The sequence below is a fragment of the Scardinius erythrophthalmus genome (assembly GCF_964197995.2).
Source record: "Scardinius erythrophthalmus genome assembly, chromosome: 2".
In the NCBI taxonomy this organism is placed as follows: Eukaryota; Metazoa; Chordata; class Actinopteri; order Cypriniformes; family Leuciscidae; genus Scardinius; species Scardinius erythrophthalmus.
The window spans coordinates 62,546,868-62,618,521 of NC_138222.1; the positions used below are offsets into that span (position 1 = coordinate 62,546,868).

The window sequence follows — 71,654 nt, forward strand, 5'->3', positions numbered from 1 at the left end:
CAATGAATAAATAAAATTTTGAATAAACTGCTGGTGATTAAATGCTCATTTAGTGGGTCTTAGATCTCATACACTATTATCCAGCATTTGAAATGCTTGTCTTCTTTTTCTGTGCAAATACATTAAAACTATCAGGTTGATACATGATTATTTTTCTTAATTTTATGAGATCTTTAATTTTACATTAATAAATACAATGATTTTTTTTTTTCACATGGTCACATTACATACAGTTCATTTGGGTCACATGGCTATTTGTGTTTGATTTGATGTGATTTTCAACAGTATGTTATTCCTGGATTTCACCCCAAACAGAAATAACATGACTGTGCTAAATAAGAATCATCTTTCTAAAAAAGTGCACGTCTACTTTGTGGTAAACAGAGGAAAAATGTTCACGAAAGTCTGCTGGGTTTCTGGTATTATGTAGCATTGGCGGTTTTGGAAGGTCAAACCATTAACTCTGATGAAAACATTTTTCTTAACCTAAAGTTTGATTCTGAGCAAGTTCGAAGTATAGCATAATTATTCTAAAGTTAGTTGTTTTTTGTTAATTTATCATCACATGGAATTAATAGCATTATTCATCACTAAAAATATATTTTTTTAACTTTTATGAACTCTTTAAGAGAACATGTACATTTGACTATACGTTAGATATTTAAACAAACATTTCAACTTACTAACAAATAAATAATCTACAAACTTCTTTTAATGCATGGTTGATGTGCATGTTATTATATTTGTCAGCTATGACCAATTATTTAGTCAATACATCTGGCATACTCCGTTTCAGTAACAAGAGTGTGTTACTGTGCTTTATACTGTGCTAAATGTGAAATGACACACCAGATAATATCTACAAATGGTGTGACCGGTATGAACTGGCCTATGTGTAAAAGTAAAATATTATGTATATAGTTTATAAATGAAAATGGACATGTACACAACACAGTTGTGCAAATATACCAGCTCTCATCAAGAAACCTTTAACTTTTGCTGCAAATCCCTTTGACGTTGCAGATGATAACAGGCAGGTCCAGTTGAGCTTTTGGAAACGTGTTTTGCTGTATTTCTGCTTGACTTCAAACTGATCCACCTCTTTCGACATCTGAACAGTTTCTGATTTGTCAAATAAAGATGTAAATGTCTCTAAGGAATTTTCCTTAAAATATCTAATTTATCACTGCACAGAATTTGTGCTCTTTTTTTTTTTTGCAAAATTATACCAAAAACATGACATGTTAACATGTGTAACGCTGTCAGAGTTTTTAAGTCTGCCCAGGATGGATAGAAAAGACAACGCACACGGACGGTAGTTCCACGTCTTTATATAATTCCTCTCAGTTAAATGCACTCTTCTCATACATGTCATAGAGCGAATATTAACAGGGGAAAAACACTCTGAAAACACGCTACAAACAAAAGTAGAACGTAAACACAGTAAATCAAAGGAGCAGTCGGTAGAGCGGTCATCTCTCTCCTCTCACAAGCAAAACTCTTCTCTCACTGCGCACGCGCTCACTTGAACAGCGCGCATACAATAACATGTCATCTTAAAGGCATAGACAACATTCATGTCATGAACACTATAACATTAGGTGGCCGTTACAGATCCCCCCCAGGAAGGTAAAGGCTGCCCTCAGCCGTGCACAACTGAGTACAGCATCACTTTAAACAACCTCATACATGAAAAGTTGTCAAAACAACAGAACCATACTGGAGAAGGTATTATTAAGGTACACACTGGCATACATGACAGTACAGATGGACCAAAATACATTGTCTGCAGCAGCATTTTCCAAACAAATGAAAACAGCGTGTAACCAAACAAAAACAGAATATAGGACATCCTTTTTTACACTGTTTCTCTTTTTGTGTACAACATTGTAACAAGCATGTCAACAGACTAAGTATTAATACTAATTCTTAATTTTCCCTTTTCTCAAATTTAAACCTTCTACCTTTCACAGTGACAAACCAAGCAAATGAACACACATTGACGTAATCTAAACACTATTTAAGGTCCAGTCTGTCTGTGTGGTACACATTCGTCCACCTATTACTCAACCAGTCTGAGGTGATTCTTGGTGCGCGTCGAGGTCTCAAGTCATAACGGTGTCTGTCAGGAACATTATCACTAATAGTCAAGTCATTGTTTCGAGACCCAACGTCAACCTGTAGGTCAGGCAACTCATCAACACTGTCCACATTTCCTGACACATCATGAGCACTGGACGTCACAGGGAGACTATAGTCAACGTTGATTCCCAAGTCTGTTAGGTTTACGGCGGTAGCACCGGCAGTATCCTCTGTTTCCCCCGGCACTTCATCAAGCCAAGAACTGTCAGCTGATGTTTCTACAACAGAAACCCCTGTGGGCTCAGTCTCTGACTCAAGCGGTTCCCAGGTACGAAAAGGAAGCAGATTTACGACATGAAATACACCTGCGTCCGCCCCTGTAATCGCGTCTATGAGTCTGTAGTTCACTTCCGACAGTTTTTGTGCAATTTGGTAAGGGCCAGCATATAGAGGTGCTAGCTTAGCCGTGAAGTTCGCCAGTGCATCCGAACGGGGATGAGTCTTAATTCTGACCAACTCATTTACAGAGTAAGACACAGGCCGACGTCTCTTGTCGTAGTACTTCTTTCTTTTGTCATGGTTCTCATCCAAAACGGACCTAGCATGATCATGTGCTTCTCTGATCGATGACTCCAAGCTTTCCGGGTATGGGATACAAGGTTCATCCCCACCATCACTATTCGGCTGAGTGATGAGGTCAAGAGGGGTATTCAATTCTCGTCCATACAGCAACATGGATGGGCTTTGGCCAGTGCTCTCGTGTGGTGCAGTCCTCAAAGCAAAACAAATTTGGGGCAGGTAACGATCCCAAGCAGTGTGCTTGTTACCGACGTAAGCACGGATGGCAGTCTTCAACGTCCGATTCACCCTCTCCGTTGCATTCGTCTGGGGGTGATACGCAGTTGTAAGTCTGTGTTCCGACCCCAGTGTGGTGAGAACATGCCTGAATAGTTCACTCACAAATGGTGACCCTCTGTCCGAGATCAGGTAATTAGGCACCCCATGTCGTGCGAACACCTCGCTAAGCAACTTGCTGGCAGCAACCTGGGCAGTCGCTTCTCGTACTGCACTAACCTCCACCCACTTCGAAAAATAGTCCACAAAGACCAGAATGTAAGCATTACCGCAGGGTGTGCGTGGTAAAGGACCCACAAAGTCCACTCCAGTATATTCCCAAGGTCTTTGAGGGCGGATGGGAACCATGAACCCAGCAGGTTTTCTCTGGCTTGGTTTTGTAAACTGGCAGACAGTACAGGAGGCAACATACTTCTTAGCGTCAGATGACATTTTTGGCCAGTAAAATCGAAGTTTCAGCCGCGCTACAGTCTTCGTCATGCCCAAGTGACCAGCCATCGGGTGATCATGGTAATATTTCATCAAACTCCTTTTCATAGCCGTAGGTGCATACAGTTTAAGGCGCTTCATAGGGTGGAGATTACAAGCCACTTTGTCATCCACAAAGTACAGGAGTCCATCCTGGATCTCATACTGAGACAACTCCTCAGTGCCATTCTCATCCTGTGTCTCCAACATCCGCAGAAGCTTTCCAGTCTCTGGGTCGTTGAGCTGCAGCTGCCTAATGTGCTCCCGATCTGAAAACATTACAGGGGGTAAAGCACGCAGGTCCAGTCCCCCAATAATGGCATAATCAGGGAGAAGTCCCAAAGGTACACTGCTAGAAGGAACAGGGTTACGTGAAAGTGCATCAGGGACACTGTTACTTGTCCCCGGCTTATGGACAATGTCAAAGTCGAAATCCTGCAATCTGAGAGACCACCTAGCCAGCCGGCCAGAGAGGTTTGGGCGCGACATAAGCCATCTTAAACTGCTGTGGTCTGAAAAAATAGTCACATGCAGACCCTCGATATATGGCCTGAAGTGTTCGAGGGCCCAGATGACCGCTAAGCACTCCTTTTCCGGAGTAGAATAGGGTTTTTCAGACTTATGGACGGCACGACTTGCATAGGCCACCACAACATCTCTGCTATTTTTGTCCTTCTGCATGAGTGCAGCACCAAGTCCACTGTCGCACGCATCCGCATGGATGGAGAAAGGAAGAGAGAAGTCCGGGAATGTCAAAATAGGTGCGGAAGTAAGCTTTTCCTTGAGATAATCCATGGCCGTCTGACATTCATTTGACCATACAAAGGGAACATCCGTCCTGGTCAACACAAAGAGTGGCTCTGCATGTCGGGCATAATCCTGGATGAAACACCTATAATAGCTGGTCATTCCCAGAAACTGTCGGACTTGTTTCACATTAGCTGGCGTATGAAAATCAATCACTGCTCTCACTTTTTCCTCATTTGGCATGATACCATTTGGGGTGATTTTGTAACCCAGAAAGGTGAGTTCGCTCCTGCAGAACTGGCATTTTGTCAGCTTGATAGACAGTCCAGCAGATCCCAGCCTGGTGAGAACCTCTCTCAGGTCCACAAGGTGCTGTTCGAAAGTAGGCGACGCCACCACAATATCATCTAAGTAGACGGCACACGACTTATAGATGAGACCCGCAAGGACTGTGTTCATGAGCCTTTGAAATGTGGCGGGCGCATTGCACAATCCAAAAGGTAAGACCCGAAACTGAAATAACCCACAGTGGGAAATGAAAGCCGTCTTTGGCTTGGAGTTCTCTGCCACTGCCACCTGCCAGTAGCCTCTGGCCAAGTCAATGGTGGAAATGAAAGTCCCTCTAGCCAAGAAGTCAAGAGATTCATCAATCCTCGGTAGAGGATAAGAGTCTTTAACAGTGAGCTTATTTAGTGCACGATAATCGACACAGAACCTTGGCTCTCCTGAATGTTTTGGTACAATTACAACTGGGGCAGCCCAAGGACCAGAGGCAGGTTCAATTATTCCTTCTCTCAACATGTCTTTGATTTGAGACTCAATGAGTTCCTTTTTAACAGGAGAAGTGCGGTACGGGGCAAGGTGAACCGGTTTTGCATCAGCTGTAACAATGTCATGCTCCACTAGAGAGGTGCATCCTAAATGTCCATCAAACAACCCACTGAAGGACTTGAGCAGTTCAGTTAATTTGTGTTGCTGCTCGTTTTCCAGCGATGATTCTCCAACCTTCTCAGACAGGGCAGAAGAATTGAAATCCAGGCAGGACAAATCAGGATCAGGACTAGGTATCTTCAAGTCAGCACCCTCCAACTCCTCAAGGGGCACCGGCTCATCGCCGAGCACTACCGTCCTGGATGGAACATGAATCGAAACTGAAGATCTCAACATAAAATCCATACCCAAGATAACGGGAGAAGAAAGATTATGGACAACAGCAAAGCGGTGATAGAAACGCTGGCCCAAGAAACCCAAAGACAACCAAATGACACCCAGCGGGCAACAGGATGCTCCATCCGCAAGCTGAACTGGAGGTGCAGACCACGGTTTTAATCGTACGTCCCCCCCAGGAATAGTCTGGACAACCGCTGCGTGCACCGCAGAGAGAGAAGCACCTGTGTCAAGAGTTGCATCAATAACTTGTCCATAAAGATTAACCTTCACTCTGAACGGGGTATTCCAATAGGACGTGGAAGCAATATCCTCCACATGACACAGCTCAGGTTGATCATTTACGGAATCATCAGGTAAGCGAGGCACATCTATCTTCTGGAGGGAGGATTGCCTCGTCTGAACGTCCTCCCCCCTCTGAAGTTTCCCCTCTGGGCAAAGTCTGGGGCCATGTTTCCTTCACCCATGGCTTGGTCAGAGCCATCCATCCGTCCAACGTCCGACACTCTATTGACTGTATCTCTCGGGGGTTCTGGGGACTCCATTGGAGGCAAACGCGGTCTTTCTCCTAGACTACAATTTGGACAAGTACGAGTGGTGAATCCTGGCAAGGAGCACTTAAAACAGCGAACATCCCTTCTAGGCGTACTACTAGATTGTCTCGGAGGAGGACACTCAAAACTTGGACCAAGGACTGCATGAAGCTCGTGAGCCCGCAAAAGAAGGTCCATGACTGACGGTATGGGTGTGCCATAAAGAGCGACTCTATATTCCTCAAGCACATGCTTCCTTATCAAGTCTATTTGCTCTAGTTGAGGTGGAGGAGACCTTAGCTTACGAAACTCACCCAACATATGAGCGACAAAGGTCGGCAGTGGCTCATCCGGCATCTGCATACGGTCCAAAATGCCCCTCAGGACACGTTCCTGATTGTCCGAAGGCAGAAAGACTGTCCTAAAGAACTCACAGAACTGATTCCAACTGGTCAAATGTGTGCTTAGTGCAGCAAACCATTTTCTTGGCTCTTTTGACAGAAAACGTGGAAGCTCAAGGAGAATTTGGACATCTGAAAGATCCAGGGAGGTCCTATACACATTGAGAGACTGAAGCCATTCCTCAGGATTTAGGGAACCATCTGCAGCAAACACGGGTGGCTCGAGCCGTGATTGGTTAAGCATAGCAGTAAGTGCATTTGTTGTGGCACTCATATCCACAGTGAGTGGTTGAGAAAATGTAGGTACAGAGCTATAAGTTACATTGACTGGCACTGACCTTTGAGCTGTTGACTTAGCTTGCCCCAAACTGTAAGGAGTTGAGCTGGCTCTGGGAGCTGGATGTGGGGTCACAGGCACGGTACACCCTTGATGTGTTAAACGGTCCATCATGTCCTTTTGTAGGTCAATCGATTCGCGAAGGCTCCGCTGCAGCACTGCCACTTCTGCTTGTAACAGCTTGTTTTGAGACTGTAAATCTTCAACATTATGCTGTGACGCTCCCTGTTGTAGAAAAGAGTCTTCATCTGCGGGCCAGTCAGTAGAGTCAGACTGAAAGTCAGGGTGAGTAGCCATCATGTATGAAATCACAATCAATTAATAAATGCAAATAATAAATCAAGATACCGTAAATTTACACAAATATATGAGTCAAAAGCTGTACTAACTTTGTACCAACTGTTACTCTTATACCCACAAGAAAAACAGCAGTGTGTTTATGTAAAAACTCAGAAAATTAACTTCTGCCCTGCTTTTCACCTTTAACTGCAAACCAAGATACGGTGCACAACAGTATAACACAGCAATGTTACCCACAAAAAAAGTATCAGAAAAAAAAACCGATGAAAAATTAGTGATTTGCACAATAGTTTCAACAAAAATGTACTCAACCAAGTGTCCTTTCCAAATGCAATCTATACCGCCCGTGCTGGTCTGAAATGAACAGATAGGCACACCAAAAAACAAACAAAAAAACAATTATGTCCCAGAAGGGTTTCACACAGTTTTCACTTCAATGTTCCCTTTTTTTGTCATCCGTAAATTACTGTCCGATCAACACACAAAAAAATATGATTGTTTCTTTCAATATAGCTCAATTCAGTTATTGATCCACATTTCACAAGAAAAAACGCTGAGAGAGAAAAAAAAATACCTCCAACTCGTTGTACACAATGAAAACAGTCAATATTCGGGCGATCCACGAAAATAGTATTGGAAATCAGTCAAAACCAACATAAAAAACAACATCACCTGAAAATCAGTCACGCACCGACCGCATGGTGTCCATAGTTAGCAAGCTAGTCAGCACGGTGGAATGGAAAAACTCCAGCAACGAAAACCTCTTCCAAAAAAAAAACAATAACAATCCGAACCTCCTTGTAGATAAAGGACAAGAGATGACCGGTGAATCCAGTTGTTCGGGCGCCAATTTGTAACGCTGTCAGAGTTTTTAAGTCTGCCCAGGATGGATAGAAAAGACAACGCACACGGACGGTAGTTCCACGTCTTTATATAATTCCTCTCAGTTAAATGCACTCTTCTCATACATGTCATAGAGCGAATATTAACAGGGGAAAAACACTCTGAAAACACGCTACAAACAAAAGTAGAACGTAAACACAGTAAATCAAAGGAGCAGTCGGTAGAGCGGTCATCTCTCTCCTCTCACAAGCAAAACTCTTCTCTCACTGCGCACGCGCTCACTTGAACAGCGCGCATACAATAACATGTCATCTTAAAGGCATAGACAACATTCATGTCATGAACACTATAACATTAGGTGGCCGTTACACATGACATATATTAACTATGTCATATTAAATCAGATAAAAAGAAAAATGAAACAGAAAATCTGTTTTCATGTTTTCACTTCACAAAAAAACAAACTTTCACCCAAAAAAAAGGAAAACACGGTTACACTATTGAGAATAGATATTTCATATGTACTTTTAAGGCAAGACAACCCAGGTGAATAGGGTAAAAAAGCAACTAATAGATATCACTACACTTCCCCAGTTAAATGATTACAGTAAGAAATGCAAAAAAATAAATAAATATATATATATATATATATATATATATATATATATATATATATATATATATATATATATATATATATATATATATATAATATATGTATTACAAGGTTTCTATTTCTTAGTGCAATTAAATATGCACTAATTTACAAACATTTCTAGAACAAAAATATAAACATTAGTTAAAGCCAGGTTAAAAAATTTTCTTTAATTTTTGTAACATATAAAGAAAAAAATGTTCAGCATTTTTTTTTAGGAATAAAATGTTGTATAAAATCAGGCAAATTATATATGAACAAACCCCTCTGTAAAAACCTTCAGAATATAGATGGGAATAAAAGTGTAAAGTTTGGTGTATGTAAGTGCTGCTGAAGTGGAGATGTATCAGAGCAAGAGAGAAGAAAACTACTTTTGAGAAAACGGCCTTTAAAGATATGTACAGTAATTGAAATCTGCAAAACCAAATAGATAAAGTGCTACTTAAAAGTGTACTTTGGATGTTTTCTTTTCACTTTAGTCTGAAAAAACACTATGAAAAGCTAAAAAGCCCAAAATCTCAAAATTGACATATGCATGAAAAAAAATGTGTTTTTGCCTGTAGTGTCTCGCCTTAACTGACCACAATTACCATGTTAAACAAGATAAAAAAAAAAATAATAATAATAATCCTTTCTTGTTTAAGAACTGAGATATATATTTAATGTATCCCTGATAGTCATCATCAGATTATACAATACTTAAAAAAAAAATATTAAAAAAAAAAAAACTTTGATGTGTCCCCTCTGTAAAGGTTGCATGTCTATCGAAATGAGATCTACTGACTCATAAGCTATTATTAGCATGCTGTTGACTTCAGGGAATTACATGACTTCAGCATACATGAGTGCCGACTAGACTGAGTGCTGTAAACAGAGAACGGCAGTAAGGAGAAGTATTGTTTTTTCATGGAAATTACAAGAAAATATCTGCCCATGGAATGGGACGAACGCTGGAGAAGAGAGAAGGAGCGCAGGAAAAGGGTGATAGAGGAAGGAGGGGAGAAGTTTGAGGAAGAAAACAGGAAGCTAAAATGGATCATGTCCTACAACGACAGCAGGATGGGAATGAAAGAGAGAGCAGTGAAGGACAACGAGTGCGATAATATGGAGGAAGATGAACTTCTACGAAGGTATCATAGACAAAGTTACCCAAGCGAGATCTTCCAGACTCTAGGGGAGATGAAGATGGAGAACATTCTCACGGATCTGATCCTGAGCACTGAGGATGGGATGAGCTTCCATGTTCACTCGCTCGTCTTGGCTGTGGTGAGCTCCCTTATCCAGCAAATGCTCCAGGAGAGGGATGGAGATGAGAAGGAGATCTCGCTGAGATTGGGTCCCGAGGTTCACGGTTCGGGTTTGGCTGCAGTGGTGGAGTTCGCCTACACTGGAGCCATCCGCAACCTGAACAAAGACGACATGCCACAGATTCAGACTGCAGCTCTTTGTCTGGGAGCACCAAGAGTCCTGGAGATCTCCAAAGAGGAGGAAGATGGAGGTAACAGGGAAGAAAAACTGAGTAAGATCTCAGCGGAGGAGCAGATGAAAGTTGGCCTGCAGTCCATGAAGGACTTGTGGGCCAAGAGAGTGGGATGTGATGTTGAACTGGTTGCAGAAGGAATGGTTTTTCAAGGTAAGACACCTTGAGACATTGTAGATGACCCACACAAATCGTGACCATTTGTGCAAGAAAGAGTGATGCTTGCCCATGAGTCACCACAATGCTAGTGTTGTGGTTGGTTGCCATATGGTTGCTTCATTAGCCCCTTTCACACAGCAATCCCAGGAAATTACCGTGAAGAACATTAAAAGTGAATGACAGAGGTAGAGAAAAAAAATACATTTATGTCGATGACACTCTAAACCTTTTGAATCAATTTCATTCATGCATTATTCAAATTTAAAAATAAATAAATAAATCTGAACACAAGAAAATAACAATCGTTTTTCTCTCCATTTTGTCAGATGCTGGTCTTGACTTTTATCCAGCTGTAGAAAAAGACAAAAAATTGTTTAAAAGTGGAAAAAAAGAGGCAGGGGGAAATTACAATTATGTCAGTGACTTCATAAGCCTTTTGATTCCATATAATCAACACATTTTCAACACAAACTTTGAAAGTTTTACAAACTTTAATTTGAACAGAAGAAAATGACAATTGTTTGTCCCTCCATTTTGTCAGATGCTGGTCTTGACTTATCCAGCTGGAGAAAAAGACAACAATAGTCATTAGCTAGTCTTCAGTAGTGAAGGACAGGTGTAGAGACAATATGACAGTTATGTTAATGACTTCACAAACATTTTGATTCCATTCCATCCATTCTACACAGTTATATCAGTGACCATTCAAATTTGAATGTTTTAAAATTTAGAAAATTACATTTCAATAGTGTCCTTGAACAGAGAAAGTAGCATCTTTAAAAGACTCAATTCTTTGCCCTCATGAAGCTCACAGGGTGCTACTGGCAGCCAGCAGCGACTACTTCAGAGGCATGTTTACCAGCGGTATGAAGGAGAGCCAGCAGGAGTCCGTGTCTCTGCTGTCGCTCGGAGCCGCTGAGCTTGAGCCCCTCCTGAACTGGGCCTACAGCGGCACTCTGATGCTCGGATGGGGCTGCGTGTTTGACCTCGCCTCTACATTCCTCCAGTTTCAGATTCAGCCTGTCATCTCGGTCTGCCTTGAGTTCTTGGAGCAAGAAATGGATGCCCACAACTGCCTGGACGTGGCGTCTTTCGCAGAGGCCTACGGGATGGCGGAGCTGATTGAGCTGGCTGAGGATTTTGTCCTGAGACACTTCCAAGAAGTATCTGCCACTCCAAAGTTTCAGGACCTCCCGGCCGAGAAGCTTCTGGCGTTCCTCCGATGCGACGCGCTGTCCACTCCATCGGAGCTGGCAGTTTTCCGAGCGGTCGTCGCTTGGGTGGAGACAGATCTCGCTGAACGGCTCCCGCAGGCCGAAGAGCTCATGCAAGCTGTGCGTTTTTCATTTATGACTTTCAAAGAATTTCGAGAAGTTCGTGCTGTAAACCTGCGCATGGAATGCAGTGGAGAATTTGAGGTTGAACTCTACAAATCGGCACTGAAGGAGTTTGGATTTGGCATCTCTGACCGTGTGGCGCAACGTGTGCGTCACCCCAAAGATGCCCTGGTTTTGGTCGGAGGCGATCAGCTGAATCCAGACATGGATCAACGACTTCCCAGCAAGCAGCTCTGGTTTGTTAACTCTCTGAGAAGTGGAACAGGCCTTGTGAAGGAGATAGAGTGGAGAATGCTGGGAGAAATGCCAGATCAGGCCAGATTTAGACATGGCGTTGGGGTCCATCATGGTCAACTGTATGTAGCTGGAGGTTGCCACTTTTACACAAAGTATGACGTCATGAAATCTGTTTACAGGTAAAGTGATGCATACTTAAAGACCTCACAAAATCCAAAGTCCGGTTTTGTGTAATGAGTAATGAGGTCTTTAAGTCTTGTTCTATTAATTTAGCTAAAAACATATAAAACACAGAATTTGCATTGCATCGCAGTTTTTCTGTGGGTATGTCAGCCTGTTTTTGTTCACTTTTCTTTCACCTGTTCTCACTTTTTCTCTATCCGCACATCTGCATCAACAGGTACGACCCTGTGCGAGATCATTGGAAAAGGCTGGCAGACCTTCTTGAACTAAGGAGTAACTTTACGCTGGTGGTGAGTGGAGACGCCCTGTATGCTGTCGGAGGAGACAAAGACATCAACACAAATCTTGACAGCGTGGAAAAATACTCACTAGAAACAGATTCCTGGAGGTAGGAAAAAAACGTAAAACAGGATAAAAGAGCAAGTTAAATATTTTCTAAAAGATCCCTTAGTAATAATTAACTATATTCGGCCTGTTATTGTGAAAATAAAAATGTAAACACAGAATGCACAGAATGAATGAACTGACTGACATCTTGTGGCTCTCAGAAGCACAACATACCTGTAAATGATGGAGAATCTTTGGACAATCATTTGATTTGCCAGTCCAAAGTCAAATGTTATTGCTTAGAGGTTGCTCTTTCAGCTTTGTCTCAGGCTTTTCTCTTTTACGATTAATTGGGATAAATAAAACATAGGCACAAATGAGTCAATTGCCTTTTCTGCTCTGTGGAACAGCTTCACCCATCCTTTGGACCAAGCCTTAAGCGGTCATGTTGCCACCGTCTGGGGAGGTGAAATCTTCATCTCTGGAGGCTTCAACTGCAAGTACCAATGTCTGATGTCGATGTTCCTCTACCACCCAGTGAGAGGAACCACATACCTCGCTGATATGACCCACGACCGGGCCCAGCACTGCATGGAGAGCATGAGAAACCATTTCTATGTAGCTGGCGGGGTGTGCAACCTTAATAAGTACTACACCAACCAGCTGGTCTGCGAGACGTACGACCCGGTACACGACACCTGGACAGTGTTCACTCCTCTTCCCATTCCCCACGTTGGCGCGGCCTCTGCTGTCCTGGAGGAGCGGCTGTATATTCTAGGAGGTTATTGCCAGGAGGACTATAGCGAGGCAAGGCAAACTCACCGCTATGACCCTGTGACTCAGAGATGGGACAGCATGGGAAAGATGCCCGGTCCCGTCACTGACGTGCGCGCATGCCTCCTTCATCTACCTGAGCACATCAGGAAATGAGAAAAATATGTGTTGCTTTTATTTGTATAGCCTTAATGTCTACATAGGGAGCTGCCTTGTGAGGGAGAATTTTCTCTCAAATGAAAACTCATATGGAACGCTCTGTATGAGCAGCAAGTCTGATTATCATACAAATAAAAGTCCTTACGTGAAGACATTTTATAATTCATTTTAATCAGAATTATTTGAACTATTTTTATTTATACATATAACCGTTTAAAAGCATTTCTGTTACTTGAAACAAAATAACTGTTAACTGAAATAAAATAAAATAAAATAAAATAAAATATGAAAAATCTATTTTATTTAGGCTACATAAAGCTGAAAAGAAAAAAAACTATACAGACATTACAAAAACTAATAAAAATGACAAAAATCAACAATCAAAAATACTAAAACTTTAAAACTAAAATCAAAACAGAAACTAAAAACAAATTCAAACATTAAAAAAAGCTATAATACAATTCTAAAATAACACACACAATAAATAATGATAACAACTAAAAAATTATTAGTTTCTTATAAGAAACCAATTATTTTTAAAGAATCAAATTCTTATGACGGAGCGTCATGGCGACTATAAAAGGCGCCATTTCTCTGATCTGTCAATCCTGCCACGATCTCCAGTATTATTTAAATATCACAGATAAACTTTGTCTGACAAGGAAAATTACCCTACACTAACAGATAAGCATTTTTCATACATTTCATGTATTCCTATTTACTGTCGACTGTTTTGAATAGTTTTCACCGCTTCGTGAATAAATCACTCTGTTCAGTTAGTTCATTTTAATGTACTCACTCAAAATGGTTCAAATGCTTTCAGTCAATACTTTGGAACAACACAGAGAAAAAAATCAACGCTGGATAAGGTGGATATTTTAGCCTGGTTAAAACCAGACCCTTCTCAGTTGAAACTGAGTGTAGGGTCTGGAGAAGCTATGTAGACAAATCATTTTGAAAGGGGCGTCACCAACCGACATAGCTCAGCTTGATTGACAGGTGATCTGACCAATCATACTTCGCCATCCGCCATTTTGTCCGACAAAGCAGTCAGGAGAGAGTAGATTAACAGGATTTGAACTTGAAAAACGGAGTGTACTGACGCCTTTCCGTGGTTAAAACAACATTCCTTCTTATGTTTGTTCATGTTTATTTGAGGCTATAAATTAACTAGAAGGAAGAGATGATCGGTTCACAAGAACAGCTTTAACTGATGCTCTACAGCGATCTGTCACAGCACATTAAAGAGCAACAAAACGGTATTTATTGTTTAAATTTCTTTTGAAAAATTACCAAATTTGAAAGCTGAGACTTTGTTTAATATGTTTAATATCAAATGTAACCGAAAAGTAGCCTGCTCTGTCCTGTCTGCCAGCGTGTTGTCAGTCTCCTCTTGCTCCGCAATGTATTTTTCACTGCGTGAGAACTCCTTCAGCGTCGCTGCGCTGTCGTCATCATGTAAATCCCTCCCCAAACGTTTCTGATTGGTGCCGCGATTTCAGCGGCACAGAAATGAGTTTGAATGGGCTCTTCTCCAGACTATCCTGAAGAGAGAATTAAAATTCGCCGGAAGTAGTCTGGGTTTTCCCAGGCTATGGATATTTACCTACAATCCGCTGAATCCACATCTTCAAATGTTTCTTATTTTCTGTCAGCGATGACTTTAATGTTGATCAACACCTGCATCTGGCGTTTGTAAATGACTCTGTACTACATGTGCAGGTAAGATGTTTGCCAACAGCAGAAACACTTAACAGTACTCGAAAACAGTAAACGTATCACAAAGTACCATTACATTACTATGTGTATTATGAATTCTGTGATACTGTTTATGAATTAGGTATTCACTTTACACTTTACCTAGTATATACTTTACCTTGGTTCTGCCACTTTACATTTTCCAGAGACACAGAGTCATGTTAAATCTAGAGGTGATTTGAAACCCAATAGAACTAGAACTGTAAAATGTTGCTCACCAGTTTTGAACACTGAATTTTTTAGTAGGCCAACAGCATTTATTTACAAAATAAGGGAAGCTATATAGACCTACCTCTTTTACTTGAATGGAGGCCTGTGACCAGTATTTTAACTTCTGTTTACTTCTGTTCATGGTTACATAATATATTTATTAATCTATAACATGGCCTTGATATGTTGATTTAAATGTATTGGTGCTTGTATGTTGTCGTTAAATCTACCTCAAAAGTAAACATGCACAATGACACTTTTAGCATATGTTTTGAATTTGTGCATTACAGGCTCAAAATGACAAATATTTATTGCTTATATTGTGAGCATACATGAAGCATATTTTAACATTCATATAGTCTAAATAAGAATATGCATGATAATCTTATGTACTGTATATGCACTGCATATTTCAGAAGACATGCATTTGTAGGAAGCTATGAAAGTTCTCTTTTTATCATATCATGCACATCCAGTTGTTCTACTATGTCTTTGTGTGTCTATCATGCTAAACGTGGAAAGCCTAAGAGATTCTTTCACCTCTAAAAAGCATTCAAATTTAAGAAAAGTGACATGACATACTCAAGTAAGATGGCCAGTTTTTAGGCCGGGTCTGTTGGCTGGTTAATTTCCTCTATTAACTATTAGATGTCTGAACTACACCTGAACTTTATGAGGACAGAAATCATGTTCCCTTTGAAATGGGAACTCACACTACGTCCTCTAGAGGACACTTTGGGGAACGCCTGGAGTGTGACCAGTGTCTGAATCACAACAATGTCATTGGCCAACGACAGTCTGTGACGTCACTACTGGTGCAATAGTGATTATAAAAGGGCACCTCTATTAGATTTCATCAATTTCTTTCATTTGTTTGTGTACACGTGAACGTGAATATCACGAAGAAACACTCTGCCAAGTGTTTTCAGGAAGCATGTGCGTCTGGTGCAAGAATGAGCTGTGCACGCGATGCGTCAAAGAGGCTGAATGTGCTGGGTAGAAGGGTAGGATGGGTAGAAACTCCAGAGGCTGTGTTTTAAGCATGTGGCTCCTTCACGAGCCTTTAAATTAGAGACGTTTTGCTGAGGCCTCTGCTTTCCTGAGCTCCACCTAGACAGTGACATCAAATGTGTCGGCTCTCTGCGGGCTGCTGTGATAAGCTACCTTTGAAGTTCAGTGCAGTTTGCCCTCCTCTCACTCAGAGAGAGTCGTTTGACTGAGGCTTCCGCTCTCCTGAGGTCCATTTAGACAGTGACATCAAGCTTGTCTGCTCTTTGTGGGCCGCCTTGTTAAACTGTCTTTAAAGTTGAGTGCAGTTTGCCCTCCTCTCGCTCTAGAGAATCGTTTGGATGAGGTCTCCGCTTGCCTAAACTCCATCTCGACAGTGATATCAAGTGTGTCGACTCTCTGTGATAAGCTGTCCTTAAGGAGTAGTGTAGTTTGGCCTCCTCATTAGAGAGTCGTTCTGCTGGGGCCTCCACACTTCTGAGCTCCATCAGACAGCAATTTCACGTGAGTTGGCCCTCTGTGGGCTGTTATGGTGAGCTGTCTTCAAGATGTGCATTGTTTGACCTCCTCTCACTATAGAGAGTCTGCCTTCCCTGTTTCGGGTTATTTTAATAGGCAGCTTCCCTAGAATGCAAACTTCAGCAAATTGGCAAGGTCATAACTGCCTCCCGCTATTGTGGGTTAAGCAGGCAGTTTCCTGGTGTGCTTCAGAGATTAATAGCTTGGGCCTATTAAATTAGCTCAAGATGATCCCAGATTGCAGGGGCTACCGTGGTGTGTACCCTCCCTGTTAGTGGGATACTGTTAATGGGTGTAGTTCACCCTTCCTTTATAGGGATTCCTTATTAGGGTCTATGGTCCCTGCTTCTAGCCTAGTTTAAGTTGGGGATCACAGTATTGGGTGAGCATTGGACTCCCCTCACTTAAAGGGTCCTCGGCTCCCCAGAGAACCCATTCTGGGCCCTGGTGAGAAGTGGTTTTGCCTGAGCTTTGCATCCCTTCCCACTGGTTAAGCACCCTTAATTCAGGAGTGCTGGCTTTGCGAGATCCTGACTCTAGGTAAGACGAGATGGAGAATGTTGCTACTAAAATGTTCCCCTGTGGTTTTTAGAGGTTGAACCAGATAACCCTATACATGTATATCATGCTTCATGTAAGGCTCATGCCTAAGCCTAATGGCGGGTTTTAAGTAGGCAGCTTCTTTATGTTTCATGAAGCCGTGCTGCCTCCCCACAGGTTGGGTTTCCAAGTAGGCAACCCCTTCATGAGTCAATACTAAGGCTGAAGTTGGGTTCCTTAAGTAGACAGCGTGTATGTCTTTTCAGCGCTCCAGTGAAGTTCACTTTATTTATTAGAGTTTAGTTTCAATATTACTTTAGCTCTACGCTTATTCTGACTCCAATTTCAAATGATTATCAAATTTAGATCGTGTTTCTCATTAGAAAATAATCAGAAATATTGATTATGATTTAATTTAGATATTTCATTATTCTGAGTATCCATACTTTCAATTATTAATTCACTAAGGGACCCAATGCCGCACAGAGTCACACACCCCGGGTTTATGTGGATCTCATGGACACAGCCACGCCAGTCTGATCTTGGTCAGAGGGTGCAGGGTTTGCTAATACCTCTTTAGTCGGTCGCCTACTGCTCACTCATACAAAAAAGTGTAGTTTATTTAGACACTTCCATACAACTTGCCAAATCAGCAATAGACAGAAATCTAAAGGTCTACAGATGATGTTTACATTTATGCATTTGGCACATGCTTTTATCCAAAGTGACTAACATTGCATTTCAAGGTACACATTTACATTCTTATCAGTTCTTGCTTTCCCTGGGAATCGAACCCATGACCTTGGTGTTGCAAGCACCAACGCTCTACTGTTTGAGCTGCTGCCTGCTGCTCAGTTCATATGCGCCTTTAGTTTGACCTATCCTGGACACAGATCTGCAGTAGCACCTCCTCATAATCGACTGGTCATAATGACTGCAGGAGACTCCAGACTAAATCAAATATAACATTTTAAGGGGTGAGTTTTGTCTCAGCTTTTGTCTTAGAAGGAAATTTAATTCTTACAGCATTTAAACACGTGCTTCAGACACCAGTCACGCTGGAGGCGTTCCCCAAACTGTCCACGAGAAGACGCAGTGTCTCGTTCCCCTTTTCAGGGAACCATGGTTACATGCGTAACCTTAGACATTTTTTTTCTCCACTTAATGGCTGTTCAAAAGTATATTCTGATGAAATAAAACAAATATTTTGGCTAAAAATTCAACCGAACTATTGATTTATTTTGTATTTGGGTAATTTATTGTTTGCAAGGAGTTTTGTTTTGTTGATTATGCTGAATAGAAAATATAGAGAAAAATACATTTGTTCCTCAGACTGGTGGTAGACTTGAAGAATAAAGCTGGAGGAAAGGTTTTAAGAAAGAACATATATCTAAAAATGTAAATAAAACACCAATGCTATTATCACAGGATCTTTCCCTCTACAGAAAGTATACATCTTTTACACTATTATGAGCAGTTTGTAGCCTACAACATAATGAAAATTCAATGTTCATTCAATGTGAATGAATTTAATTAAAAGGTTACTATTTCAGATATACAGACAAAAACAAGTGTTCCTCTATTACTTAACACTGCATGAAAAGGGTCACATTGGGTAATATTTGGCCATGATAAACTGCAGTGTAAATTCAGGTTTGCCAGATGTATGTGGAAAAATCCTGAGCCAAAGTACACAAAACAGTAAATTTCCAGAAATACCCAGATACTTGGTGTACACGGACTTATACGGGAATCCATGAAGTTTCATGGACACACACAGCTGAAACACTGATGGCTGTCAGGTGTGCAATAGTGCATGTGTAACTGGTGTTATATTTATTTATTAATTTCACTCAAAATATCTCCCTGTGTTATTATCATTTGTTATATTTCTTTCATTATTTTGTATTCTGGAATTATTCTTTTAATTTTTAATTTAATTTATTCTTCTAATATTGATTTCTATTAACTGAAATGTCATATTTCTATGGTTAGATGGTCATTTTCCAGTATTGTTCAATACGGTGCGTGGTTCCTTTAAGACTTTTGTTCCGGTTCCGGTTGCTCTCCTTCAGTTCGCGGTAAGTGCGACTGAAGAGAGGTGAGTTGATGCTCCGTCTAAAAGTTTTCTTTATTGTAATACAACGTGTAATTTTGTTCTAAAATGCACTTTAATCTTATTTAAACATGTATGAAGTTTGTGTGAATGATGTGATGAGTTATAACATGTATTTTCGGAGAGAATTCATTAAGCATGAGTGTGCAAGATCTGTTGGCTAAAATAATGCCTTTCACTGACAGGCTGACTTGTGAGAGAAGGCCACAGACTCGAGCTTGTTCTTAAAATTCTTTTTATTCATGCAGGTATGTTTTCTTCCATTCTTCTATTAATATTGTTTTGAGTTTATGTAAAATGCTTTATTTTTTTTAATGAAATCTGTTGAACAAACACGATTTGATTATATGAGAAACTGAAATACATGTTTATAAAGATGTCAAAAGTGTAAAATGTTTCAGTTCTGCGACTGAAGAGAGAGGCTGAATTGTGAGAGAAGGCCACAGACTCGAGCTTGTTCTTAATTATTTTTATTCATGCAGAATAAAATCTGGCCTGAGAAATTTCTGCTGCCTGCTCTCGTTCATCGACCAACACAACGCAGAGCTAAACGAAGACCTAAAAGATTATTTTAATATCAATCATTCTGATCACTTACTTTATTCCACTCGGCTCATGTGATGTATTCAAATATTCACCCAGGAACACTAAATTTAGAACAGCGTTCTCTGTCTGTACCATATTGACTGTTGCTATTATTCTTGTTCACTGACTCATTCATTAAACTGAACAGCCAATCAGAGTTCTCTCTCTCACGACAGCCTGATTTATTTATTTATTTATTTTTGGCCCAAAAAAACAACGCCATCCAACTAGAGCCAATGGTGCGGAACACCAAATCGCTTAAAAACAGCACAACATTGTCCGACGGCCGATCGTCGACTTAGTGTGTCCCTGTCATTAACCATATCCCTACCCTACTCATAAGTTCTCTCTAAAATCAGAGGAAAATGATGGTGAATAACACTGATGTAGAAGCATCTAACTCTTGCCTAAACTTGACATAAACTGTAAACTTGTCCCTCAAATCTGGTTTGCTGAATGGAATGTTGTTCCAGGATCAATAAAGATATTGATTCAGGAACATATTGTGCTTGGCGAAATCATGTTCTGCCATGATTTGGCTATCTTGGCTCTCCAAATAGGGACTCACCCTAGACGTCTGTTGTTTTATATAAAGTTATTTATTGTGAAGACTATCTGAACTGTTTCCAGTTTTTCTAAGTGAGTACAGTAGTGGCCAAAAGTGATGTCTGAGGGGGATATTTGTTTTTAATAGCCCTACAAGTTCGATTAAACCATCAAAATATGAGGATGACCATCTTCCATATGATGGAAGAACAAAACACTAAACTTGGTTAAGGTATGGTTCTCTCTTGTTTTTACATGTGTTTATAATTTCTTTGTATGGCAGCCTGCCAAAAAAATATGTCTGCACAATTTGGCATGTTTCATTGTGTTGTCACAAATAAAACAATTGACACCAAGCACAACTACACAATGTGCTCACACAATCTTTAATATTATTTGAATAAAGATGTCAATTTTCCTAGGCCAGACCTCACTTTTGCCCCCCCCCCCCCCCCCCCCCCCCCAAAAAAAAATAGTTACGTAAACCCATACACACAAAACAACTGTCAAATTAATATTCTGGATTAAATGCAAACTAAGCTTGGTTGATGGATAAAATTTATCCTCAATTTCTAAAAATAAAGAATATGTTGACAGCAACACACTTATATAACCCAAATTTTCTTTGTCATCCAATCCAAAAAAAACTTTTTTTGAGATCCCTTTTTAACAAACACTGAGATTTTGATTTAAGTCGGTATACTAAATTGTACTGTAATAGATTACAATATTGAATAAACGTCTTAATAAACTGAATGCACACAGTAGTAAGAAACTACACTGCTCAAAAAAATTAAAGGAACACTTTGAAAACACATCAGATCTCAATGGGGAAAAATATCATGCTGGATATCTATACTAATATGGACTGGGTAATGTGTTATGAACGAAAGGATGCCACATCGTTTGATGGAAATGATCAACCTACAGAGGACTGAATTCAAAGACACCCCGGAAATCTAAGTGAAAAAAATGATGCAGCAGGCTTGTCAATTTTGCTGAAATTTCATTGCAGCAACTCAGAATGGTACTCAGTAGTTTGTATGGCCCCCACGTGCTTGTATGCATGCCTGACAACGTCGGGGCATGCTCCTAATGAGACGACGGATGGTGTCCTGGGGTATTTCCTCCCAGATCTGGACCAGCGCATCACTGAGCTCCTGGACAGTCTAAGGTGCAACCAGGTGATGTCAGATAGACTGAAACACAATGTCCCAGAGGTGTTCTATTGGATGTAGGTTAGGTGAGCGTGGTGGCCCTTCAATGGTATCATTCCTTCATCCTCCAGGAACTGCCTGCATGCTCTCGCCACATGAGGCCGGGCATTGTTGTGCACCAGGAGGAACCCAGGACCCACTGCACCAGCATAGGGTCTGACAATGGATCCAAGGATTTTATCCCGATACCTAATGGCAGTCAGGGTGCCATTGTCTAGCCTGGAGAGGTCTGTGCGTCCCTCCATGGATATGCCTCCCCAGACCATCACTGACCCACCACCAAACCGGTCATGCTGGACGATGTTACAGGCAGCATAACATTCTCCACGGCTTCTCCAGACCCTTTCCTGTCTGTCACGTGCTCAGGGTGAACCTGCTCTCATTTGTGAAAACCACAGGGCACCAGTGGCGGACCTGCCAATTCTGGTGTTCAATGGGAAATGCCAATCGAGCTCCCTGATGCTGGGCAGTGAGCACAGGGCCCACTCGTGGACGTCGGGCCCTCAGGCCACCCTCATGAAGTCTGTTTCTGATTGTTTGGTCAGAGACATTCACACCAGTGGCCTGCTGGAGGTCATTTTGTAGGGCTCTGGCAGTGCTCATCATGTTCCTCCTCGCACAAAGGAGCAGATACTGGTCCTGCTGATGGGTTAAGGACCTTCTACGGCCCTGTCCAGCTCTCCTAGAGTAGCTGTCTGTCTTCCTGGAATCTCCTCCATGCTCTTTAGACTGTGCTGGGAGACACAGCAAACCTTCTGGCAATGGCACGTATTGATGAGCCATCCTGAAGGAGCTGGACTGCCTGCGCAACCTCTGTAGGGTCCAGGTATCGCCTCATGCTACCAGTAGTGACACTGACCCTAGCCAAATGCAAAACTGGTGAAAAACAGTCCGAAAAGATGAGTAGGGAAAAAATGTCAGTGGCCTCCACCTGTAAAACCATTCCTGTTTTGGGGGTTGTCTCACTGTTGCCCATCTAGTGCACCTACTGTTAATTTCATTAACACTAAAGCAGCTGAAACTGATTAACAACCCCCTCCGTTACTTAACTGACCAGATCAATATCCCAGGAGTTTAACTGACTTGATGCTATTCTCTGATTAAAAAGTGTTCCCTTTATTTTTTTGAGCAGTGTACTTTCCTTTATTTTTGTTTATTCTAGAAGCAATGCTCAACACAAATATTATATACATATAAAATCTGGCATAAAGCTGAGAAAATTGTGTTCTTTAAAGACAACAACATGTATAAGCAATGCTTTATCCAGGGCTTAAAAAACAGAAAAAAAAAAAATCCAATCGTTCACTCCGAGCAGAATCAGTATTTTAACATTTCTGTTTATGCGCTCTTTCTTTAACAGTATCGTTCCGAAAATGGATTAATTAGAAAAAATACTGGTTAATAAAAAAACAAAAAAAATTGCCTACACTTTATACCAGAGCTTGTGACTAAACCTCGTAATTCGATGGATCCTTAAACTGTCGCCAAATCTCATACAGTAGCTCATACCCGCCTCAATCGTGAATGAAGTCTCGCATGCATTTTGGAGACTGTTTGCAGTGCAAGGGTAAATAAAAAACTGGTTATTTTATAAGTACCGCATTTTCTTTATTCAAAACTGTATTTGAGGAGCGGAGTGTCTTTGTCTGAAATTTGCCATCTAGTCATCCTGTGCATAACACTTCATCTTTTATAACACATGATTTTTGCCAAATATATTAAACAATGGTAAAAACTGTTCTACAGTAACCTGCAATTTCCGCTAGTTTCAAAACACACCACGCTGGATAGAACCGGATATGGTAATATATCCTTGGATAAACTCCTGCGATCCAACAGCTAATGCCTGAACATTGCCTTGCGACTTACAGAGGACGATTTGACAACTGAGCGCGGGCATTTCACTCACGTTGGATGCGTCAAAGTCAGATTTGCATAGGTTCTACTATTTGAATTCATGATTGGTTGACTGCCAAATTAAAATCTTAAACAGGACAATAAAATAACGTTATTAACCGGTTAATGGTATTTTCAAATAAGCGTTTCTGTTCAGAATGTTCCATCAGTGGTGGGGAAAGAGTTAATACTCAACCATTGCCTTGCTGTGTGTATTGTAGGGCTGCACAACATTTTTGTTTTTCTGTGATAAACATTGCAGAAGAAATTATATACATAAGAATAAATGCAAGGATCCAATATAATGATACGCATCCATTTTCTTTCTCAATTGTTTACAGCACATAATCGACAGTGTTTATTCAAGCTCAAAAAGAAGAGAAATAGAACTGAATCTGGTGCTCACGTTCTGTCTGCGTGACTTTGTGTCAGAAAACAGTGTGCGAGTTCCAGTCGTCTTGTGTTTTATGTTTAAAGTGCCAGGACTTGCAACACATGCAAATGATAAACATTCACTCTATGATGGTAAAACTCTGCAAATAAATTGCGAATCACATGCGTTCCGAACCGGGGGGCAATTGGTCTGTACGGATCACAGATCTTGAGATGTGACTATCGTGGATGCGCACATCGCGATGTGGATACGCACATCGCAATATTGATGCTAAAGCGTGTCGTGCAGCCCTAGTGTATTGATAATTTATTGTATTCAGGATATTCTCCTCTTACTTTCTAATGTGAATAGGTATGGGCATCACACAGGCCGCTATGCATGTGTTCGGGCCTGGAGTCAAGCTCATGTTCTCCCAATGTGCTGTTGCAGGATCATAGCGGTGCACGAATTTGATATCTTTGTAGTTATCATGGCAGTAGCCTCCGATAACGTAGATCTTCCCCTCTAAGACAGCTGATGCTGACCCAGCATGAGGCACTGGGATTGGCATAATGGCACTCCAGGAGTTGGCCACAGGGTCATAGACCTCACAGCCTAATTGATCTACCAGATGGCCATCAGCATCGCTTGAAACCCCACCAGCCACGTACAGACGGTCACCCAGGGTCTCCATGCAGTGCAGCGCTCTGTCATTTCTCATCTCACCCAAGTTAGTGGATCCTCGTTCTGGGTGGTAAAGGATCATAGACGACAGGCATTGGTACTGGCTGTTTAAGCCTCCGGATAGGAAGATTGTGCCATTCCATACACTGGCTGCATGACAGCATAGAGCTTGGTCTAATGGGTAGACAAAACTGGAGAAGTAGAGAATTAAGAAGAGAAGGGCCAGGTTTACCAGCATCGCTCACTATTTTAACCAAGCTATTGGAAAGAATTGAACTTTTGCTATACATTTGCAATATGATCTATGATATTTAAATCTACCTACTTTAAATCTACTATTAAACTCTTACTCTGAATAAAGTTATTTATTGAAGTAGGACATGATTCGGAATTAAATTGTTGTTAGTCCTGAAACAACATTCCTAATTAATCATGGAAAATGAGGATATGGGGGATAGACATACAATACATACAAGACATGTAAGTAATGTTATTAACCTGGCTGTCGGTCAATTCCTGGTGACACAAACCTCCTGAAAATATTTTGTGAAAAGTAGACCTTAAGACAGTACAGTACATCTATCAATCTCAAACTTGTTTTCATTTGTTCAAAGTTAAAAATGGTGCCTACCCTTATATGTAAACAAATCAAATTAGAGCTGGGCGATATATCGCATGACATTGTTATGCGCATCTCGTCAGTAAAGCCGATTCCTTGATTAGTAGTAAATCGCCATCACCTGCTTTCAAATGGAGCGGCATTTAATGCGATATGGCTCAGCTTGTCAGTGAACTACGGCTCTGTGAGGTAAATGCCGCTCCATTTGAAAGCAGGTCATGGCGATTTACTACTAATCAATGAACCGGCTTTACTGACGAGATGCGCATAACAATGTCATGCGATATATCGCCCAGCCCTAAATCAAATATTAGGGTAAGGGTTTGATCTGGGGTTTCGGTCTTGAACAACATTCACACATGGTTTAGGGTTTGCAGTTGTGTTTGGTCTGTGATTACTTGCTAGATCTGTTTCAAGAACAACAGCTGATGTGGTGTGTGCTATTTATTTACTGTACTAACCTCCAAGAATTTGTGTTGGGGCAGTAGACCTCTACACTCTCCATGTTGACCCCCGAATATCTCTCTCCTCCAATAGCATATAGTTTACCATTCAGGACCACTACAGCGAAGCTGCCTCTTCTCTCATGCATATCAGCCAACCTTTGCCAGAAGTTTTGGATGGGATCATACCTAGATCAGAGATTGAACAAGTAGTCCATAGTATGAGGGGGTAAACTTGAACAAGGTTAGACAGAAAAAGCCTCATATTTCATCTTACATGTAGGTGCATTTCATTGTATCAGCTTTGCCATAATAATGCCGTCCACCAACTACGTAAAGCTTCCCCCTTATCGTTCCAATTCCATGACTGAATCTTGGTTTCTCGGGTAAAGTTCCCAGCATTTTCCACTCTACTTTCTTCACCAATCCGACATGGTTCTGCAAAGAATTGCTAAACCACATTTCCCTGCAGGGTCTATGTTTGTCAAAATTATCAGTGATCTTCTCACCCCCAACAAGGACTATAGTGTCTTTAGGCATGTAGACCCTGATATTTGACTGGACATCTGAAGAACTGGAGAAGAACGCCTTAAAGAGAGACTTATAGACATTTTTGGCAACAATTCTAAGCCAAGATGTAACAGACATGACTTCATCAAACTCCTTAAAGGTCATGAGAGGAAAGCGGATGGTCCCCATCAGCTCCCTGGAGAATTTCACCCGTTGTTTGGGATAGGCTTCGATCCAAGACATGACTGCTTTGAACACAGGCAACTCAGAGAGAACGTAGAGGGAGTCACTTTGAAGGTATTTCTTAAATTTTTCCACAGGAAGATCGTGGAACTTCGGAGTGATGGACACATCTTGAAAGTGCCTCAAGACGAAGTTATTGGCAAGTGCAAGTAGGTCAGACATCCCATAGGCCTCTGCGAAAGACACAACGTCCAGGCAGCTGTAAGCATCTATTTCTTGTTCCAGGAAGTTAAGGCATAATGAGTAGGCAGTCTGAAACTGTAATTGAAGAGATGTACAGGTGAGATCAAACACGCAGCCCCATCCAAGAGAAAGAGCCCCACTGTAACTGTAGTGGAGGAGGGCCTCAAACTTGGCAGCCCTGACTAACTGCAGAGACACCAATTTCTGCCTGCTTTCCTTCATACCGCTGGTAAACATGCCTCTGAAATAGTCACTGCTGGCAACCAGGAGCACCCGGTGAGCTTCATGGGGATGGGAAATAAATACAAGTTTACGAGCAGTTTCGCAAATTCACAGGGGATCAAATTAATGCTGTGATGTCTACATTTCTACAACATGAATGAATCATTTAATTTATGCATAGGAAACTTAAACCTCATATTAACAAATTTCTTACCATGAAACACTCTTCCCTCTGCTTCAAGCTCCACATCACATCGCACTCTCTCTGTCCACAGCTGTCGGATATGCTGTAGACTATCATTCATATGTTCCTTAGCAGAAAAACTTTGTCTGCCTTCTTTCTTCCCTATTGCCTTGTCCTGTTCTCTTTGTTCCTCCTCTGTGCAGAGTTCCAGAACTCTCGGAGCTTCAAGGCTAACAGCTGCAGTCCTGACCAACTCCATATTTGCTTTGTTCAGAATGCTGATGTTCCCCGTATAGGCAAACTCCACCACTGCTGCCAACCCCGAACCATGAACCTCGGGCCCCAAACACAATGCGATAATCTGTTCTTGTATGGGCTTCTGTCTGAGCCTCAACTGAATAAGGTTACTGACCGCAGCCAGGACAATAGAATGAACCTGGAATTGATGTCCGTCCTCTGTGTAGATGGTCAAGTCAGTGAGGACAGAATACAACATCATGTTCTCCAGAGCCTCGAAAACCACACCTGGGTAGGCTGGATCGGAGTATAGCTTCTTGGGATACATGTCGCAATCATCAAAATCTTCAAAACTGCAATGTCCATCATATTCATCTGATGAGTCTGTCATCTGCTGCTCTTTAAATGTAAAACCTCTAAAAGTTGAGTCTTTTTCAGAATCTCTAATGTCATTGGTACTGACGGAGGCAGCTGCAAAACAGTTATCATCATCGTCATCATCATATTTATTGTGAGCTTTATCAGTGCCTTTATCTCTATGTTTACATGTAGCAACTGAAACGTCACCATTTGTAGACCTAAGAGGTAAACTGTTACTATATTCTTCATCATTATTTTTGTTGTCGTATTTATCAGCATTCTCTACATTACTGTTGTTGTCATATTTATTGGCATACTCTTCAACACCTGCCTTATCATTATTTGTACACATAATGTCACTGTTTACATGCATTAAAGGAAAACTAATACTACATCCATCACAGTCATCAACAGCCTTCTCACTTTCATATGCTTGTACTTGCAGCTCCTCTTCTTCCGACCGCTCATTTTCCTCAACTGGATTCTCCCAGTCTTCCTGTTCTTCGCTCACATCCATCCATTCATTTCCACCATTCATGTTTTCATCCTCTCTGGCTGTTCTCCATGAACTTCTCCACTTTCTCTGAAGACACTGCTGATCCATTGCCATTGTGTCTTCAGGTTTCTATAAAAAGCAAAAAAACTTCTTTACTTCTGTTAAAAAAAAAAAAAAAAAAGAACAAGTTGCATCAAATCTGTTTCTTAACTTCTCTTGAATCTCTCTGTTGATGTGGGATCTTATGCTGTAGTCAGGTACGCAAAAAAGATCAGTGTCTCACGAGCTCACAATGTTATCATCATAATGCTATTTTTACCTCTAGCATTCACTGTGATCGCATCACAAGCCATCTAATGTAATCACCTGCTCCACCGTTCCTTTTCAGATAATGTCACCAATTCCTTTTACTTTTCAGCTGTACCACTCAATTTGATTAAAAGAAAAACAGGTTGTAAACACCATTGTGTTTAAAGAACATCATGGCAAAGAATGTCTTCCAAATCTAAAATATCAGTCTAATAAATGTTACGCTTGCTTTATTGTGTTGAAATATGCAGTTCTCAGTCACATTACATCTAAAACATCTAAAAAGAAATTACATTTTGCACTGATACTGGACCTTTCCACAACTCAACACTGCACTGGGATGATTTTAAAAGAGGAACTCCGTGACTTTGCCTGCGTGAGAACACTATGTGCCTGCGGTGTTCTGGCTCAGTTCTATTAAGTGACTATTATGTGACATGAATTGGAAGGCCAAACATATATAATGGTAAAAAAAGTGTTGTCCTTCATCCTCTTTTTTTTACTACCATTTTAAAGCTCTTTTAAACTGATGCTATTTGCTTTGATATTTATCATATTGGCAAATGCAATTCCAAAAGGTGTGTGAGTGGCTTCAATTTCCAGATACCAAGTATATGGCCACCCATACTCGGAATTGGCCAAATGCATTTAACCTATCCAAGTTAGTGCACACACATTATAAGCAGTGAGTAGTGAACACACACACTGCAAACTGTGGACACACAAACCAGCAGCGGTGGGCAGCCATTTTGCCATGGGGGGTTAGGTGCCTTGCTCAAGGGAACTTCAGTTGTTTCCTGCTGGTATTGAGAATAAAACCTCCAACTTTTGGGTTACCAGTTTGACTCTAACCATAAGGCCACGACTGCCCCCTATTCTGGGCCATAAGAAATTTTGGAGTATGTTCTGGGAGCATGTGATGGCTGGCATTAGATTCTAATCGAGTCAGTAGAATCATGTTTCTCCTCCACAGCCTGGGAATGCTATCTGGGTCAAGGAGTCCAGGGCCGGTATAAACAAGCAATTTATAGACTTGAAGGTTAATTTTCTTTTTAAAAATGCTTTAACTGAAACTTTACACGATAAAACATTTTATAGATTTAAAGTTTTTTTTGTTGTTTGTTTATTTGAACGCTTTAAAAAAAATTTCATATGACATTTATGTCATTAACAATAATAATAATACTGCATACTGCTATAACATAGCCTGGCTAAATTCTTCTAATAAACACACACACACACGCTCACACACATAGCCTGGATCATAAGGCTTCTCCATGTCTTTTGTCTGTCCATGTATGGAAATCGTGAAAAAGCGAGACAACAGATGGAAACCCGTTGCTCTTTAAGAGCCACAAACAGAGGAGCAAATGTCACTGTCAGCCTTGGATTGGAATCCCGCCGGAGATGCCAAGAGGCCACGGAGAGACAGAGAGATTATGCTCATGCTAAGACTCTAGCAATTCCTAATTGCCTTTTCTAATTAATATAGTGACCAAAAGAGTCTGGAAATTGAAGCCACTCTCACGCCTGTTGGAATTTCAATGCAAATGACATCTGTTTAAAAGAGATTTAAAATGGTAAGTCAATTTTTTTTTATAAAAGGATGAAGAGCAACAAAACTATTTTTATATTTACTATTATATTTGTCAATGCCCTCTGTAGGCTTGAAAATAAACAAAGACTTTTGCCATTTGGAATTCCTAAAGGTGCTGATAGGGATCAAGGACTGTAGGCTAAGATGTGCTTACATCAGGGTCTTTTAGTTTTCACGGGGCAGCAGGGGAAGCTGTAATCTTCTGACTGGTCAGTTTGAATGTCTCACGTTTGGGTTACAGTCAAATGTTCAAGGAAGAGATAAAAGTAGATTGTAACAGTTGGTCTGTCTCTTCTTTTTTTCTCAGGGTCCCTTTCTTTGGGTCCTCTTCTTTGTCTCTTCTTCTTGGGGGCCTTTCACTTCCTCTCTACCTGATCTCTGCCTTCCATCTCTCTTTTTCTCTACACTTCCTCTCTTTCTCTCTATTGCTCTCTCTCTCTCTCTCTCTCTCTCTCTCTCTCTCTCTCTCTCTCTCTCTCTCTCTCTCTCTCTCTCTCTCTAGGTAGCAATCTACATACATGCTTGGTACAATTACTTGTGTTTTGTACAGATTTTACATCTAATTTGTAACCAATTCAAGTGTAACCATGACCAAATACTGTGCTAACTAGTTTTGATTAAGTATTAACATTAATGTGCTACCTATGGCAATACAATATCGTCACACTATAGCAATGCTCTCCCCATATATTTTCATATTATAACTGCATATTATCACTGTAAGTAGGATACCCTCTCTTGGGTCCTTCATGCTCTGTTCACGCTCAGGCAGACTTTAGGGGACTTTAGTATGGCTAACACTTTGCAGATTTTTTTCTAGTTTCCTCTAATGAGTGTAATTCACCTTTCCCTGATAGGGTTTCCTTATCAGGGTATATGGTCCCTGCTTGTAGCCTAGTCTAAGTTGGGGATCACAGTATTGGGTGAGCATTGGACTCCCCTCACTTAAAGGGTCCTTGGCTCCCCAGAGAACCCATCTCTGGACCCTGGTGAGAAGTGGGTATGCCTGAGCTTTGCATCCCTTCCCACTGGTTAAGCACCCTTAATTTAGGAGTGCTGGCCTTGCGAGATCCTGACTCTAGGTAAGACGGGATGGAGAATGTTGCTACTAAAATGTTCCCCTGTGGTGTTTAGGGGTTGAACCAGATAACCCTATATATCATGCCTCATGTAAGGCTCATGCCTAACCCTATTGGTGGGTTTCTAAGTAGGCAGCTTTTTTTATGTTTCATGAAGCCAGGCTGTCTCCCCACAGGTTGGGTTTCCAAGTAGGCAGCCCCTTCATGAGTCAATACTAAGGTTGAAGTTGTCTCCCCCTGAAAGCGGGTTCCTTAAGTAGACAGCTCACTTAGGTTGTGAGTGACAGGCGAGGGAACCATTGTTTTCCTGTGCCAGTATTCCCTTAAAGATAATGTCTGGCTTAGAGGCTGGCATTACCAGTAAGAGAATCTTACTCTGGCATCTAAGTCCGTTGAATTTGTGCTTGTTACAGTGATTTAGGCAGTCTTTCCCTCAGCATGGTGGTGTGGGTATTTGCTCCCCAAAGTGTCCTCTAGAGTACGCAGTGCGAGTTCCCTTTCAAAAAGGTGTGTTTCAGGATACGCATGTAACCATGATTCCCTGAGAACGGGAACGGGAACGAGACTGGCCTGCCTGTCTACATCTTCTTCAGACAAAGTTGGTGACATCTAATATAGGTGCCCTTTATTCTCATGGTCGCACCAGTAGTGACGTCACTGACTGTCGTCGGCCAGCGACATTGACACATTTAAACATGCTTCAGACACCAGTCACGCTGGAGGCATTCCCCAAAGTGTCCTCCTGAAGACACAGTGTCTCGTTCCCCTTCTCACCGTGTGTGCCGCAAGGCTATAAATAGATGAGCCACAGCTGCATCGACAGGATATTTTGTCTGAAGAGCAGTCCTGGGACATCTTCAGCACGGCAATACAGCGCAGCATCTTGTTCCGTTTTTTCAGGGAACAGGATTACAATCAAGTAACCCGAGACATTCCCTTTCAAAAGCTACAATCGATACTGTGCTGATCAGTGCATTGGGAACGAGAATACCTACGCCGCCGTGCTTGGAGGTGTCTGGACCCCTTAGGGTTGTGTAGTGTGTGCGCACAAGAACGCAAGAAGGTCTCAGGCATGAGCTTGTGATGTCAACTCAAGGACATGTGAGTGGCATGAACATCCAAACTATATAATCTAATGAATGTGTGCGGAGAGGACCAGCCTGCTGCATCACAAACATGCTGTATGGAGACAACCCCCTCCAAGGCTTGGGAAGAAGAGACCCCCCTAGTAAAATGAGCCCTGATGCCTACTGGCGAAGCTTGACTGCGCGCCTCAGAAGCAAGGGCAATAACATCTCTTTTACCCAATGTGAAATTGTTTTGTGGCTGGCCGCCTCTGTTACGGCCTCCATGACAAACAAATAGTTGCTCTGACTTACACCAGTGAGCTAGAGCGGTGGACGTAGGTCTGAAGAGCACGGACTAGACACAGTCTGTGAAGTCTCTCCTGACCCGGCGTTGTGAACAGAGTAGGGCAGAAGGCCTCAAGAGTGACTGGATATACGGTCGAGAAGGGAACCTTAGGTTAGTCAGGATGAGGATGCAAGATTATTTTTAAAGAAGTGATAGCCATAAGAAAAACCATCTTAAAAGTCAGAAGTTTATCAGACGCTGACCCTAGAGGTTCAAAGGGGGTCTCAACTAGACCCTACAGGACCATAGCTAAGTCCCATGAAGGGATGTTGGTTTTAACAGGAGGCCTCTGTCGCCAGGCTCCACGAACTAAGCAGGCAAGCAGAGGATGTTTCTCAAGTGGCACCCTGTCAATCAAGGCATGGCAAGACGATAAAGCGGCCACATCAACCCTGTGAGTGGCGGGGCATGTGCCTGCTGATAATTTTTTTCTTTGCAGGAAGTCCAGAACTGAAGCAATCTGGCAGTTAACTGGATCTGCATTATGTGCAGTGCACCACCTTTCAAAGACACCCCATTTATTGGTATAACATCTTCTAGTGGAGGAAGCCCTAGCACTGAGAATGGTCTCTATGATATCAGCTGAAAACCCAGTGTCCCTCAGTTGGATCCCTTCCGGGCCCAAGCATGAAGGTTCCACGACTCGGGCTGGGGGATATTGGCCCTCATTTATCTAAAGTGCGTACACCAAATTTCCAGCGTACACCTGGCGTACACCCAAAACCATGTTGACTTTGAGATTTATCAATATGGACGTTGGCGTACGGCACGCTCAAATCCTACGCCAGCTCAGGAGGTGGTGTACGCACGTTTTGAGTGCGGGAATGCGCAAAAAAACAATTCCTAACACCACAAAACGCACTGACAAACTAAAAGATATAATATAATATGACCCACTGTAAAAAAAACAACAACATAGTAATTATTAACTTCAGTGTTTATTTTTGTGCAACATGGACTTCAATGTTTAATTTGTGTGACTTTACCAAAGCATTTGAATTGTAGGCATATGTATTCCTTAAGTTGCGAGCCTGTGCGCTTTACCTGACGTTTCAAGCCTTGTTTATACTTTCGCCTGGCTCCGCAGCGCGAGTCTCCGCAGACTGCGCGCGCACCTCCCCAAACGGACGAGGCGTTTATACTCGACGCGCTCGCCGTTGTACTATTCTTTGAAACGATGGTTAGGCCAGGGTTAGGCCCGGCAGGTATGCACGGATTGGGTTTAGTAATGAAAGGCTTTCAATGACCAAAAGAATAATTCAGACTGACAAAATAATAAAAATGCCATTCTTCTTCTTTTAAATAATAATAATAATACAAATAATAATAACGACATTCTTCTTCTAAATAACAATAAGCGTCATTAATAATAAAAATCTAGAAATCAATTTTGTTTCTTTCCACTTCCCTGGTTTCGCTTTCTCTTTCTCAAAGAAGTTTCTCTTTAATTTGCCGTCTTCCGTGTGTCCATGGCGTAAAATGAGGGCGTGGGGGGAGCGGAGACTTGAATATATAGGGGCGTGTTATTCTAATGACGATCGATTTCAGCCGCGGCATTTATCAAGGGCAGGTATTGCGTACACCAGAATTTCAAAGGTACGCACAGCTTCATAAATCAGGCGATGAGAGGAGTGTAAGCATAATCTTGCGCCGTAATATACGCCCGTTTCTACGCAAGATTGATAAATGAGGGCCATTGTCCCCTGCGTTTGAGACTGAAGGTCCCTCCTGTTCGTTATCGCCCAGTGTAAGCCGTTGAGGAGAGATACTGTATTATTTCTGAGAACCAAGCTCTGTTAAGCCAACAAGGAGCTATCAGTAAGAGGCAAGGACCCTTGATGATGAACCTTGGCCAGGACTCCTAAGGGTGTAAATCGTCCTAAGGGACAGGAACTTAAGAAAATACATTTTTTCCACTTAATTTAATGGCTGTTCAAAAGTAGCAGTGTATTCTGATGAAATAAGACAAATATGTTATTGTTTGTAAAGAGTTTTATTTTGTTGATTATGCTGAATAGATAATAAATAGAAAAATACTTTTGTTCCTCAGACTGGTGGTAGACTTGAAGAATAAAGCTGGAGGAAAGGTTTTAAGAAAGAACATATGCTAGGTTTCCCGCAGCACTTTGGAACTAAAGCGGCTGCCTAAGCAACACACGGGCCGGGTCGGGCCGATATTTCCCGCCTCGGGCCGGGTCGGGTCGGGCCCTTGATCAAGCACTTGTGTTACAAAATGCAACAGGTCACGTGTCATGCGCAGCGTCTACTCCGCTCGCACACATCACACCGGGCCCGGGATAATAGGCTTTAAAAATATTGATTTTGTTTAAAAAATATTCTATATTCTAAAACCTTGTTGAATTATATTATAGTAGCCTAGGCCTACTCCTCCTCCTAGGCCATCCAAAGTTCATTCTTGTTCATTTTCTGTGTTCATCATTGTTTAGGTTTCTTTATTCGGATCCATTTGCGATCCATTCCATTCTGAATAAACAAACAACGCAGTTTACATGCTTCGTCCTTGTAGCATTATTCATTAAGATAATAATTAATAAATCCACGCACAATTATCTGTGAACTTGATAAATGTTGCAGATATGTTTTACTATGCACAAACAAATGCCTTTCAACTTATGTGTGCAAAATTCAGAAGCAATTTTACAAATAGAGAGTCTGTAGGCCTACTATATGTGTTGTAGCCATTAAATAAGCTCATTTAGTTTCATATTTGTTAAAATATTATAATGTTTATTTTTTTCCATCTATGTTGATTATGAAAAGTGAACAGCACGAGTAAGATAGGATGCACAATATATCGAGAGACATGGAGTGGGTCAGACATGATTTTGACCACTTCATTAAGTTTTGTTTTTTAGAAAGTGAATTTCATTTTGTATAGATTGTATCTTAATTTTAATCCATTTTTCATCAACAAATTGCCTGTATTTAATATATGTTTGTATCCTGCCTGTTTGTATGCCTGTATCAAATATAGCAGACAATATAATCATGGAGGCGCCGCGGTCACTTGCATTGCACGTCATAAATTTATCATAAATTAACCGAAACTCAGTGTATGCCTCACAGACATGAGAAATATATCTAAAGAAAGCTTGAAATGTCTTTAAACGAAACAATTCAAAACGAAAAGAAATAGGCAACTCTCTGATTAAGTTATCCATGATGTGGATTTCTCTCTGCACGTTGAATAATGGAGATGGCGATCGTTTATTAATAAAATATTAAATATATTAATACAAATATTAATAAAAATCAATGCACGCCTGTCACCTGATTTACAAATGCACATCTTGCTTGTTGCACGCACACATATTATGTACATATTACGAAATAACGCGATATTATGTAGAAATAACATTATTAATAATAGCCTAATAAATCTTTAAGAATATTTGATTGAATGCTGAGTGTTGTGCTTGTTCAATTTAATAAAATTAATACTTCAATTGTGATAATTAAAATAATTGAATATTAAATATTAAGTGGCCTATGTTTGCTCATTTATTAATAGTATTTATATATAATATATCTAGCACCCCCTCAGCACCTGCGTTAAAAAATTCTCTGGCGCCGTCCCTGGTTATAACGGCCCACGTATTAAAAACAAAAAAATATTTTTTTGGGCCCGATCTAAGCTCTACTTTCAATCTTTAAATATGTGATAAGCCTCTGAATCGTGTGATGCATCCGAACAGCGGCATCTGGTGGTTGAATGTCATCGTTCTACAACATTATTTATCTGAAAAAAAAAGTTAATCTGGCATTTTGGTTAAAATTCAGTTGTTGTTGTTTCAGTTGTTATGTTGTTTTACACCTTTTAGCACAAATATTTTAAAATATTTGTATAGGTTGTTAAAATTGCACATTGCAACTCGTATTTTGAAAAGCTGGTTATTTATAAATTATAAATTGTTATTTAAATGTAATATTTAGTGTTTAATAAATAATTTTTAAATTTAGTACAGAGCCTGTAGTCTATCACAACCCCCCCCCCCCCCCCCCACCACCACCACAACCACCACCACCACCACCACCCCAACCTCACCACCTTAACTAACACATTTTCTGCGGGAAACCCTGATATGTTTAAAAATGTAAATAAAACACCCATGCTATTATCACAGGATCTTTCCCTCTACAGAATGTTTACATCTTTTACACTAATATGAGCAGTTTGTAGCCTACAACATAATGGAAATTCACTTGTGCAATTCTAGAAAGTTTTGTATTGATTAGTCAAATCTGAGTACTTGCGTTTCTGTTTTTTCCTCAGACATAAGCCGTAAATCTCATGACCGATCTAAAAACTCCAAATTATTAATCATTAACCAAGGGTAGCTCTATACAAATAAGAAGCACAGCGACTGTAGATCTTTGCTCTTCTCTTTAGCACCAGAGAAACGGTCGTCATGGCTTTATTTCAGATCTTCTTCATCTCAATAATAAGTTCCTGCATGCCACAGGATGCAGATATTATGACTCCTGTGGTGAATATCTTCTCTGAGTTGAAGGAGCTTAAAGCTTTGTTTGATGGACTGAGAACGGATCTGAACTCTGCTAAAAATGAACTCGAAGAGCAGAAAATCTTGATTCAGGAACTGCGGAAACAGGTTAAGGGTAAATTCTCCAATTTCTTGGGGGTTTGGATACAGTATCTGGACATTGTTGTAACTTTGCAACTATTACCATTTAGCATGAACAAGCATTATTCACATTTCCTTGTAGAAATACTCTTTTCCACACACAGAGAGTCCAAAAGTGGCATTCACTGCATCCATGTCGGCAACAGAGAATACAAACCGAGGGCCTTTTAGTGAAGAGACCAAACTCATCTTTGATAAAGTCCTAACCAACGTTGGTGATGCATACAACCCTGTCACAGGTAACTGCATATTTTGTTTGACTTTCTGTGGTAAAAAAAAAAAAAAAACGAAATAATTGTACTTTGTAACATCGAGATTTGTTCTGCTCTGTATAGCATATAAAACCAGAATGTACTCTATGCAAGTACACATGCTCCACAAAAAAAGTACACAAATACACATAGAGTATTTCTATTCTCCAGATTTGGTTTAGTTGCTGTTTATTCTATAAAATGTGACTAAAATATCTGTTGCAGGAGTCTTCACTGCACCTGTTAAGGGTGTGTATTACTTCAGGTACTCAGGCTCCGCGTTTGCCTCCCATGATATGGGTCTGAGCATCTTTAAAGGCACAGCACGATTTGTGTCTTCATATGAATATAATTCTGGGGATCGCAACGACCAAATGTCCAATGGAGCTGTGATGGAGCTGGATGTTGGAGAGGAGGTTCACGTGAAGCTGTGGATCAGATGCTGGATCTTTGTGGATCGACGGTACAACTATTCCACTTTCACAGGCTACCTTCTTTACCCATAAGATTCTGCTTCTGTATAATTTAATCAGTGTGAATTATTTAACAAAATGTAAAAAATAACCGTTTAACAGTCGTGAAATTGTATCTCATGTTTCTTCAATTTGAATGAATTTAATTAAAAGGTTTAATCAAATTTAATCAAAAACAAGTCTTCCTCTATTACTTAAATTGCTCTTCTACAGAACACAAGTTTTGATTCACTTGTCACGTCCTGATTTGCTGATTTAGACGCGTTCCTGTGTCAACATATTTTGTTGATCCTGAAACAACATTCCTGTCTGAAAATATAGTCTGAAGGCAGGGACGCACCAAACCATCACGAAAGAACTAGCGCTGATGAAACCCGACTATGTTATTGCCTCGTGTCGCTTGCGTCATGGCAAAAAAGCTGTGCTTGAACACACAGAAAGAACGTCAAATCATGTCAAGTCATCTTTATTTATATAGCGCTTTTTACAATACAGATTGTTTCACAGCAGCTTTGCAGATATAAAAGGAAAATAATGCAACAAAGTTTGTTTCCAGAAGAAAATAGCGTCACAGTCCAGCTTAGGTAAGCTCTGTGATGTTTCATTTTTTTGTAAAAAAAAAAATGTCTGTGCCTGCGTGTAAGGAGATATCTGTCTATTTGTACAGATAAATGTGTCTTTATTCGTCATTCCCGACACTGTAGGCTGCAGATACACAAAGCGTAAACAAAGCAGTGCGTGCTCACCATTTTGAATATCAATCATGCTGATCACTTTCTTTATTCCACTCGGCTCATGTTATTATTAAAATATTCACCCAGGAACACTCAGGTAAGATGACGTAATATTAGAGCAGCCTTCTGTGTGTACCGTATTGACTTGCGCTGTTTTGCCATTATTCTCGTGCACTGACTCATTCATTAAACTGAACAGCCAATCAGAGTTCTCTCTCTCACCGACAGCCCGATGTTGATTCTACATGTTGAATCGGCTAAAAATACAACAACGACATCCAACTAGAGCCAACGAAAAAACCAAGTCGGCTGACGCTCAAAAACGGCCCAAAATTGCCCGACGGCCGATCGTCGGCTTAGTGTGTCCCTGGCATTAACCATATCCCTAGTTATCTCTAAAATCAGAGGAAAATTATGATGAATAACCCACTGATGTAGAAGCACCTAACCCTGATTGTAAGCCTAAACTTGACATAAACTGTAAACGTGTCCCCCAAATCTGACTGGTTGAATATAATGTTGTTCCAGGATCAACAAAGATATTGATCCAGAAACATATTGTGCTTGGCGAAATCAGGTTCTGCCATCACTTGGCTATCCAAATAGGGACTTACCCCAGACTTCTATTGTTTTATAAAAAGTAATTTATAATGAGACCAAGTGAGTTTTTCCAAGTGAGTACAGAGGTACGGTGACCGGGAGGGAACATGTTCAGTTAAATTAGTTTTGTCGTGGCCATAACATGTAAACTCGTGGGAACGTGATAAAATGTTGTTACCACGATATATTCATTCGTGGGAACGTCATATTAAGTCGTGGGAACGTGATAATAAATCGTGGCCACGAGATCATTTTGTTGAGGTAAAGACATTATTATGTTGTGGCCACGCGATGTAAAGTTGTGGCCTCGAGATCATATGTTGAGGGAACGATATATTTTTCTCGTAGCCACGACTTAACCACATTTTGAGAGAACGACATCTATTTATCGTGGCCACGATGTTGAGGGAACCACACACCGTTCAATACTGTAACCACATACAGCAGTCGGAGATGGAGATGACTGATGAAATAACGTTTTACTTTGAATTAGGAATGTCATATAAAGATATAGTGCATTAAGACATAGGTACGTAAGTGAAAGACACATGAAGCGCATTCTTAAGTTGAATGGGCTTTTTCGTCTGAAATTTGCTGGCTTGAATGAAATACTCAAGTCACGAATAAAGTCCCATTTTAGGCAATAAATAAAAACAAATGAGAAACTTAAATTAACAAATAACAAAGTAAATTATGACCGGAGTAAAAGGAGGAGCCCATGTCACGTGTGAAGATTCGGTTCCCACATGTTATAAAACTGGTTGTCACGAGAAACGAATGTCGTTCCCTCAACATATTAAGTCGTGGCCACGAGAAACGTCGTTCCCTCAACATATTAAGTCGTGGCCACGAGAAACGGATGTCGTTCACTCAACTTACGATCTCGTGCCCACAAGATTTTATGACGTTCCCATGACTTAATATCACGTTCCCACAAGTTTATATGTTGTGGCCACGACAAAACTAAGTGAACCGAACATGTCCCCTCACGGTCACCATACAAAAGTGATGTCTGAGGGGGATATTTTTTTAATGGCCCTACAAGTTTGTTTTAACCATCAAAATATGAGGATAACCATCTTCCATGTGATGGAAGAACAAAACACTAAACTTGGTTAAGGTATGGTTCTCTCTTGTTTTTACATGTGTTTATAATTTATTTGTGTGACTGCCTGGGAAACATTACAGTATGTCGGCAAAATGTAGCATGTTTCATTGTGTTGTCACAAATAAAACAATTGACTCCCAGCACAACTACATAATGTACACGATCTTTAATATTATTTGAATAAAGATGTAAATTTTCCTAGGCCAGACCTCACTTTTGGCCACTAATGTACATCCCTAGATGGGAGGATTTCTCATATTTAACGAACTTGCTAACGAATTTCCCCCCAACAAAATAGTTAAGTAAACCCATACACTCAAAACACCTGTCAAATGAATATTCTGGATTAAATAATTAGTGTAAAGCTTGGTTGACTGTATTTGTGACACACTGTTGATTGATGGATAAAATGTATCCTCAATTTGTAAAAATAAAGAATATGTTGACAGTAACGCACTTATCTAACCCAAATTCTCTTTGTCATTCAATCCTATTTTTTTTAACATCCCTTCTTAACAAACACTGAGATTTTGATATAAGTTGGTATTCTTTGATGAATTGTACTGTAATATCTCACAATATGGAAAAAACTTCTTAACAAACTGAATGCACACAGTAGGAAGAAACTATTTTCCTTTATTTTTGTTTATTCTAGAAGCAGTCTTCAAAAAAAATATTATATACATATAAAATCTGGCATAAAGCTGAGAAAATTGCATAAGCATGCATAAGCAATGCTTTATCCAGGGCTTAAAAAACAGGGAAAAAATCCAATCGTTCACTCCGAGCAGAATCAGTATTTTAACATTTCTGTTTATGCGCTCTTTCTGTAACAGTATTGTTCCAAAAATGGTTTAATTAGAAAAAATACTGGTTAATAAAAAAAAAAAAAAAAATTGCCTACACTTTATACCAGAGCTTGTGACTAAACCTCGTAAATCGATGGATCCTTAAACTGTCGCCAAACCTCATACAGTAGCTCCACCCGCCTCAATCGTGAATGAAGTCTTGCACGCATTTTGGAGACTGTCTCTGCTTGTTTGCTGTGCAAGAGTAAATAAAGAACTGGTTATTTTAATAAGTACCGCATTTTCTTTATTTAAAACTGTATTTGAGGAGTGGAGAAGAGTGTCTTAGTCTGGTATTTGCCATCTACTCATAGCCAATATAGCCTGTGCATAACACTTTGTCTTTTATAACACAAGCTTTTTGCCAAATATATTAAACAATGGTAAAAACTGTTCTACAGTAACCTGCAATTTTCACTAGTTTCAAACACACCACGCTGGATATAACCAGAGATGGTAATATATCCTTGGATAAACTCCTGCGATCCAACAGCTAATGCCTGCACATTGCCTTGCGACTTACAGAGGATGATTTGACAACTGAGCGCGGGCATTTCACTCACGTTGGATGCGTCAAAGTCAGATTTGCATACATGTAGGTCCTACTATTTGAATTCATGATTGGTTGACTGCCAAATTAAAATCTTAAACAGAACGATAAAATAACGTTATTAACCGGTTAATGGTATTTTCAAATAAGCGTTTCTGTTCAGAATGTTTAAACTTGAAGCGTTGTCTAATAAACTATGGAAAATTCCATCAGTGGCGGGGAAAGAGTTAATACTCAGCCATTGCCTTGCTGTGTGTATTGTAGGGCTGCACAACATTTTTTTGTTTTTCTGCAATATATATTGTAGGGGTGTGAACCTACACTGGCCTCACGGTTCGGTTCGATTACGATTATCATGTCATCGATTCAGTTCAATTCGATATCACAATGCATCGCGATGCACCGCATCCTCAATTTAAAATTTTACTTCTAAAATGATGTGTGCGCTTATGTGTGTGCGTGTGCTCGCCTGTTCGGGAAGTCGCAGTGACAGAAACAGTGACATTCCAGTTTAAGTTTCAAGGGAGTATACTATAGCTGTTTATGCCATTAAGAAAAGGAAAATCTGTCAAATAAATTTTGTTTTAAAGAAATGTTCATTTAAAACCAGCGCTCATTAATCAATGTATTATGTTACCATTAAAGATGCGCGCATCAACCGTCGCCGAATCCGCTGTTGAAGGTGACGATCATCCATTTATAATCACGCGTAACAACACAGAATAATTGTAATTTGACCATCGGGTGCGGATACTTAAATCAGAGAAAATTATTGGGGCGGGTGGATGATTTATTTTTGGCTGCGGATTCGGTGTTGGAGCTCATCCGCGCATCTCTAAAGCAGTCAGACTCTGCCAGGCGTTAACAGCTCTCGGTGAAAACGGCTAACATGGTTTATTAAGTTAGTGGTATTACCTCCTGCATATATTTGTGCGTGACATGAACGCACACAGCGCCGAAATGTGCACGTACGCGACAAATGACGTCAGAAAAGCGTCAAACTTATAATCGGTTATGGTCTATTACTGAACCGATACCGATTCGTCCTCGTCTGCATCGCGATGCATCGTAGAAACGATAAATTTTGACACCCCTAATATATTGCGATATGAAAACAATTTCACCAGATGATTTTAATAGCTCTATTTGTAAAGAATGAATCATTCTAGGATAATTGGGTTGATTTTGTAGGGGAGTGCATCTGCATAGAAAATAATAAACAAATTACAAGCATAGATAAATAAAATAGAACAAAGATAAAAATTAAATAAGCAGTGATTTATGTTTTTTAGTTTAAACACATTCAGGTACAGAAATTGAATAATCAAATGTAAACTAAACACTGCATAGTCTTCACTGTGTAAATAAATATAATTAATATAATTAATACAAATTATCTTTGTTAAAGCTACAAAAGTAATTGTCTCTTTTGTTGTTTGATTAACATTGATGACACAAACAGCTGTGGGTATATTAGGCTGCCGTTACTTTAAGACGAAATGCACGTATCTAATATAATGATACACATTCGTTTTCTTTCTCAATTGTTTACAGCACATAACCGACAGTGTTTATTCAAGCTCAAAAAGAAGAGAAATAGAACTGAGTTAAGTGCTCACGTTCTGTCTGCGTGACTTTGTGTTAGAAAACAGTGTGTGAGTTCCAGTCGTCTTGTGTTTTATGTTTAAAGTGCCAGGACTTAAAAACACATGCAAATGATAAACTTTCACTCTATGATGGTAAAACTCTGCAAATAAACTGCGAATCACATGCATTCCGAACCGGGGGGCAGTTGGTCTGTATGGATCACAGATCAACTACGATCCCTATACTTGAAATCGCACATCTTGCAATGTGACTACCGTGGATACGCACATCGCAATATTAATGCTAAAGCGTGTCGTGCAGCCCTAGTGTATTGATAATTTATTGTATTCAGGATATTCTCCTCTTACTTTCTAATGTGAATAGGTATGGGCATCACACAGGCCGCTATGCATGTGTTCGGGCCTGGAGTCATGCTCATGTTCTCCCAATGTGCTGTTGCAGGATCATAGCGGTGCACGAATTTGATATCTTTGTAGTTATCATGGCAGTAGCCTCCGATAACGTAGATCTTCCCCTCTAAGACAGCTGATGCTGACCCAGCATGAGGCACTGGGATTGGCCTAATGGCACTCCAGGTGTTGGCCACAGGGTCATAGACCTCACAGCCTAATTGATCTACCAGATGGCCATCAGCATCGCTTGAAACCCCACCAGCCACGTACAGACGGTCACCCAGGGTCTCCATGCAGTGCAGCGCTCTGTCATTTCTCATCTCACCCAGGTTAGTGGATCCTCGTTCTGGGTGGTAAAGGATCATAGACGACAGGCATTGGTACTGGCTGTTTAAGCCTCCGGATAGGAAGATTGTGCCATTCCATACACTGGCTGCATGACAGCATAGAGCTTGGTCTAATGGGTAGACAAAACTGGAGAAGTAGAGAATTAAGAAGAGAAGGGCCAGGTTTACCAGCATCACTCATTATTATAACCAAGCTATGAGAAAGAGTTTGACTTTTGCTATACATTTGCAATATGATCTGTGACATTTAAATCTACCTTACTCTGACTCTGAATAAAGTTATTTAGTAAAGTAGGACATGATTTAGAATTGCATTGTTGTTAGTCCTGAAACAACATTCCTAATATTAATGGAAAACGCTTAATGAGGATATGGGGGATGACATACAAGACATATAAGTAATGTTATTAACCTGGCTGTCAGTAAATTTCTGGTGACACAAACCTCTGGAAAACATGTTGTGAGAATTAGACCTTAAAGGCAGGGTAGGCAGGTTTTTGCTAAAAAACCTTTTCCCAAATTTGCTTTATATACTCTGAAAAAGAGAGTATAAACATTGAGTGTCTGTAGTCCTCTCAGGGCTGCAATAAAAACAGCTACTTATTCCATTCACTCCCACCCCCTCCCTTCTGGGCTCCTTCCAAAGCCACACCCCCAAAACACATGAACGCACGATGCGACCACTCAGCTTGGAGGACGCGTTTACCAGCGCTGAGCGGAGAGGAGCGCAGTGCATGTCGTGATATCATGTCAGAATCACATGTAATTAAATACCTAACTTTATCATTATGAATATAAACAACTAACATGGCTGTTAGTACTCACTATCAAGCAAGCATATCGATACTGGTAAAGTTTAAAATATATTGAGTTTGATTCGGTAACGAGCTAGTAACATAAGGCAAAGCTAAAAACAAGTTGCATTGATGCACGTTTTCCCATTACCATCAGTTACACTGTGATGAAGGTGAATTTTGTGTGAGATTCATAACATATACGGTGTTTTGCATGTAAGAGCTTCCACAATGAAAGCACTGTTGGCTGATATTGACTCTCATCTGACTTCTTGTTTTAAGCTTCCGTGCCTCTTCGCCTCCTCGAGTCAAACGGGTGCGCGCATGTGGGCAGCTCCTGTAGCAGCGGGGTGGTAGCCATGGTAGCGAGGGAGAGTGACAGTCGCCCAGCCAATCATTTCATTCATTCCGAATGGAAATTAGTAGCTGTGTTTATTGCAGCCCTGAGAGGACTACAGACACTCGATTTTTATACTCTCCTTTTTCAGAGTACTTACATTTTAATTATGTATTGGTATATAAAGACAGTTTAAACAAATTTGTGAAAAGCCTACCCTGCCTTTAAGACAGTACAGTACATCTGTCAATCTCAAACTTGTTTTCATTTGTTCAAAGTTAAATATGCCACCTACCCTTATCCATAAAGGAATCAAATATTAGGGTAAGGGTTTGATCTGTGTTTTCGGTCTTGAACAACATTCAGACATGGTTTAGAGTTTGCAGTTGTTTTTGGTGTGTAATTACCTGCTAGACAGGTTTCAAGAACAACAGCTGATGTTGTGTGTGCTATTTATTTATTGTACTAACCTCCAAGAATTTGTGTTGGGGCAGTAGACCTCTACACTCTCCATGTTGACCCCCGAGTATCTATCTCCTCCAATAGCATACAGTTTACCATTCAGGACCACTACAGCGAAGCTGCCTCTTCTCTCATGCATATCAGCCAACCTTTGCCAGGAGTTTTGGATAGGATCATACCTAGATCAGAGATTGAACAAGTAGTCTATAGTATGAGGGGGTAAACTTGAACAAGGTTAGACAGAAAAAGCCTCATATTTCATCTTACATGTAGGTGCATTTCATTGTATCAGCTTTGCCATAATAATGCCGTCCACCAACTACGTAAAGCTTCCCCCTTATCGTTCCAACTCCATGACTAAATCTTGGTTTCTCGGGTAAAGTTCCCAGCATTTTCCACTCTACTTTCTTCACCAATCCGACATGGTTCTGCAAAGAATTGCTAAACCACATTTCCCTGCAGGGTCTATGTTTGTCTAAATTATCATTGATCCTCTCACCCCCAACAAGGACTATAGTGTCTTTAGGCATGTAGACCCTGATATTTGACTGGACATCTGAAGAACTGGAGAAGAACTCCTTAAAGAGAGACTTATAGACATTTTTGTCAACAATTTTAGGCCAAGATGTAACAGACATGACTTCATTGAACTCCTTAAAGGTCATGAGAGGAAAGCGGATGGTCCCCATCAGCTCCCTGGCGAGTTTCATCCGTTTTGTGGGATAGGCTTCGATCCAAGACATGACTGCTTTGAACACAGGCAACTCAGAGAGAACGTAGAGGGAGTCACTTTGAAGGTATTTCTTAAATTTTTCCACAGGAAGATCATGGAACTTCGGAGTGATGGACACATCTTGAAAGTGCCTCAAGACAAAGTTATTGGCAAGTGCAAGTAGGTCAGACATCCCATAGGCCTCTGCGAAAGATACAACGTCCAGGCAGCTGTAAGCATCTATTTCTTGTTCCAGGAAGTTAAGACATAGTGAGTAGGCAGTCTGAAACTGTAATTGAAGAGATGTACAGGTGAGATCAAACACGCAGCCCCATCCAAGAGAAAGAGCCCCACTGTAACTGTAGTGGAGGAGGGCCTCAAACTTGGCAGCCCATACTAACTGCAGAGACACCAATTCCTGTCTGCTCTCCTTCATACCGCTGGTAAACATGCCTCTGAAGTAGTCACTGCTGGCAACCAGGAGCACCCGGTGAGCTTCATGGGGATGGGAAATAAATACAAGTTTACGAGCAGTTTCGCAAATGCACAGGGGATCAAATTAATGCTTTGATGTCTACATTTCTACAACATGAAGGCATCATCTAATTTATGCATAGGAAACTTAAACCTCTGTCATATTAACAAATGTCTTACCATGAAACACTCTTCCCTCTGCTTCAAGCTCCACATCACATCCCACTCTCTGTGTCCACAGCTGTCTGATATGCTGTAGATTATCATTAATATGTTCCTCAGCAGAAAAACATTTTCTACCTTCTTTCTTCCCTAATGCCTTGTCCTGTTCTCTTTGTTCCTCCTCTGTGCAGAGTTCCAGAACTCTCGGAGCTTCAAGGCTAACAGCTGCAGTCCTGACCAACTCCATATTTGCTTTGTTCAGAATGCTGATGTTCCCCGTATAGGCAAACTCCACCACTGCTGCCAACCCCGAACCATGAACCTCGGGCCCCAAACACAATGCGATAATCTGTTCTTGTATGGGCTTCTGTCTGAGCCTCAACTGAATAAGGTTACTGACCGCAGCCAGGACAATAGAATGAACCTGGAATTTATGTCCGTCCTCTGTGTAGATGGTCAAGTCAGTGAGGACAGAATACAACATCATGTTCTCCAGGGCCTCGAAAACCACACCTGGGTACGCTGGATCGGAGTATAGCTTCTTGGGATACATGTCGCATTCATCAAAATCTTCAAAACTGCAGTGTCCATCATATTCATCTGATGAGTCTGTCATCTGCTGCTCTTCATCTCTACATGTTAAACCTCTGAAAGTTGAGTCTTTTTCAGAATCTCCAATGTCACTGGTACTGACGGAGGCAGCTGCAAAACAGTTATCATCATCATATTTATCGTGAGCTTTATCAGTGCCTTTATCTATATGTTTACATGTAGCAACTGAACTGTCATCATTTGTAGACCTAAGAGGTAAACTGTAACTACATTCTTCATCATTATTTTTGTTGTCGTATTCATCAGCATTCTCTACATTATTGTTGTTGTCATATTTATTGGCATACTCTTCATCACCTGCCTTATCATTATTTGTACACACAACGTCACTGTCACTGTTTACATGCATAAAAGGAAAACAAACACTACATCCATCACAGTCATCAACAGCCTTCTCACTTCCATATGCTTGTACTTGCAGCTCCTCTTCTTCCGACTGCTCATTTTCCTCCACTGGATTCTCTCGGTCGTCCTCTTCTTCATCCATATTCATCCATCCATTTCCATTATTCATGTTTTCATCCTCTGTGGCTGTTCTCCATGAACTTCTCCACTTTCTCTGAAGACACTGCTGATCCATTGCCATTGTGTCTTCAGGTTTCTATAAAAACCAAATGTCAAAAAGCATCAATATACTTTTTACTGTAATAAAAAAAAAAGTTGCAAAAAAAGTTGCATCAAATCTGTTTCTTAACTTCTCTTGAATCTCTCTGTTGATGTGGGATCTTGTGCTGTTGTCAGGTATGCAAAAAAGATCAGTGTCTCACAAGCTCACACCGTTATCATCATAACGCTATTTTTACCTCTAGCATTCACTATGATCACATCACAAGCCATCTAATGTAATCACGTGCTCCGCCGTTCCTTTTCAGATAATGTCAACAATTCCTCTTACCTTTCAGGTGTAGCACTCGATTTGATTAAAAGGAAAACAGGTTGTAAACACCATTGTGTTTAAAGAACATCATGGATGATTTTAAAAGAGGAACTCCGTGACCTTGCCTGCATGAGAACACTATGTGCCTGCGGTGTTCTGGCTCAGTTCTATTAAATGACTATCACGTGACATGAATCGGAAGACCAAACATATATAATGGTTAAAAAAATATATATATTTAATCAATAATATTTTTTTTTTCTTCATTCTTCTTCTTTTACCATTTTAAATCTCTTTTAAATGGATGCTATTTGCTTTGATATGTGTCATCTAGGCAAATGCAATTCCAACAGGTGTGTGAGTGGCTTCAATTTCCAGATACCAAGTATGGCCACCTATACTCGGAATTGGTCAGATGCATTTAACCCATCCAAGGTAGTGCACACACATTTGGAGGAGTGAGTAGTGAACACACACACTGCAAACTGGACACACACACCTGGAGCACTTGGCAGCCATTTTGCCATGGGGGGTTAGGTGCCTTGCTCAAGGGAACTTCAGTCTTTTCCTGCCGGTATTAAGAATCAAACCTGCAACCTTTGGATTACCAGTTTGATTTTAACCATAAGGCCACGATTGCCCCCCATTATGGGCCATACGAAACTTTGGAGTATGTTCTGGGAGCATGTGATGGCTGGCATTAGATTCTGATTGAGTCAGTAGAGTCATGTTTCTCCTCCAATGCCTGGGAATGCTATCTGGGTCAAGGAGTCCAGGGCAGGTATAAACAAGCAATTTATAGACTTGAAGGTTAATATTTTTCTTAAAAAAATTATTTAAAAATTATTATTTTTAAAATGCTTTAACTGAAACTTCACATGATAAAACATTTTATAGATTTAACGTTTTTTTTTTTTTTTTTTTTTCATTTTAATGCTTTAATAAAAATGTCATATGACATTTCTGTTATTAATAATAATAATAATAATACTGCATACTGCTATAATATAGCCTGGCTACATTCTTCCAATACACACACGCACACACACACACACACACACGCAGCCCGGATCATAAGGATTCTCCATGTCAGTCCATGTATGGAAATTGTGAATATGCGAGACAGCAGATGGAAACCCGTTGCTCTTTAAGAGCCACAAACAGAGGAGCAAATGTCACTGTCAGCCTTGGATTGGAATCCCGCCGGAGATGCCAAGAGGCCACGGAGAGACAGACAGAGAGAATATGCTCATGCTAAGACTCTAGCAATTTCTAATTGCCTTTTCTAATTAATATAGTGACCATAAGAGTCTGGAAATTGAAGCCACTCTCACGCCTGTTGGAATTTCAATGCAAATGACATCTGTTTAAAAGAGATTAAAAAAAAAAAAAAAAAAAAAAAAAGATGAAGAACAATAAAAGTATTTTTTATATTTACCATTATATTTGTCAATGCCCAAAGACTTCAATCAAATTGACTTCAATCAATTTGTCAATCAACAAAGACTTTTGCCATTTGGAATTCCTAAAGGTGCTGATAGAGATCAAGGACTGTAGGCTAAGATGTGCTTACATCAGGGTCTGCTAGTTCTCACTAGAGGCTGACATTTTTTCAGAAATCGCGAGGGTCACGGGAATCCCACGGGATGGGAAACAAAATCATCAATAATCACGGGATTGGGACGTGACAAGAAAAAATGTTAGCGGGAGTTGGCGGGACCGGGAATCATAATAACACTATGATACCCAACTTTATACACAAATATACCATTCATATAAATAAACTATTTTAATTTTGAACTCAATTCTAGTTGCCCTTCATCTTTATGCTCTCATGTTTGCTGAATGACGTGCTCCACCCGTAACAGTTGGTGGCGGTAATGCACCATGTTGATATGCCAATGCCAACCACCAATAAGAAAAGAAGGCGGCTTCACCGACATTTCTGGCAGGTCTGAAGTAACCAAAAAATGTTTACAAGTTGAAAAAAGACGGCATAATTTAATGTGTATGCATTGTTTAACATAAAAACATAAAAAACAAAATTTTGGATTTTTATTCAACTAAGGTGGGCATGCTGTGATCTGTATTTTTTACTGTAACTGACAGATTCTAGAAGTGGGAGGGAATGGGAGTCATTCTTCTGGGATTGGGATTGGGACGGGACGGATTTCCCTCCAGTTTTTTTCCGTGGGATTGGGATGGGACTGAATTTTTTTTTTTTTTTTTTTTGTGGGAGTGGGACAGGAGAGGTTTGAAAATCCACTCATGTGTCACCCTCTAGTTCTCCCACCTTTAGTACGGTGGGGGAAGCTGTAATCTGCTGACCGGTCAGTTTGAATGTCTCACATTTGGGTTACAGTCACATGGTCAAGGAAGGGATAAAAGTAGATTATAACAGTTGCTCTGTCTCTTCTTTTTCCTCTGGGTCCTTTCCTTGGATCCTTGACTCCTCTCTTCTTAGAATTAGAATTAGAAATCTTTATTTATCCCACAATGGGGAAATTTGTTCTTCTTGGGGGTCTTTCACTTCCCTTCTACCTGAGCTCTGCCTTCCTTCTCTCTTTTTCTCTACACTTTCTCTCTCTCTCTCTCTCTCTCTCTCTCTAGCAATCTAGATACATGCTGGGTACAATTAATTGTGTTTTATACAATTTTATACATCTAATCTGTAACCAATTCAAGTGTAACCATGACCAAATGCTGTTTGCAAATGTATACCTATTGCAATGCAATATCGTCACACTATAGCAATGCTCTCCAAAATATTTTCATACTATAACTGCACATATTTTCGTCATTGGTATTGGTAGCAGTGGGTGGGAATAGACAAGATACAGTTTTACACCATCTTACTGATAATGTTTTTTTTTTTTTTTTTTTTTTGTCATTTGGCAATCCTGAACCACTGTAGTGAAACCACACTTACAGCTCCAAATGAGCCTCTTTGAAATGTCACATGCATATTGACTCTACTATTAGCCCAGATAGCTGTCAGTCAAGCAGCCCTGAGGCTGAGCCCCTTCTGTTCTGTGAAGTCCAGTGGCACTTGAGTGATTCATTCTCTCTCACTCTCAGTGCAAGGACGAGTGCTCATATTTTGCTAATGACAAACAAACCTACAGCCACAGCAACACCTACAGACCATGAGTGGACTGTGGACTGCAACTCAACGAATAAACAGAGAAATTAAACTTCAGAGCTTCAATGTATGTCCATATTTTTACTTGTGATTGCTGCTTGTTTGATTTTGATGTACATTTGTTTACATTTATGGCATTTTGAACCCCATCATCCCACTTATTTGCAATATTTCCTCAACATTGCTTGTAGTGTCTAGTAGAACCTTTCTAACATTCCCTGACTTTGGGAATGATAAGCACTATATATATGGTGTGTAATATTTAGCGACCTTAAAAACTTGTAAGTGCAGTTTAGATTAAATTGTTAATATAAATTTTAAATGTAAATTGTTGCCCTGATTGGTATGCATGACCTTTGGTAAACCTAAAGTGGAGAAAAACTGTTACAGATTTAACAGCTGCTTTGGCTGTAATTATGCACATTGAAATAGTCTCCGGGTACCTGATAGTGGTGCACATGATCATAAGTAAAAACTGGTTAGTGGATTATAGACTTTATAGTTAGAATTTGAGGCACCACACAGTCCACTATCACATGTTCAAACAGTTCGCCCAACACAGGGATTGGAATTAAAGAAGCTGGTGAAATCACCTGGTTAAGTTTTCCTGCATATTGACAAATGTGACAGGTCTTACAATACTATAAAAAAATGTTGAAGGACAGGGTTATAAGTCTTTGTTATTCCTAAATGTCACGACAACAGGTGATCATGCGCCAGTGACAAAACCTGCTGGCGAAAGTCGGTGGGAACTACTACTTGATAAACTATGCTCCCCTCATTCTCTATAGTGTTACTTTTGTGTCATTTTCACAGAAGTAAACCATCCTTAACCAAGAATGAAACAATGTCAAATTCATAGTTCTCTGCCAATTTGAAACACTTTACTAACGAGGGATAATTATTTTGAGCTTCAATGAATTTTTCATGAGTTACAGTTAATGATAAAGGATCACCAACTACAACTTCCATCACCTGGCCATTGTCACAAGACTTGGTTTCCACAACCTCTTCAGTCTCCTCATCTGTACATAAGAAAGAGTCAGATAAAGATGTCATTCCCTTTGGTTGGGCACGTGAAACAACGCATGCAGGAAATGCACTCGGGTATTTCTGAAACAACTCATTGGTCTTAAGCTGAGTAAGGTATATTGCCTTCCCCCTGGCTAAATCATTACCTAAAATGAAAGACACATCTTTCACAGATAATGATGGACGTACTCCTACCACCACAGAATCTGTCACCAAGTCAGATTGGCGATGAATTGCGATGTATGGGCACCTTCATAACCTCAATACTGAAACTACTAGCCTATTGGATCCTACTGATGATTGATCTGAAAAGGGCAACATACCAGCAAATGCAAAAGACTGTTCACCTCATGTATCATATAACATCTGGACTTCAACTTGGTCCTCCATTGTTCCTGTCAAGAAACAAACCCTTTTAATAGAAAAGGCAAGGGTCTGGCATTTCGTCTATCTGGTCAGAAAGCAAACATGAATTAACAGAGGTCACCAGCGCAACTTTTGTCCTCTGAAAGTCCGGTTTGAGCTTCAAAAAAATAAACAGTCAGCAATCACATATCCTTTCTTATGACAGTAAAAACAGTCACGAGTCTCTTTAGACTTCTCACTGTTCTGATTAGGCAGCTGAACATTCACTAAAGACCTCGGTAAGGAACTCTTTTCAGCACTTGCTATTTGAAAATGTTTTTATGCACAAGCACAAATTTGTTCGCTAGCACTGCGGCTTGCGAAAGTGTTGCCACCTTCTGCTCATTTAAATACAGCACCACCCGCTCAGGAAGACACTGCTTAAAATCCTCGAGTATCATAAGAAACCATTGTAAAACAAAATCATCATACTCATTAAAACTGCACCATTTGTCAAAGAGATTTCCCTTCTCTCATGCAAATTATACAGAGGTTTAAGTAGCGTTTTTTTTTTTTGCGATTTCGAAACTTTCATGTAAGCCTCTGGCACTAGCTTGCTCTAAGTATGCAATTTAACTACATCGAACTTAAGACCATCTTCCAAAGGCAAGGTAGAGTAAACTTCTAAAACTTTGCCAACCTATTTGCATTGTAGCAGAAATGACCAAACATCCTTCGGCCAACCTAAGGAAGTTGCTCTCCTCTTAAAAGCGTTAAAATAACTATCCACTTCCAATTCTCTAAATTCTGCACCAAACCAATGCATTTTCCCACATCAAATGTGGTGGAACCTGAATTAGACAAATTATCACTCACTGACGTTAAGGCCTGTTGCACAGACGCTTCAATCTCCAACTTACGAAGCTTCACTTCTTTCTCGGCTTGAATTTCGAGCTTGCTGACCTTCAGACTTGGCGGGCTTGTGCTGGTTCTTCTATCTCCATACGGAGCAGTGCAATTTCGCACCTTCGTCTGTACCTCCCTTCTCGAACTGGGAGTACCTGGTGAAAAGGGTTCAAAGGGTGGCAAAACTGCCCCGACATCAGCCTCAGCCATGGCAGTCTCTACCTCCTCATTACCTGCTTCAGTAACATCCTACACTTAGCTCAAAATCTCGAATTCAAACAGTCGATCTATCACTTCGGCTTTAACTCGTTTTTTAGCGATTGCTTTGGAATGGGAATATGGAAGTGGGTGGCTATTGTCAACAACTCGTCTTTCCTACACTTTTCCATCACCTCTAACGAGGGATTATCAAGGAAACTCCACAATTAAACCCATGAGCAAGCTTATTATTATTATCGCAAATATCATTAACATGATTCATAAAAAGAAGAAAGATACTCTACAAGTTAATCTCTGCTATCTGTTGTGTTAGGATGGCTATTTATCCATATTTTATGCTGAAGTAAACCAGGTCAGACAAACGTGATGATATATCTTTTTTAATCTTCTCCAACTCCCCAACTAGGGGGCGGTATTTAACCATATCATATTTAACCATATCTACACCATCCACACTGAATCTCTGCCATTATCAAAACAACACACAATTATATTAATTACTTAATAATTCACAATTATTAATTAATTACAATTATATTAATTTCCCTTCCCATCTTATTTTTCACCTTACTCAATATGTGCATTCAATACATTCCTGTTATCTCTCGGCAACACCCTTTCATCACGCGCAAAATGCAGCGCAATACTGCTAATCTGCGTTCCATTCTCTCATCCTCACACACACACCTCTCTCTCTTTCCGTGGGTCTATGGAATTGTCAGTCAGCAGTCAATAAAGCTGACTTTATTCCAGCCTTTGCATCTCATTCTACTCTTAGTATCCTGGGCTTGACTGAGACCTGGATTCTTCCAGAAGACTCAGCAACCCCCGTTGCTCTCTCTAGCAATTTCTCCTTCTCTCACTCCCCTCGTCAGTCTGGGAGGGGTGGGGGTACAGGGCTTATCATTTCGAACAATTGGAAATACTCAGCGCTCTCTTCTCTATGCAACAACAACTCATTTGAATATCATGCTATTACACTTACAACTCCCAATAAGATCCATATTGTAGTCATTTATCGGCTTCGTAGAGGAGCTGGATGTGCTGCTGTCCTCTTTCCTTGAGGACGGCACCCCACTTCTAGTCTTTGGTGACTTCAACATTCATCTCGAAAAGCCGCATGCAACAGACTTCATCTCTCTCCTAGCCTCTTTCGATCTCAAACGACTCATCACCACAGGAACTCACAAATCAGGCAACCAACTGGACCTGGTTTACACACGCAACTGCATCGCAGACAACATTTTGGTGAGACCTCTCCATGTTTCAGATAATTTCCTCATTACTTTCAGTCTACAACTCTCTACCCCTGCACCACCAACCCCACCACCAGTCACTTTCAGGCGAAACCTGCGCTCACTTTCTCCCTCCCATCTTTCCTCTGCCGTGTCATCTTCTCTTCCCCCACCCTCACAATTCTCATCTCTGGATGTGAATACCGCAACGGATACCTTTTGCTCCACACTAACTTCTTCTCTAGACAATATCTGCCCTCTCTCCTCCAGGCCAGCACGCGCTACTCCCTCCAACCCCTGGTTATCTGCAGAGAGGAAATGGCGCAAATCAAAGACACATCTGACCTGAGTATGTATAAATCTCTCCTCTCTTCCTTTTCTGTTGATGTTCATGCTGCAAAATCTTCCTACTTCCACAACAAGATCAACAGCTCCTCCAACACACGATCACTTTTCAAGACATTCAACTCTCTCCTCTGTCCACCTCCACCACCACCCGCCTCCTCTTTAACTGCTGACGATTTTGCAAACTTCTTCACCAACAAAACAACATCTATCAGCAGTCAGTTCTCAGCTCCACACACACAGGAACCCAGTCTGACCCCTTCCACAGCCAATATCCCTCTGTCCTCCTTTTCTCCGCTAACCGAGGAAGAAGTATCTACACTTCTCCTCTCCAGTCATCCTACCACCTGCCCTCTAGACCCCATCCCCTCACACCTTCTACAAGCCATCTCTCCCACACTTCTACCAGCACTCACACACATCATCAACTCATCCCTCCATACTGGCACTTTCCCTACAGCATTCAAGCAGGCTCGGGTTACTCCACTGCTTAAAAAACCAACACTAAACACATCATTTGTAGATAATTACAGACCTATCTCTCTCCTACCATTCATTGCGAAAACACTCGAAAGAGCTGTTTTCAACCAAGTAACATCCTTCTTGTCTCTAAACAACCAGCTGGATGACAACCAATCTGGCTTCAAGAAAGGGCATTAAACTGAAACTGCATTACTGTCGATCACAGAAGCCCTACGGATCGCAAAAGCTGCTTCCAAATCTTCAGTCTTCTTTCTCCTGGATCTGTCTGCTGCCTTCGACACTGTGAATCATCAGATCCTTGTGTCCAGCCTCTCATCACTGGGCATCACAGGAACTTCCCTCCACTGGTTCGAGTCCTATCTCACAGGTAGGTCCTTCAGGGTCGCATGGAGAGGCGAGGTATCCAGAGCACATCAACTGACCACAGGGGTTCCCCAGGGTTCAGTTCTTGGTCCCCTCCTCTTCTCCATTTACACCACATCACTGGGACACATCATACAGGCACACGGTTTCTCCTACCACTGCTATGCTGATGACACACAGCTCTTCCTCTCATTTCAACCAGATCATCCCACAGTAGCTGCACGGATCTCAAGCTGTCTGGCGGACATCTCGACATGGATGAAGGAACATCACCTGCAGCTCAACCTGGCAAAGACTGAGCTTTTCGTCCTCCCTGCCAATCCGTCTCTACAGCACGACTTCACTATCCAGCTAGATTCAGCATCAATCACCCCATCGAGGTCTGTCAGAAATCTTGGAGTAATGTTTGATGACCAGCTGACCTTCACAGATCACATTTCAAAGACAGCTCGATCATGCAGGTTTGCACTGCACAACATCAGGAAGATCAGGCCTTTCCTAACTGAGCATGCAACACAACTTCTCGTCCAGGCTCTGGTCATTTCTTGGCTTGACTACTGCAATGCTCTTCTGGCCGGACTTCCATCATGTGCAACTAAACCTCTACAAATGATTCAGAATGCCTCAGCCTGTCTTGTCTTCAACGAGCCCAAGAGGGCCCACGTCACTCCTCTGTTCATCGCTACCTCTCGCTGCTCGCATCAAGTTCAAGGTATTGATGCTTGCTTACAGATCTATCACAGGCTCAGCTCCCTCCTACTTTCACTCACTCCTACGAGTCTACATTCCTACCAGAAGCCTACGATCGGTCAACGAGCGACGGCTCGTGGTTCCATCACAGAGAGCCAGAAAATCACTTTCCAGAACATTCTCATTCACAGTTCCGTGCTGGTGGAACGCACTCCCCACCCTCATCCGGAACGCAGAATCCCTGACAACATTCAAAAGACAGCTGAAAACCCATCTCTTCCGTGAGCACTTAACCTCATAAAAATTAAAAAAAAAAAAACACATTCCCTTTCCCTTTAAAACCTCACTAATCTGGCTTATGCTACTCTGAATGCCTGAACTTCGTATTTTGAGCACTTCTTGCGTTGTTTTTGCCTCTTTACGATGACTCGCTTAATTTAGTCCTAATTTGTAAGTCGCTTTGGATAAAAGCGTCTGCTAAATGACTATAAACAGTTACAAACGACGAACCCCCAATTATGTTATGTCTCCCTATTTAAGATGTCTAGGGCTAATAGGGTATGTAACATATAAGTGATAAAGTTAGATAAATTAAGAAAATATTAAAATAAAAAAAAAACAGGCTAAGTTAATCCATGACTTGTGTGATGAAATGAATCAGGCAGAGACAGTTATGAATTAAAGGGGTGGTTGATTGCTATTTCACTTTTTTCATTTTAAATACTGTGTAATGTTGCTGTTGGTGCATGAACAGTATCTGCAAAGTTGCTGCGCTGAAAGTTCAACGTAAGCAGAGATATTGTCTTTTAAAAATCAGGAAGTTTAATGCCTACAAAAACGACTCGAATGGGACTACAACGAGATACTTCCCGGGTTTTATACGTAACTAACCCATACATTTACATCAACCCTCCCTCCGGAACATGTTCTGCTGTCGAAGAGGAGGAGTTATAGTGGAGAGCTGTAGCTGTCAGGTCTTCTGTGTTCAGGCTTCCTACAGACGCTGTAGTTCGTCAACAATGGTTAAAATTTAAGTTTGATTATGTTCCTGACAATTACAATCGTAGTTTAGCTCTCTGTGCTGCGCATTTTACGGAAGACAGCTTCCAGAATCTACACGAGTTCAATGTCGGATTCAACAAGAAACTATTACTCCAACATGAAGCAGTTACAGCTTTAAAACCAGAGGCCACAACCTGCAAGTAAGATTTAATCATTTTAAATGTATTTGCCTGTATAATTTAAGACGTACGTTTTAGTTTTATCAAGGATGTAAAAAAATGCCAGCGCTGGCTTTAGTATATGACAAACGCGTACAAACATTTTGGACCCGAATTTGTATATGTACAAATTTTGTAAACGTATTTTCCATGTATACTTTATGACGTAATTTTTTGATTTGATCAAGAACGCAAACCAATGCCAAAGCTGTTTGGTTATAGTAGCTAGTTAGTTCGATGTTATTTTGTGTGTATAAGAAACGTGTACAAACTTCAAAAAATTATCGCAACAGCGAACTTCAGCTGCTGTTATCACATGTACACCTAAAGAAAACGACAAACTGAGTAAACTACCGGTAATTTTTGTGAATAGTTAAACGGTTGTTCATTCTATCAATAAAACAATATCTTTAAAAAACGGTATTACTCAGTCATGTAATGTATTCAGTTATATTAAATGTTTAATCAGGGGGAAAGCGTATCTCAAAAGCTAACAAACAGCAGTAGCATTTTCAAGTAACAGCGTATGGGAATTCTTTGAGAAAATAATAATAATTAAAAAAAATTACCATTCAGAAACGTTTAGTAAGAGCCGTGTTTGCGGAGGTTCTGCTTGACTCTCTTCATCACCGCTCTCTGGGTCTGATTCTGGCTCAAACTGATGAGGCAATATTGACACCATTACATTTGACCGGGTCCGGAGCACATGCAACTGTCGCCCGTAAAGGTAATGGGCGTGAAGATTCCGGACGCAGTTTAGCCAATTACAACACACCGGCCGAACTAACCAATCTGAGCTCATTGCCTCTTTCTGAGGGAGTGGTTTCATAGACTCAGGAAGTCAACCGGTCGTTCAAGTGACAGAGGAGGAAGCGGCTTACAATAAAGGTGAAATTTATGAAAAATAAGGCGTTTTTTAACAAACGAAACACGAAGACATGTTATATTGCAGCCCATAAACATAATCAAGCTAAGAAAAAAGGCAGTAAACCACCCCTTTAAAGTCCAAATCCTAAAGAAACCACCAGATTGTTTTTACAGTGCCGTAGTAAAACAAGAAACAAATATTTACAGAATATATACAAATAATAATTTGGGACCATGAGCAAAGAAATCAACCAAACTTACATCATTTAATGTACTAAACTAACAAAGGAAAAAAATATGAAAATAAACAAATCTTCTGCAATGAAACGCCAATTAAACTACTCTAACTAACAAACATAAATACATGGGGTAGCATCTGCTCCTAACTTGGTGTGCATAAACAAACTCAATCTCTAACATGATGCATTGTGTAGATATACGTGACATAATAAACTATCTCTCCTCTCTGGGACCAGGAAGATATTTCGATTGAACACTTCAGTAAAATCACGTCACAAATTAATCAAACAATTAAAGGAAACATAACTCAATTTCACCAAGCAAAAAAAAACAAAAAAAACAAACAGCAAGTCCTAAGACAACCAAGAGAAAACATGCGACTGTATCCTCTCGTCACCTCCGGGTCTTTATACGGAGAAGATGAGTTCGGATTGGCTCCTTTAGGGTGTCGACACGTTGATTAATGATGATTGACATGAAAACCAACCAATCGCAAAACCTAAGAATCATGACAGTCAAGAATGAAAGAGGAGAAAGAAAACAACCAAAATACGCCGCAGATACAACAATAGTATTTGTTAATTGTGAAAATGAGACACTCAAGACTTGCTGTCAAACTATAATTTTATTTACCTTAAAATCCAGACACAGACTCAATTTACAATACCATTTCCACAGGGAAAAAATATATATAACATAAAAAGGAAAATATGCAGTAAGCAAATATGAATACATGTGAGATCTAGAATAAGCTGGAATGTGGTGCAGATGCACACCAGTAGTGAATCGTTTTAGCGATTATAAACATGCAGCTGATAACTTAGAGGAAAACTGTGAACGGACACGTTCAGATAATGAACTAATGCAGAGGGATTATGAGAAAGGCTTGTCTGAACTCATTTGACCCGACTCTTGTGCTTCTGTCAGTGAATATTGCGTCTCGAGACGGTTCAAATGCGGTAAACTGCGGTAAAGCCGTAAAACAACAGCCCCTTTACACAGAGGAACGAATCCATGAACACAAATGAAGAATCAGGAACAGATGAAAGAAAGAATAAGCGAGAGGAACCGAAACTCTTAAGAGCATATTTACACAAAAAAAGAGTTTGTAAAACGATTGACGCTTGCATAGATTCAGCCCACATGTGGCGGTGGGCCTTTGGCTTCTCTCCCACACATGAAGAATTAGATAACAGCTCTATTACTGATGACACTGAGAGACGTGCAGTGATTTACTTCATCAAGATGATGGAAGCAGCTGTCCTCATAAATGTTTTGCACGACTTAAAATATGTTTAAAGGGTAAAAGTTTGTTCTGACCGTAAAACATCTTTCTTTTGCACTCAGATGCTGTTATAGGTTATGCAGCCTTTCTAAAATCTTCCTGAAGTAATTGCATGCTGGTTAATGTACTAAAGGTCACGGCTAATAGCAGATGAGGATAGATCTTGCTCTTGAGGAGGGTGAACATGGCCTTCATCCTCCTCGTCTGGGTCAAAAAAACCTCCTCAAACTCACTAAACGCCCACTTTACACCATCGCATGAAACCCAAGGGAAAAACTACTCCACATTTCAAAGAACTAAGTACATGGTCATTACTAACATATTTTGTATTATATTAAAAATATAGGCCTATACATATATAAATTATGTTCTCATCTTACTAAACTGCTGAGTCCATCAATTTGAGCTCCGGTGCTTTTTATTATTATTATTATTTAAAGCCAATGAAATTTCAATGTGAAATGTAATTAGCCACAATTACAGTCATTTTTCCTTGTGAAGAGATGCCTTCGTTAAAAAAAGTACAACTTTATACTTAAACACGATTATGTGTGGAAACTTGTTTTTGACTAGATACTTTGACATTTGACACAGTGCTTTCGCTTAATTACATTATCGCTGTAATTTCACACTCACGTCATGCATCCAAATGTGCTTTTTGTCAAATGAATTTGATGTCTTTGGTGTTTGATAACTATGGAAGCCTATTTCCACCATATACAGAAAAATCATTAAAACATAAAATGTCCTAATCACGACATAAAAAGTCATAATTATGATAAAAAATGTCATAATTTTTGTCATCATTATGACTTTGTATCTCATAGTTATGACAGAATTTTCATTTTAACTTAGTATGTCATAATTTTGTATTATCTCATAATTATGACAGAATTTTCAGTTTCATAATTATAACTTAGTATGTCATAATTTTGACTTTTAATCTCATAATTGACTTTCATAATAATGACTTTCTAATTATGACTTTTATGTCAAGTTTGACTTTATCTCAATCATGACACTTTATATCATAATTATGAATGTCAGTTTTGACTTTTATCTTATAAGTATGACTAAGTATTTTCATAGTTTCTTAATTATAACTTAGTATGTCATAATTTTGACTTTTTTCTCATAATTATGACTTTGTATGTCAATTGTTTTGACTTTATATGCCATAATTATGAATAAGTATGCCATAATTTTGACTTTTTATCTCATAATTATGAAATAATTTTCTGTTTAATAATTGAAACTTAGTATAATTATGACTTTGTATGTCATGATTTTTTATCTCATAATTATGAAATAATTTTCTGTTTAATAATTGAAACTTAGTATTTTCATAATTTTAAAAGTTACTTTTTTGTCATAATTATGACTTTTTTGTCACAATTATGACTTTTATGTCATAATTTGGACATTTTATCTCATAATTATGACTTTGTATGTCATGATTTTGATTTTTCATCTCATAATTATACCAAAGCATTTTATTTTCTTACATGGCAGAAATGGTCTTCCATAGATAACACTGTACAAAAGAGTTTAAAATGAAATGTCTTGATTAAAAGAGCATGATCTAATATTACTGTACATGAGAACAAATCTAGAGAGAAATGAATTGATTCATACAGTGAGGAGGATTATACATTGATGTTATAAGGCGATGTCAGGTATCTGTGAGCAGTAAGAGGAATGACATGAGAATGATGATAATAGATACGGACAGAGGGACGATGAGTAGATAGCAGGACACAGGCGAGGACAGTGGGACGGGGAACGCTGTGAGGAGCCATTTTCCCCCGACGGGTTTGTCATCCGTCACGGATTGAGTGTCTCGCGCGGCACAGCGACAGATGACCAGCGGACGAACCTGAGACACACTCTCCTGTGGGACAGAGAGATACGATCAAGAGGAACCTACTGTCAATCGGGTTGCTTCAAAACACTGCTTCATATAGTCATTTACTTCATTAATATTAGTCCATATGTGATGTTTTACATATATAAAATTATATTTATTTTAAAAAATAATTATATTTATTTTTAAAAATATATTTTAAAAAATTATATTTATTTTAAAAAAATGTACATGTAGGGTCACATCACTTGCATATTGTTGTCCTATTGTTAGTTTACCTACTTCTATTGTTCTCATTTGTAAGTCGCTTTGGATAAAAGCGTCTGCTAAATAAATAAATGTATCTAGTTCCCAAGTGATCATTTTAGTTTAACTTGAATTCCTAAATTTGCTAAAAAAAAATTTAAAAAAAAATAATGAAAACTATATTTAAAACATATTTTTGAGACATTTTAAAAAAAGAAAATTTAATTAAATTTAATAAAATTAAAAAGAAAACGGAAAATATAAAATTAAAAACGTCAATAAAAATATAAAACTGAAAATGTAAATAAAAATAATAAACTATAATAATATATTGATACCAAATATATATACATAATTTATTATTCACTAATATGAATATTTTTGTCAATGCATATTAAAACGGTACATCAAAATAAAATAAAAAATGTCTTTAGTTTACATGGTAAAAAAAACAATCAGTGCTTTTATTTTTTCATTATTTAATTTACTAGGTTGTATTATTGAATTTATTGTACTTCTCGAACACAATTACACAGTTAAAAATGACAAATTACAAAAGTAATTTCGGTAAAACTTTACAATAAGGTTCATTAGTTAACAACTAACATTAGCAAAGATTAAAGGGGTTGTTGATTATGATGTCACTTTTCTAACTTTAGTTAGTGTGTAATGTTGCTGTTTCAGCATACAACAACATCTGCAAAGTTACATTGCTGAAAGTTCAAAGCAAAGGGAGATATTTGCTTTTAAAGAAATCGCTTTTTAAGGACTACAAAAAACGGCTGGTAGAGACTACAGATGGTGGTCAACCAGAATGCCTATTACCGCCGCGCCAGCCGCCGCGGCGAAATTACCGCGGCGAAAATAAACCAGCCGCATTTCAAAGTCGTTCCCGAAATGACCGCCAGGTGGCGCAAAGGGACATTGTGCAAAACAGCAGCAATTGCCGTATTTTAAAATGTAAGTGGGTTAAATAATAGGCATATTTTTCATATATATAAATAGGCCTATTAGGCTACAACAGAATAGAACCAAAGATAGAATCAATTTTACAGCTGAAAAAATAGATTCAAAAGTTAAAAATAGAGACGATGTTAGGAGCAATGACGCTGAATATTTTTACTATTCTATTGAGGAATTAGATAAACGAAGAGCTCTCGTGAGCGATACAATTTATAGTGATTTCAAAAGCAGTCCTTAAAAAAAAAAAAAAAAACATGGAGTAGTGTGGCATAATTTTTGAGAGATTACGCGGAACACGTTTTAGTTAAGATCCTGGTTTCAATGCCCTTAATGTATATAGGCTAGGCTTTAAAAAAAATTCACAACGCGTTTTGAGATTGTTTTGAATTAAACATTGAAGTTTAAAATGTAGTGTTTTGGCACACCAGGCCGAGTGGCGTTACGCATTGTTAAAAAATCAGGTTTTATTCTGGCATGTTGAATTGGCGTTAATATTTTTTATTTTTATTTATTAGATTTAGATTTTAGGTTTTGTTAGATTTATTTTTCTCATAACAGCTAAAATAACTTAATATATGCCATGTCTTCATATGATTTTTATCAATGAACTAGTGTTTTCTGACAGTGTCGACTGCAAAGATGAAGTTGACGATCGCCATATTTGTAGTGAACGCACCTAGAGAGAAATGCACAAAGACATAATCAGAGAGTAGCCTTTTTCTTTTTCGTTTTGAATTATTTCGTTTGAAGACATTTCAAGCTTTGTGTATTTGATGTATTTATCATGTCTGTGTGAGGCATACGCTGAGTTTCGTTAAGTTAGGAGGATGAGATGCGCTCCAGCTGACGTGCAATGCAAGTGACCTCACGGGCGCCTCCATGATTAGTGTCTGTTTGCTTCTCTTATTGAATCCAGACAATTGGGTGATGAAAAAATGATTAAAATTAAGATACAATTTATAGAAAACGAAATTCACTTTAAAAAAAGGTTTCTACTAAACAAAACTTAATGAAGTGGTCAAAATCATGTCTGACCCACTCCATATCCATCTCTCGATATAATGCATCTTATCTTACTCGTGCTGTTCACTTTTCATATTCAACATAGATTGAAAAAACAACATTATAATATTTTAACAAATATGATACTAAATGAGATTATTTAATGTCTACAACAGTAGGCCTATAGACTCTATTTGTACAAATTGCTGCACGTTAATGTAATTAAATGAAACCTTGTAACGAATTCACACTGTAGGGTAGACTGTGTATCAGTTGAGACACCTTAAATAACTTGCGTTCCAGCAAGCACAAGTTGTGATTTTTGCTGTGCACTTGCATATAAGTGTCAGCTGGGAAGGAAATATAGAGACCAGACCTCTTGGAACTTTAATTGAATACATAGCGTTGGTAAAGCATACTGAAATTACATCCCTACAAATGTATTAGGCCCTACTGAAAATAAATGTATCGAATTTAAGCAAAGTAGCCTAAATGTTAAGACTGTAAGCCCTTTGCTTTTTTACGTAGCCTAAAGGACTCTTATAGCCGACTTTGGGTTAATTTAATTTGTAGAGGATTTTTTAACTCAAACATTAACACTGAAATAAATAAAACTAAATTATTGTAATTTTTTGGCACACCACGACGAGTGGCGCTATGCATTGTTCTAAAGCCAGGTTTTATTCTGGCATGTTGAATTAGTGTTCAACAAATGCGGCGGCGCGTTCATTTGAATGAAGAGCGTTTCTCGCTCGTGTGAGCGAACACACACTGGAACGTTAGGCCGTATCGCAACGAGTGAATAGTGGCCGAGTGGTTGAACGTACGTTACGATCATTTAGATGACACGGGTTCGAATCCCGAACTAACTTGGACTACTGGTGTTTTTATATTAGCCTATTAATGCATTTTATAGTCTATTGTTGATGCAGAGAGATTTGTCTTCTAAAACATTTTTTTTTGCCTATTTACAAAATAAAATCGCCATGCATTTCCATTTTACACTAAGGAACAAATATTATACAATGACTTTACTTCTGTAGCCTATAATAATTCATATATATGACGTTTAAACGACAAACAATAAAATCAGAACCAGTATTCTGTTGCGTTCATGGTTCCAGTGGCAGTAATGCATCCACGGCTTTTCAAAATGTCACAAAGCGTTTTGAGATTGTTTTGAATTAAATATTGAAGTTTATAATTTGTTTGGCACGACGAGTGGCAAACTCTTTGTTTTGTTTTGCAAACTCAGCTAGCCTGTGGGGGGTTTGGAGAAGGCAATACTTTGCTTTATCGTGGGGGTGCAGGACAGAGGTGTTAATGTTCCGTCTTTCATATGGAGAGTGTCGGAGCCAGCCTGATGAGGCAAAGGCAAAATTCTTTTAAGGATTAATCTCCAAATCTCCAAAAGTCCATAGCCTATGTACAGTAGGCCCTATATCTTATTAAATTATATATAGTCAGGTCCGAATCTTCAAGATTGTGTAACCCTGTAGGCATTTTTGAGGAAAAGTTGTTATACCACATTTTTAGAAAGTTCAATGTCTCCTGAATAAGGATCCATCGTATAACATTGAAATAAGGGTCCCATTTTCTTGTAATTGTCATTGAAACAATAGGTGCATTATTCAAAGCCAAAACACTACAGGTGGATAGGGTAAAAATTTTAAGTTATAGATATCACCATAAAACCTTTCCAGTTTTTCACTTACATAGAGACAGACATTTTTTGTATTACAAGTTTTCTGAAATGTCATGTTTACATATGCAAATGAGGCATACCAGTATATATATATATATATATATATATAATTCGAGGGGCAGGCATACCAGTGCGCGGTTCCCCCTTTCGGGCTAGCCCTGTCTCTTCGCGTCTTCACAAAGGTTGTCGAGGCAGCCCTTGTTCCTCTCGACGACTGGCTGATCCTAGCTCACTCTCGAGACAAGGTTTGCGAACACAGGGACCTAGTGCTGCGGCACCTAGCTTGTCTGGGCCTTCGAGTCAACTGGGAGAAGAGCAAACTCTGCTCCGTGCAGAGGATCTCTTTTCTCGGTATGGAAATCGACTCGGTCGCCATGTGCGTGCGCGCGCAGTCACTGCTAATTTGCCTTCGTCAGTTCGAGGGCAAGAGTGCGTTTCCACTGAAACTATTTCAGAGGCTCCTGGGGCATATGGCATCCGCAGCCGCAGTAACGTCGCTCGTCTTGCTTCATATGAGACCGCTTCAGCTTTGGCTTCGCGATCAAGTCCCGAGGTGGGCATGGCAACAAGGCACGCTCCGAGTCCCAGTGACTGCCTTCAGACCTTCACCCCGTGGACGAACCTCAGTTTTCTATGGGCTGGAGTGCCCATAGAACGAGTTTCCTGGCATGTTGTTGTATCAACAGATGCCTCCATAATGGGCTAGGGCGCCATGTGCAATGGACATGCTGCCGCAGGCTCCTGGACAAGACCCCAGCGCCTTTGGCATGTCAATTGCCTCGAGTTGCTGGCTGTACGTCTCACCCTGCACTGCTTCTGTGCGTTGCTCAGGGGTCAGCACGTATTAGTCCGATCAGACAATACCGCCACAGTAGCGTACATCAACCGACAAGGTGGTCTGCGCTCCCGCCGTATGTCGCAACTCGCCTGCCACCTCCTCATATTGAGTCAGAAGCATCTGAGGTCGCTTCGAGCCATTTATATCCCGGGAGACCTGAACCGTGCAGCTGATATGTCTCGGTTTCGGCCTCTCGCTGGAGAATGGGGACTCCATCCCCAGTCGGTTCATCTGATTTGGGATCAGTTCGGGGACGCACAGGTAGATCTGTTTGCCTCCCACGACTCTTGCCACTGCGACCTGTTTTATTCCCTGACCGAGGGCACGCTCGGCACGGATGCACTGGCGCACAGCTGGCCGCGGGGCCTCTGCAAGTATGCGTTTTCCCCCAGTGAGCCTTCTTACGTAGACTTTGCGCAAGATCAGGGAGGACGAGGAGCAGGTAATTTTGGTTGCCCCGTATTGGCTCAACCGCACCTGGTTCCAAGAACTAGTACTCTTCGCGACAGCACCTCCCTGGCCAATTCCTCTGAGAAAGAACCTGCTTTCTCAGGGACGGGGCACCCTATGGCACCCTCGTCCCGATCTTTGAAACCTCCATGTGTGGTTCCTGGATGGGACGAGGCAGGTTTGAGTACCCTACCACCAGCGGTGGTGGCTACCATCACTTCCGCTAGACTAGAGCATCGTCCACGAGACATGCCTATGCGTTGAAGTGGAACCTCTTTGTCAACTGGTGTTCTTCTAAACTTAAAGAACCCACGAAAGGCCCGATCAGTGTCGTGCTTTCCTTCTTGCAAGAAGGGTTGGAGCGAAGGTTGTCTCCCTCCACCCTGAAAGTGTATGGTGCCGCCATTGCCACACATCATGATGCAGTTGATGGTAAGTGCATTGGAAAGCACGACCTGATCATCAGTTTCCTGAGAGGAGCGAGGAGACTGAATCCTCCTCGCCCTCCTCTCGTTCCCTCTTTGGACCTCTCTGTGGTTTTAACTGCCCTGCAGAGTGCTCCCTTTGAGCCTCTGCAATCAGTGGAGCTTAAGTTCCTGTCAATGAAAACAGTGCTCCTGGTTGCATTGGCCTCCATCAAGAGGGTAGGGGACCTGCAGGCATTTTCGGGTGACGAAGCGTGCCTGGAATTTGGACCGGCTAACTCTTACGTGATCCTGAGACCCCGGCCTGGATATGTGCCCAAGGTTCCCACCACACCCTTTCGAGACCAGGTGGTGAACCTGCAAGCGCTGCCCTTGGAGGACGCAGACCCAGCCTTGGCACAGCTCTGTCCAGTACGCACCCTCCATACTTACATAGACAGGATGCATTGTTTCAGGACTTCAGACCAGCTCTTTGTCTGTCATGGTGGGAAGCTGAAGGGAAAGGCTCTCTCCAAGCAAAGGTTGTCTCACTGGATAGTGGACACCATTGCTTTGGCTTACCAGCAGCAAGGTCGACCATGCCCCCTTGATGTGACGGCCTGCTCCACCCGGAGTGTGGCATCCTCTTGGGCTCTAGCGCATGGCGCCTCGCCAACAGACATATGTAGATCTGCAGGCTGGGCGACACCTAACACGGCCTCTGGGCAACCCCCACGTGTGTAGTCCACTGTAAGCCTCTCTGAGCATGTGTCTTTCCCTCGGCAAGCTACCTTGCCACCCCTGGGTTTGAAATATTCCACCTGCAGCTGGACACCCCAGTGATTCTCAATATGCAGCCCCCTGGGGTCATGTGTATTCCAAGTCCCCCCCTTCGGGCTGGGCATAATTGCATATTTCCACTGATATATGCTTCCCAGTGTACCTTGGCATAATTCCAGCAGCCATTAAAAACTATCCCTTTCATGTTAATGTTGTTTTTTCATTGTTTACATGTTTAAATATTCTGAGAATGCATAGTTTTAGTTCTAATGTTTAATGTTTAAACTGCAACAAATGCATTAAAACTTTTTTTTTTTGGCAGCCATTTTGTTTTTATTGTTTATGCCAAAACAGTGATGTTTACAACTTGTTATACGGCAGAAATGGATTCAGCACCTAAAAATCATATAGAAACAACACTTGAAGTACTTTTCCTCAAAAATGCCTACTGCATCTTATCCAGGGCTATTTATCTATTTTGGGACCTGACTAATATTGTAGTTTTATTGATTGTATAGGTTTTCCACAAACAATTTAAATTTAGCAGATACAGAACTCTTTTATTGGCGACCCACCTCGTTTTATTGTAAGGTGAATTCAGCAAGGCATGTTGTATCTTTGAAGGAACAAAAGCTATTTGTTACAGTTTTTTCTTTCGTGATTTGTGTGGATGACACACAGCGACATATACAGTATTATCAGCTGTATGGTGTTTTTTACGCTGAAATGCTTAATTTCGAGAAAGACCCACCGCGCGCAGTGAGGGAGACCAACTTACTAAAAAAATATCCATCGCGAGAGAGGCAAAGAAAAACGCCTGTTCTTAATTTATGTTGCTTTGAACTTTTTCCGTTTTGTACCGTTTTAATTTTTTAATTTAGCTGCAATTTCTTTGACAATAGAAATTTAAAATGTTGCAAGAATAGGCCTAAGATTCTGTGTTTCTTATTTTGCATCACAAAGGGAATAAACTCTATCGATGCAACCCTGTTTAAATAAATAAACTGTCCCGACACTTTATTCATATCTTAAAATGTGCGATGGGTTTTCAAACTTAATTAATTTTATTTTTCTTTTACATTTTCATTGTTTATTTTTTAATTGAAAGCAATACTGTATTGAAAGTATTTTTCTGATTTGTTCGATCTGTTTTGAAAAATGTCTTCCGTTGATATGGCCGGGTATCACTGTCAGTCATCTCAATCTCGTGAATGATTCACACACACAAAAAAAAATAATTTAGCAGATTAAAGACGAATCATCTTCATTTTCTGGTGCAATCGGCTGACAGTCTTCCTTCATCAGATGTGTCGTCTTTGCAGCGGGAATGTAGCAAATTTATGTTGTAATGTACAATTGATAATTAAACAAGATGATTGACTTTAATAAACAGATACATATTTAAGCATCAAGAACGGAAAAACATAAACACTGTCGGCTACACTGAGATTCGATCTCAGATCGTTTGAAGCTCCGAGAGGCTATTGATAATGCTTTGACCACAGAGCTACCGTCTGAATCGCCGACGTCTACTATTTTCTCTGTTTTAAAAGTTTGTAACATGTAAGGCTATTTAGTTCTGAATATAACAAAGAATGCTTAAACCGACTACATCGGTTAGGAGCTGCAAGTCCTGAAAATGTTTTAATTTCACGGTAAATTATTTTAAGTTATTTCACTGTTATGTTTCAGTTAATAAATCTACAAACACATTAAAATAACACGAAGAAAATGACAAGTAACCTATTGACATAGCCTTTCTAAATTATAGAAAAACTGGGCACACAATGTTAACGTGTGTCTACTTTGTTTAAATTTAATGAATTTGAATTCGTTTAACCACAATATTTATCTTGAATTTATCTGTGACCTCAGCTCAGATTACTGCCGCGGCAGATTACGTCATAAAGAGAATAAACTGACACTTTTCAAAGTCTGTGATTACAGCGCCACTCAGCGGTAAAAGGCAGCAAATACACATCCCAATTTTGCCGCCGCGGGAACGGCGGCGGTAAAAGTCTCATTCTGGTTGACCACCATCTGTACACCACATTCCTCCCGGGTTAGTGACATCACCAACCCTAGAATTTACATAAACCCCGCCCCCAGAACACGCGGTGCATGTTGAGAAGAGGAAGAGTTGTTGTAGTCGAGCACATGTGTGAGTCTGCTCAAGCTGTCGCATCCGTCTTTTCACATGCAATACAGTACGTAACACGCAATAGCATGTCACTCTGTAGGCATCTTACAAAAGTTCACACGAGCGATTTATAGATTATCATGAAGAATATGCTAATCAAAGACTTGAAGATAGTTAACTACACATCAGCAACACAAATCCATCAACTAACCATTCAGAAACGTCCTGTTGCTTCTACATGTTGTCACTTCTTCTTGAGTCTCTCCATCATTGTCCGACTCCAGTTTAAACATAAAAGGCAGAACAATTTCTGACATTTTAGTGCTTGTCTGCGTGAGGTAAACGGAGCTGCTAACACACACACACACACACACACACTTGAAGTACCACCCTCTGTACCGGGAGAATCAGCTCATTTGCATTTAAAGGGACACACACGAAATGACGCGTTTTTACTGACCCTTAAAAAAGGGACAATTGTAACATGCTGTAAA

The 71,654-nt window shown here is 40.3% G+C and overlaps 5 protein-coding genes across 11 annotated transcripts in view; 2 read left to right on the forward strand and 3 right to left on the reverse strand.

Annotated features, from left to right (window-relative positions):
* The first annotated feature begins 9,014 nt into the window (after positions 1-9,014).
* Positions 9,015-13,194, forward strand: LOC308686967 (kelch-like protein 33). Of its 2 annotated transcripts, none has more exons than XM_081359105.1 (4): positions 9,015-10,021; positions 10,835-11,600; positions 12,002-12,172; positions 12,522-13,194. In XM_081359105.1, the coding sequence occupies exons 1-4, from the start codon at positions 9,295-9,297 to the stop codon at positions 13,039-13,041; spliced, it is 2,184 nt and encodes a 727-aa protein (XP_081215231.1). In that variant the 5' UTR covers positions 9,015-9,294; the 3' UTR covers positions 13,042-13,194. The 2 variants fall into 2 exon arrangements, with proteins under 2 accessions (XP_081215231.1, XP_081215230.1); XM_081359104.1 differs by having other exon boundaries at positions 9,026-10,021; positions 10,835-11,780.
* Positions 13,195-13,335: 141 nt separating this feature from the next.
* cbln11 (cerebellin 11) lies at positions 13,336-40,671 on the forward strand. Of its 4 annotated transcripts, XM_081359111.1 has the most exons (6): positions 19,137-19,180; positions 19,381-19,443; positions 20,475-20,558; positions 36,837-37,029; positions 37,160-37,294; positions 37,532-40,671. In XM_081359111.1, exons 4-6 carry the CDS (start codon positions 36,867-36,869, stop codon positions 37,810-37,812), a joined length of 579 nt encoding a protein of 192 aa, XP_081215237.1. In that variant the 5' UTR covers positions 19,137-19,180; positions 19,381-19,443; positions 20,475-20,558; positions 36,837-36,866; the 3' UTR covers positions 37,813-40,671. The 4 variants fall into 4 exon arrangements, with proteins under 4 accessions (XP_081215238.1, XP_081215235.1, XP_081215237.1 ...); XM_081359112.1 differs by having other exon boundaries at positions 13,336-19,443; positions 36,876-37,029; positions 37,532-38,543; XM_081359110.1 differs by lacking the exon at positions 20,475-20,558 and having other exon boundaries at positions 19,158-19,180; positions 36,803-37,029; positions 37,532-38,543.
* LOC308686966 (kelch-like protein 33) lies at positions 22,826-29,129 on the reverse strand. The gene is made up of 5 exons (XM_081359103.1): positions 27,921-29,129; positions 26,931-27,608; positions 25,836-26,775; positions 25,577-25,747; positions 22,826-24,687 (listed from the first exon to the last, which is right to left on the reverse strand). Exons 1-5 carry the CDS (start codon positions 28,105-28,107, stop codon positions 24,165-24,167), a joined length of 2,499 nt encoding a protein of 832 aa, XP_081215229.1. The 5' UTR covers positions 28,108-29,129; the 3' UTR covers positions 22,826-24,164.
* Positions 40,672-40,843: 172 nt separating the features above from the next.
* LOC308686965 (kelch-like protein 33) lies at positions 40,844-49,259 on the reverse strand. 2 transcript variants are annotated; one of them, XM_081359102.1, is made up of 6 exons: positions 48,215-49,259; positions 47,919-48,120; positions 46,926-47,609; positions 45,827-46,766; positions 45,568-45,738; positions 40,844-44,093 (listed from the first exon to the last, which is right to left on the reverse strand). In XM_081359102.1, exons 2-6 carry the CDS (start codon positions 48,103-48,105, stop codon positions 43,571-43,573), a joined length of 2,505 nt encoding a protein of 834 aa, XP_081215228.1. In that variant the 5' UTR covers positions 48,106-48,120; positions 48,215-49,259; the 3' UTR covers positions 40,844-43,570. The 2 variants fall into 2 exon arrangements, with proteins under 2 accessions (XP_081215228.1, XP_081215227.1); XM_081359101.1 differs by having other exon boundaries at positions 47,919-49,257.
* A 10,834-nt stretch (positions 49,260-60,093) lies between these two features.
* Positions 60,094-71,654, reverse strand: part of LOC308686971 (uncharacterized protein) — a 20,028-nt gene continuing 8,467 nt past the window's right edge. For both annotated transcript variants that reach the window (XM_081359113.1, XM_081359114.1), the window contains exon 7: positions 60,094-62,659. In XM_081359113.1, the coding sequence (XP_081215239.1) occupies positions 62,441-62,659 (219 nt within the window). In that variant the 3' untranslated portion in view covers positions 60,094-62,440. The remainder of the gene's footprint in view (positions 62,660-71,654) is intronic.

Coding starts and splice junctions, on each gene's coding strand:
- LOC308686967 (XM_081359104.1), top strand. CDS start 9,295: ATGGAAATTACAAGAAAATATCTGCCCATGGAATGGGACGAACGCTGG. Junction 10,022..10,834: donor AGAAGGAATGGTTTTTCAAG/GTAAGACACCTT, acceptor GCCCTCATGAAG/CTCACAGGGTGCTACTGGCA. Junction 12,173..12,521: donor CTAGAAACAGATTCCTGGAG/GTAGGAAAAAAA, acceptor TCTGTGGAACAG/CTTCACCCATCCTTTGGACC.
- LOC308686966 (XM_081359103.1), bottom strand. CDS start 28,107: ATGGCAATGGATCAGCAGTGTCTTCAGAGAAAGTGGAGAAGTTCATGG. Junction 25,748..25,835: donor ACAATGAAATGCACCTACAT/GTAAGATGAAAT, acceptor TCTCTGATCTAG/GTATGATCCCATCCAAAACT. Junction 24,688..25,576: donor CCCAACACAAATTCTTGGAG/GTTAGTACAGTA, acceptor CTACTTCTCCAG/TTTTGTCTACCCATTAGACC.
- cbln11 (XM_081359109.1), top strand. CDS start 36,822: ATGGCTTTATTTCAGATCTTCTTCATCTCAATAATAAGTTCCTGCATG. Junction 37,030..37,159: donor ACTGCGGAAACAGGTTAAGG/GTAAATTCTCCA, acceptor TTCCACACACAG/AGAGTCCAAAAGTGGCATTC. Junction 37,295..37,531: donor TGCATACAACCCTGTCACAG/GTAACTGCATAT, acceptor TATCTGTTGCAG/GAGTCTTCACTGCACCTGTT.
- LOC308686965 (XM_081359102.1), bottom strand. CDS start 48,105: ATGGCAATGGATCAGCAGTGTCTTCAGAGAAAGTGGAGAAGTTCATGG. Junction 46,767..46,925: donor AGAGGGAAGAGTGTTTCATG/GTAAGACATTTG, acceptor ATCCCCATGAAG/CTCACCGGGTGCTCCTGGTT. Junction 45,739..45,826: donor ACAATGAAATGCACCTACAT/GTAAGATGAAAT, acceptor TCTCTGATCTAG/GTATGATCCTATCCAAAACT.